This window comes from Oncorhynchus nerka, linkage group LG5 (genome assembly GCF_034236695.1).
Source record: "Oncorhynchus nerka isolate Pitt River linkage group LG5, Oner_Uvic_2.0, whole genome shotgun sequence".
In the NCBI taxonomy this organism is placed as follows: Eukaryota; Metazoa; Chordata; class Actinopteri; order Salmoniformes; family Salmonidae; genus Oncorhynchus; species Oncorhynchus nerka.
The window spans coordinates 65,568,549-65,638,655 of record NC_088400.1 but is presented as its reverse complement, the minus strand read 5'-3'; the positions used below and the strand labels follow the sequence as shown (position 1 = coordinate 65,638,655).

The 70,107-nt window shown below is 45.8% G+C and overlaps 5 protein-coding genes across 9 annotated transcripts; 2 read left to right on the top strand and 3 right to left on the bottom strand.

The window, feature by feature from the left end:
- The first annotated feature begins 27,231 nt into the window (after positions 1-27,231).
- Positions 27,232-28,808, top strand: urp2 (urotensin II-related peptide). Its single transcript, XM_065018246.1, has 3 exons — positions 27,232-27,670; positions 28,158-28,320; positions 28,444-28,808. The coding sequence occupies exons 1-3, from the start codon at positions 27,437-27,439 to the stop codon at positions 28,473-28,475; spliced, it is 429 nt and encodes a 142-aa protein (XP_064874318.1). The 5' UTR covers positions 27,232-27,436; the 3' UTR covers positions 28,476-28,808.
- A 564-nt stretch (positions 28,809-29,372) lies between these two features.
- LOC115120748 (chloride intracellular channel protein 4-like) lies at positions 29,373-58,122 on the bottom strand. Of its 3 annotated transcripts, none has more exons than XM_065018950.1 (6): positions 58,030-58,122; positions 40,651-40,760; positions 40,341-40,466; positions 40,138-40,244; positions 39,726-39,907; positions 29,373-30,207 (listed from the first exon to the last, which is right to left on the bottom strand). In XM_065018950.1, exons 1-6 carry the CDS (start codon positions 58,057-58,059, stop codon positions 30,046-30,048), a joined length of 717 nt encoding a protein of 238 aa, XP_064875022.1. In that variant the 5' UTR covers positions 58,060-58,122; the 3' UTR covers positions 29,373-30,045. The 3 variants fall into 3 exon arrangements, with proteins under 3 accessions (XP_064875022.1, XP_064875021.1, XP_064875023.1); XM_065018949.1 differs by lacking the exon at positions 58,030-58,122 and adding an exon at positions 41,446-41,785; XM_065018951.1 differs by lacking the exon at positions 58,030-58,122 and adding an exon at positions 41,551-41,782.
- Positions 45,246-49,763, bottom strand: LOC135571837 (trichohyalin-like). Its single transcript, XM_065019008.1, has one exon. The coding sequence runs from the start codon at positions 49,599-49,601 to the stop codon at positions 45,246-45,248; it is 4,356 nt and encodes a 1,451-aa protein (XP_064875080.1). The 5' UTR covers positions 49,602-49,763.
- Positions 51,206-63,821, top strand: LOC115132079 (calcipressin-1-like). 2 transcript variants are annotated; one of them, XM_029664317.2, is made up of 4 exons: positions 51,206-51,647; positions 61,748-61,921; positions 62,340-62,499; positions 62,664-63,821. In XM_029664317.2, the coding sequence occupies exons 1-4, from the start codon at positions 51,525-51,527 to the stop codon at positions 62,852-62,854; spliced, it is 648 nt and encodes a 215-aa protein (XP_029520177.1). In that variant the 5' UTR covers positions 51,206-51,524; the 3' UTR covers positions 62,855-63,821. The 2 variants fall into 2 exon arrangements, with proteins under 2 accessions (XP_029520177.1, XP_029520186.1); XM_029664326.2 differs by lacking the exon at positions 51,206-51,647 and adding an exon at positions 59,408-60,028.
- Positions 63,822-64,922: 1,101 nt separating this feature from the next.
- Positions 64,923-66,749, bottom strand: LOC115132091 (small integral membrane protein 11-like). Of its 2 annotated transcripts, none has more exons than XM_029664338.2 (3): positions 66,637-66,749; positions 65,323-65,562; positions 64,923-65,159 (listed from the first exon to the last, which is right to left on the bottom strand). In XM_029664338.2, the coding sequence occupies exons 1-2, from the start codon at positions 66,658-66,660 to the stop codon at positions 65,359-65,361; spliced, it is 228 nt and encodes a 75-aa protein (XP_029520198.1). In that variant the 5' UTR covers positions 66,661-66,749; the 3' UTR covers positions 64,923-65,159; positions 65,323-65,358. The 2 variants fall into 2 exon arrangements, with proteins under 2 accessions (XP_029520198.1, XP_064875024.1); XM_065018952.1 differs by lacking the exon at positions 66,637-66,749 and adding an exon at positions 66,136-66,303.
- Positions 66,750-70,107: the final 3,358 nt, after the last annotated feature.

Genomic DNA, 70,107 nt, shown 5'->3' with positions numbered 1-70,107 from the left:
GGAGTAGGGAGATATTATCAGGCAGGTATATGAGTTACCTGTAAGGAGGAGGCGAGTGGGGAGATATTATCAGGCAGGTATATGAGTTACCTGTAAGGGGGAGAGGAGTAGGGAGATATTATCAGGCAGGTATATGAGTTACCTGTAAGGAGGAGGCGAGTGGGGAGATATTATCAGGCAGGTATATGAGTTACCTGTAAGGGGAAGGGCAGATATTATCAGGCAGGTCTATGAGTTACCTGTAAGGGGGAGGAGTAGGGAGATATAATCAGGCAGGTCTATGAGTCACCTGTAAGGGGAGAGGAGTAGGGAGATATTATCAGTTAGGTCTATGAGTTACCTGTAAGGAGGAGGGGAGTGGGGAGATATTATCAGGCAGGTCTATGAGTTACCTGTAAGGAGGAGGGAGTGGGGAGATATTATCAGGCAGGTCTATGAGTTACCTGTAAGGGGATGGGGAGATATTATCAGGCAGGTCTATGAGTTACCTGTAAGGGGAGAGGGTAGTGAGATATTATCAGGCAGGTCTATGAGTTACCTGTAAGGAGGAGAGGAGTAGGGAGATATTATCAGGCAGGTCTATGAGTTACCTGTAAGGGGAAGAGGAGTAGGGAGATATTATCAGGCAGGTCTATGAGTTACCTTTAAGGAGGAGGGGAGTGGGGAGATATTATCAGGCAGGTCTATGAGTTACCTGTAAGGGGAAGAGGAGTAGGGAGATATTATCAGGCAGGTCTATGAGTTACCTTTAAGGAGGAGGGGAGTGGGGAGATATTATCAGGCAGGTCTATGAGTTACCTGTAAGGAGGAGGGGAGTGGGGAGATATTATCAGGCAGGTCTATGAGTTACCTGTAAGGGGGAGAGGAGTAGGGAGATATTATCAGTCAGGTCTATGAGTTACCTGTAAGGAGGAGGGGAGTATGGAGATATTATCAGGCAGGTCTATGAGTTACCTGTAAGGGGAAGGGGAGATATTATCAGGCAGGTCTATGAGTTACCTGTAAGGGGGAGAGGAGTAGGGAGATATTATCAGTCAGGTCTATGAGTTACCTGTAAGGGGAAGAGGAGTGGGGAGAAATTAACAGGCAGGTCTATGAGTTACCTGTAAGGGGAAGAGGAGTAGGGAGGTATTATCAGGCAGGTCTATGAGTTACCTGTAAGGGGAAGGGGAGATATTATCAGGCAGGTATATGAGTTACCTGTAAGGGGAAGGGCAGATATTATCAGGCAGGTCTATGAGTTACCTGTAAGGGGAAGAGGAGTAGGGAGATATTATCAGGCAGGTATATGAGTTACCTGTAAGGGGAAGAGGAGTAGGGAGATATTATCAGGCAGGTATATGAGTTACCTGTAAGGAGGAGGCGAGTGGGGAGATATTATCAGGCAGGTATATGAGTTACCTGTAAGGGGGAGAGGAGTAGGGAGATATTATCAGGCAGGTATATGAGTTACCTGTAAGGAGGAGGCGAGTGGGGAGATATTATCAGGCAGGTATATGAGTTACCTGTAAGGGGAAGGGCAGATATTATCAGGCAGGTCTATGAGTTACCTGTAAGGGGGAGAGGAGTAGGGAGATATAATCAGGCAGGTCTATGAGTCACCTGTAAGGGGGAGAGGAGTAGGGAGATATTATCAGTTAGGTCTATGAGTTACCTGTAAGGAGGAGGGGAGTGGGGAGATATTATCAGGCAGGTCTATGAGTTACCTGTAAGGAGGAGGCGAGTGGGGAGATATTATCAGGCAGGTCTATGAGTTACCTGTAAGGGGATGGGGAGATATTATCAGGCAGGTCTATGAGTTACCTGTAAGGGGGAGAGGAGTAGTGAGATATTATCAGGCAGGTCTATGAGTTACCTGTAAGGAGGAGAGGAGTAGGGAGATATTATCAGGCAGGTCTATGAGTTACCTGTAAGGGGAAGAGGAGTAGGGAGATATTATCAGGCAGGTCTATGAGTTACCTTTAAGGAGGAGGGGAGTGGGGAGATATTATCAGGCAGGTCTATGAGTTACCTGTAAGGGGAAGAGGAGTAGGGAGATATTATCAGGCAGGTCTATGAGTTACCTTTAAGGAGGAGGGGAGTGGGGAGATATTATCAGGCAGGTCTATGAGTTACCTGTAAGGAGGAGGGGAGTGGGGAGATATTATCAGGCAGGTCTATGAGTTACCTGTAAGGGGAGAGGAGTAGGGAGATATTATCAGTCAGGTCTATGAGTTACCTGTAAGGAGGAGGGGAGTATGGAGATATTATCAGGCAGGTCTATGAGTTACCTGTAAGGGGAAGGGGAGATATTATCAGGCAGGTCTATGAGTTACCTGTAAGGGGGAGAGGAGTAGGGAGATATTATCAGTCAGGTCTATGAGTTACCTGTAAGGGGAAGAGGAGTGGGGAGAAATTAACAGGCAGGTCTATGAGTTACCTGTAAGGGGAAGAGGAGTAGGGAGGTATTATCAGGCAGGTCTATGAGTTACCTGTAAGGGGAAGGGGAGATATTATCAGGCAGGTATATGAGTTACCTGTAAGGGGAAGGGGAGATATTATCAGGCAGGTCTATGAGTTACCTGTAAGGAGGAGGGGAGTGGGGAGATATTATCAGGCAGGTCTATGAGTTACCTCTAAGGGGAAGGGGAGATATTATCAGGCAGGTCTATGAGTTACCTGTAAGGGGGAGAGGAGTAGGGAGATATTATCAGGCAGGTCTATGAGTCACCTGTAAGGGGAAGAGGAGTAGGGAGATATTATCAGTTAGGTCTATGAGTTACCTGTAAGGGGAAGAGGAGTGGGGAGATATTATCAGGCAGGTCTATGAGTTACCTGTAAGGGGAAGAGGAGTAGGGAGATATTATCAGGCAGGTCTATGAGTTACCTGTAAGGGGAAGGGGAGATATTATCAGGCAGGTCTCTGAGTTACCTGTAAGGGGGAGAGGAGTAGGGAGATATCATCAGTTAGGTCTGAGTTACCTGTAAGGGGAAGAGGAGTGGGGAGATATTAACAGGCAGGTCTATGAGTTACCTGTAAGGGGAAGAGGAGTAGGGAGATATTATCAGGCAGGTCTACGAGTTACCTGTAAGGGGAAGAGGAGTGGGGAGATATTAACAGGCAGGTCTATGAGTTACCTGTAAGGGGAAGGGGAGATATTATCAGGCAGGTCTATGAGTTACCTGTAAGGGGAAGAGGAGTAGGGAGATATTATCAGGCAGGTCTATGAGTTACCTGTAAGGGGAAGAGGAGTAGGGAGATATTATCAGGCAGGTCTATGAGTTACCTGTAAGGGGAAGGGGAGACATTATCAGGCAGGTCTATGAGTTACCTGTAAGGGGAAGGGGAGACATTATCAGGCAGGTCTATGAGTTACCTGTAAGGAAGAGGGGAGTGGGGAGACATTATCAGGCAGGTCTATGAGTTACCTGTAAGGGGAAGAGGAGTAGGGAGATATTATCAGGCAGGTCTATGAGTTACCTGTAAGGGGAAGAGGAGTAGGGAGATATTATCAGGCAGGTCTATGAGTTACCTGTAAGGAGGAGGGGAGTAGGGAGATATTATCAGGCAGGTCTATGAGTTACCTGTAAGGAGGAGGGGAGTAGGGAGATATTATCAGGCAGGACTATGAGTTACCTGTAAGGGGAAGAGGAGTAGGGAGATATTATCAGGCAGGTCTATGAGTTACCTGTAAGGAGGAGGGGAGTAGGGAGATATTATCAGGCAGGTCTATGAGTTACCTGTAAGGGGAAGAGGAGTAGGGAGATATTATCAGGCAGGTCTGGTGATCTCACATGTTACAACACTAAGACCAGGGTTCTAATCACACATTGGCACTGGAAAGTACCTGGATGGAAGTAGTGGCAGACATGCAATATCTGATGTCTTAAGGTTCTGGGGTTTGTCTGTCCGTGCTTCTGTAACCTCCCTCCCTCCTGACCTCCCCTGACCCCGTCCCTGCTCCCTTCTCCCTTATCCATGATTCCCTCATTTATCTAGATATTCATATACATCTAAAAATTCTCATCCCATCCCTTCATCCCTCGCTCAATGTCCTGGGAGGGGAGGGGGTTCATAGAGGGAGGGGAATTAAAAATGGAAATCTAACTGGCGGGGTTCGTAATGTGATCAGCATGACAGGTGATCAATGCCCGCTGTCACATACACGACAAGCACTGATGCATGTCACAAATACAGGGAGGAGGAGGAGGGATGGGGGCGGGGGGAGGTAGAGGAGGAGAGAGGGAAGAGGGAGAGGAGAGAGGGAGGAAGAGGGGGGTGGCTGACCACTCTCACTTTATCACCGGCCAGCATCCTCCCTCCCTATCGCCCTTTCTCTCTCTCCTCATACACTATTTTTCTCTCTCTATTTTTTCTCTCTCTACTCTCTCTTTCTTTTTCTCTCTACTCATACTCTCTCTCTCTACTCATATACTCCCTTTCTCTCTCTACTCATACTCTCTCTCTCTACTTATATACTCCCTTTCTCTCTCTACTCATACTCTCCCTCTCTACTCATATACTCCCTTTCTCTCTCTACTCATACTCTCCCTCTCTACTCATATACTCCCTTTCTCTCTCTACTCATACACACTTTCTCTCTACTCATACACTCTCTCTCTCTACTCATACACTATCTCTCTCTACTCATACACTCTCTCTCTCTACTCATACACTCTCTCTCTCTACTCATACACTCTCTCTCTCTACTCATACACTCTCTCTCTCTACTCATACACTCTCTCTCTCTCTCTACTCATACACTCTCTCTCTCTCTCTGTACTTGGCTCCATTCCTTTTCTCACTCATTCTATCCAAGTCTATGAGAAAAAGATAACATAGTCTATGAGAAAAAGATAACATAGTCTATGAGAAAAAGACAACCTAGTCTATGAGAAAAAGATAACATAGTCTATGAGAAAAAGACAACCTAGTCTATGAGAAAAAGACAACATAGTCTATGAGAAAAAGATAACATAGTCTATGAGAAAAAGACAACCTAGTCTATGAGAAAAAGATAACATAGTCTATGAGAAAAAGATAACATAGTCTATGAGAAAAAGATAACATAGTCTATGAGAAAAAGACAACCTAGTCTATGAGAAAAAGACAACATAGTCTATGAGAAAAAGATAACATAGTCTATGAGAAAAAGATAACAGTCTATGAGAAAAAGATAACATAGTCTATGAGAAAAAGACAACCTAGTCTATGAGAAAGACAACATAGTCTATGAGAAAAAGATAACAAAGTCTATGAGAAAAAGACAACATAGTCTATGAGAAAGACAACATAGTCTATGAGAAAAAGACAACATAGTCTATGAGAAAGACAACATAGTCTATGAGAAAGACAACATAGTCTATGAGAAAAAGATAACATAGACTATGTTGTCTTTCTCATAGACTATGAGAAAAAGATAACATAGTCTATGAGAAAAAGACAACATAGTCTATGAAAAAGACAACATAGTCTATGAGAAAGACAACATAGTCTATGAGAAAAAGATAACATAGTCTATGAGAAAGACAACATAGTCTATGAGAAAAAGACAACCTAGTCTATGAGAAAGACAACATAGTCTATGAGAAAGACAACATAGTCTATGAGAAAAAGACAACATAGTCTATGAGAAAAAGATAACAAAGTCTATGAGAAAAAGACAACATAGTCTATGAGAAAAATAGCATATTCCATGTTACTGTAGGTGCTGAAAAGGTTCAAATGAACCCACATCACAGAGTACATGTCGAGGTTGATCTGGGTCACATGTTTCTGAATGTTCCTCACACAGACAAACTGTATGCATCCTGACTTTGACCCCTAACCCTTGACCTTTAACCCTTGACACATCTCAGTGACATCACCGCCCAGATATTCCTTCTAATCTACACACAACAATGAGCTATTACTACCCCAGAACCTTATCACTGAACTAACTATTATTACCCCAGAACCTTATCACTGAACTAACTATTATTACCCCAGAACCGTATCACTGAACTAACTATTATTACCCCAGAACCTTATCACTGAACTAACTATTATTACCCCAGAACCGTATCACTGAACTAACTATTATTACTCCAGAACCTTATCACTGAACTAATTATTATTACCCCAGAACCGTATCACTGAACTAATTATTATTACCCCAGAACCTTATCACTGAACTAACTATTATTACCTCAGAACATTATCACTGAACTAACTAGTATTACCCCAGAACCTTATCACTGAACTAACTATTATTACTCCAGAACCCTATCACTGGACTAACCTACCGCAGAACCATATCACTGAACTAACTATTATTACCCCAGAAACGTATCACTGAACTAACTATTACTACCGCAGAAACTTATCACTGAAGTAACTATTACTACCCCAAAACCTTATCACTGAAGTAACTATTACTACCGCAGAACCTTATCCCACAGTATTATCACAGAGCTCACTGCTATGACACTCTGTACCAGACCTCTGGCTCTCTGTCTGCCTGCAAAGTTCAACACACAGATAGACACACAGATAGACAACCACATGGACATGCACATGAAGTGCACACACAGACATGAACACACATGCTGTCATGCACGTTCACAAACTCTTACCCACTTAAGGGTGACAGGTAGCCTAGCGGTTAGACAGGTAGCCTAGCGGTTAGACAGGTAGCCTAGCGGTTAGACAGGTAACCTAGCGGTTAGACAGGTAGCCTAGCGGTTAGACGGTAGCCTAGCAGTTAGACAGGTAGCCTAGCGGTTAGACAGGTAGCCTAGCGGTTAGACAGGTAGCCTAGCGGTTAGAGAGGTAGCCTAACAGTTAGAGCATTGGGCCAAATAACGGAAAGGTTGCTAGTTCAAATCTCTGAGCCGACAAGATGAAAAATCTGTCAATGTGCCCTTGACCTTAATTGCTCCAACGGTTGCCATTGATAATGGCTGACCCTGGCCGTGACCCACTCTCTGAGGGTGTCTCAAGGAGAGTTGGGATACGCACAAAAGGGGAGAAATGGGAAGCGGTCCCCTGGTGGTTCGCGTTGACCGCTCCGTCTGACCGCAGTGGTCAGTGGGAGATTTATAGCGACCGTGCATAAGTGTGTGTGGTCAGCTCACAAACCCACACCGGCCACAGACACACACACACACCATGGCCACAGACACACACACGGGTCCAACATTACATCTTTATTAACAGAGAAACATCCCTATTGATCTGGCTCCCCCTGCGCCTCGCCTTACACCAGAGAAATATGTATGTCCAGCGCTAAATGGGTTATACACACACACACACACACACACACACACACACACACACACACACACACACACACACACACAACCACACACAACCATACACACACACACACACACAACCACACACACAGAGTGGGCCTGACCTGGTCTGGCATTACACAGGAGAGGTAGAGATATGTATGTGCAGCAGGCAGTAAACAGGTTAAGTCCAGTGGATTAGTATTGAGCTGCATCTTTATGGTATTATCTATGGGTCGGCCAGTCACTGGGTGTCATAACTGTTAGAGCCTAATGGGGTAATGGCCAGCTGGGATGGAGGGAGGAGGGGGCGGGGAGGGCGAGAAGGGGGGAGAAGGAGGGGCTAACTCAAATTGTCTCACAAATATCCCTTCGACATCCACTCATGATAACACAAAAGTCAAGTCATTCTCGTGCATCTAACAGATTGATTTTAAAAGGCATATAGAATCTCCCCTCCCATTCTTAAGTATGTTTTAGCTAACCTGCCCTCTGTCCTGTCCCATCCTTCCTGCTCCTCTCCCTGCTATTGATCAGTCTGATGTCTAATAGCTACTTTATGATTATTACTGTCATACCGTTGGTCTGCCCTGCAGCTAATAACACTATAACTCCAGACTTAGAGTGTGTGTTCATTTATCAGCACTGTGTGTGTGTGTAGTGTCATCATTCTTCAATGGAGTGTGTGTGGGACACGTTGTCATTTTTCAGAGGTCTCTAAAGGGAGAATTAATCTCACTTTACTGATGTAAACAACGGGGACAGACGCTCAAGGACTCTGGTGCTTTAAAGGAACTCTCTCTCTCTCTCTCTCTCTCTGTTTCTCTCTCTCTCTCTCTCTCTCTCTCTCTCTGTGTCTCTCTCTCTCTCTGTGTCTCTCTCTCTCTCTCTCTCTCTCTGTGTCTCTCTCTCTCTCTCTCTCTCTCTCTCTCTCTCTCTGTCTCACAAACACACCCACCCACTGACATGTACAGTATGCATCAGTATGGCCTACTACAGTATGTTTCAGGTAGGGGTGGGAAAAATCTTTGTGGAGTCCATTTTGTCTGAGAGAGAGAGACACACACAGAAAGATAGAGAGAGAGAAAAATAGAAAGAGAGAGCGATGTTTATGAGTGACAGTAACTCAGATAGATGGATACAGGAGCTGCACTGTACACATCAATCTCTGCTGGCAGCACTTCAAACCCTGTACCAATCCTGTAAGTCCACAACAATAACCCATCCCATTCAAACTCCCCAGTAAGCGAGCGAGCGTGTGTGCTTGCGTGTGTGTGTTTGACAGGCACCCCATATGTCCAGTACAATAAAGCCTCACATCCACCTTCATTGGGCTGGAGCGAAAATCAACCGGGGCCCTGACACACCGGCCAAATCCAATCACAGGTCAATACTCCGCATGATTGATTGGCTTCCAATCCAATTGCGTATCGTCAGGGGGCAGCTCCCCAGGCCCTGTTAGACATTGGCATTGTCAGGGTGGGGGGTGTAGAGATGTGGCTGAGGGGGTGGGATAGAGAGGTGGTGGTGTGGGGCTGTGGTTGTCTGCAAGCCTACCAACCCTTGTTTAATTGCCTTGTTAGTGGAGCCGGCTGGTACTGTATTGTACAGGGCTCACTGGGACAGTGACTAAACTTTCCTGAGCACTGATCACTAATGAAGTTGAACATATTTAAGTTGTAGAGGGACTTTTTTCATTTACAGCCAAATCTCAACATGCTTCATCTAGTCACAATTACAGTTGGTCATAAGTACATCATTTACCCAGCAACACATTCAGTGTCATGGACATGGTTAAAAAGAGTTATGTGAGAAATAAAATATGGTTTCAATTTAAAAAAAGATTTGAAAGATGATGACATGAGTCTACAGAGGGAGGACAGTGGCCTCATTTGTAATGCAGCTTTTATTCCAGTTATATTCCTTTCTGTGTGTGTCTGTGTGAAACAAACTAACCACAAATCCCTCCGCACTGCCAAGAGGATATCACAGAGAGAGAGAGATTCACAGGGAGAGAGAGAGATTCACAGAGAGAGAGAGAGATTCACAGAGAGAGAGAGAGAGATTCACAGAGAGAGAGAGAGATTCACAGAGAGAGAGAGAGATTCACAGAGAGAGAGATTCACAGAGAGAGAGAGATTCACAGAGAGAGAGAGAGAGAGATTCACAGAGAGAGAGAGAGATTCACAGAGAGAGAGAGAGATTCACAGAGAGAGAGAGAGATTCACAGAGAGAGAGAGAGATTCACAGAGAGAGAGAGAGATTCACAGAGAGAGAGAGAGATTCACAGAGTGAGAGAGAGATTCACAGAGAGAGAGAGAGATTCACAGAGAGAGAGAGAGATTCACAGAGAGAGAGATTCACAGAGAGAGAGAGAGAGATTCACGGGGAGAGAGGGAGAAAGAGAGACGGCGAGACAGCACATTCAGAGCAACCCACAGACCACAGTATGGTCGGGCTTCAGTTCCATGGCCAATGCGCTGGTTACGAATGATCTGAGAGGTCTGTGAATGTGACTATCAACACTCAGCACAACACAACGCTGTTGACCATACTGTTAAGATTCTTCGTGCACAGTTAGACACATGAAAAAGACCTAGCTAAAAGACAGTCAACGGGTTCTTTTAAAATGGGCTATTCTAATGTATCATTGTATGTACCTAATCTGTAGCAACAGGTCAAAGCATCATCAGCTAGAGATCATCATCTCACTCCTCTCCTATCAGTGTGTTCTGTGCAGGCCAGGGCTGTGTTATGGGTCGTAAAGCGGTCCTGAAGATAAGCAGCGGTCCAGAGGTTCCTCTGCGGTCCAGAGGTTAGTGATAGCAGGGTAAGACCTGGCTGGCATAGGGAGCGGGTTCAACCATTGTGGTTCTGGCGGAGCTGAAGACAGCATCGGTCCAGAGGTTAGTGATAGCAGGGTAAGACCTGGCTGGCATAGGGAGCGGGTTCAACCATTGTGGTTCTGGCGGAGCTGAAGACTGCATCGGTCCGGTCCGGGACCCAACGGTCTGCTGCTGCCCAGCCGACATAGCCGACCAATAGGAGGCCAGGTAAGCTGTCTTCTATGACCTGATTCAACAGAGTTCACTTGACTTCTTCCTTTTAGAGTAAGGGCCATCCTTCAACCAATAGACAGGCTCAATTACTCAATTACTATTGCAACTGTTACTGTGTTTTCAACAGGGATCACATAGGTGATACACACAAGATGTGTTGGGAAAAAGAAAGGAACAAGGACAATTCAGAGACGGGTTCTGGGTCATAGAGACAGTAGTTTTGGGGGGGGGGGCTTTGTTTTATGCCTTTGACTCCCTTCTGAAAAGAACAGGCGTAAACTCCTCACAGACCGACTTCAGACACTATGATTAGTGTACAGTATATTGTTGTAGTAGTGCATTATTGCAGGGCATGTGTCAGACATACAGTCCAGACACACAGACATAGAGTGAGTGAGTAAGTTTAGAGAGTTGCTGGGTGTTAATTGAGGTACTTGATCTGAATCCAATAGTGTCTGATGCTGCGAGCTCACAGACTAAAAGGGTTGTGAATTCAACATCACACACACACACACACACACACACACATACACACACACACACACACACACACACACACACACACACACATACACAGTGTAGTTACAATTAACAAGCTGTGTCTGGGCAACCCGATACACACTGACTAAGTACAGAGGGAGGAGGGAGTGAATGAAAGAGAGGAAGAGAAGAGGGGACAAGAGAGGTAGGGTAGAGAGAGAGTGGTAAAGGGAGAGAAAGGGGGAAGAAGGGTTGGTAACCTGGGTAACCTGGTTGTTCTATCTTCTCCTCTCACACTTTCTCCTTCCACTTCTTTTTACTTGTCCTCTCATCTTCCTTTCTCCCCTCCTGTCCTCTCTCCCCCTGTCCTCTCATCCTCCTCTCTTCCCTCCTGTCCTCTCTCCTCTCATCCTCCTCTCTCCCCTCCTGTCCTCTCTCCTCTCATCCTCCTCTCTCCCCCTGTCCTCTCATGCTCCTCTCTTCCCCTGTCCTCTCATCCTCCTCTCTCCCCCTGTCCTCTCATCCTCCTCTCTTCCCCTGTCCTCTCATCTTCCTTTCTCCCCTCCTGTCCTCTCTCCTCTCATCCTCCTCTCTCCCCCTGTCCTCTCATCCTCCTCTCTTCCCCTGTCCTCTCATCCTCCTCTCTCCCCCTGTCCTCTCATCCTCCTCTCTCCCCTCCTGTCCTCTCTCCTCTCATCCTCATCTCTCCCCTGTCCTCTCATCCTCCTCTCTCCCCCTGTCCTCTCATCCTCCTCTCTTCCCCTGTCCTCTCATCTTCCTTTCTCCCCTCCTGTCCTCTCCTCTCATCCTCCTCTCTCCCCCTGTCCTCTCATCCTCCTCTCTTCCCCTGTCCTCTCATCCTCCTCTCTCCCCCTGTCCTCTCATCCTCCTCTCTCCACTCCTGTCCTCTCTCCTCTCATCCTCATCTCTCCCCCTGTCCTCTCATCCTCCTCTCTCCCCCTGTCCTCTCATCCGCCTCTCTCCCCTTGTCCTCTCTTTCCCCTCTATTTCCCACTCTCCTCCACTCTCTCCTTTCTATTCATCTCCTCTTTCACCTCCCCTCTCCTCCTCCTCTCCTCCCTCTCCTTAACTCTTGCAGGTGTTATCTCTCTCTCTTAAGCGGAGGCAATTACCCATTGACCTAATAAATAATTAATCTGATAGGCTCATTAATTATTAATGTTAATTGCTGATTTAGGTTTCCTTCAACACAAAAAGACACAAGGGAGGGGAGAATGCCAACAACTCTAAGGTCAAAGAGTCTCGCTCACACGGTCACACACACACACACACACACACACACACACACAGGGTTAGATGAATGTGACAGTGGTAGGGTTCAGGGTTAGGGTTAGATGAAGGTGGTAGGGTTCAGGGTTAGGGTTAGATGAAGGTGGTAGGGTTCAGGGTTAGGATTAGATGAAGGTGGTAGGGTTCAGGGTTAGATGAAGGTGGTAGGGTTCAGGGTTAGGATTAGATGAAGGTGGTAGGGTTCAGGGTTAGATGAAGGTGGTAGGGTTCAGGGTTAGATGAAGGTGGTAGGGTTCAGGGTTAGATGAAGGTGGTAGGGTTCAGGGTTAGATGAAGGTGGTAGGGTGTAGGGTTAGATGAAGGTGCTAGGGTTCAGGGTTAGGGTTAGATGAAGGTGATAGGGTTAAGGCTAGATGAAGGTGCTAGAGTTAGGGTTAGATGAAGGTGCTAGGGTTCAGGGTTAGGGTTAGATGAAGGTGATAGGGTGTAGGGTTAGATGGAGGTGATAGGGTTAGGGCTATATGAAGGTGATAGGGTTAGGGTTAGATGAAGGTGATAGGGTTAGGGCTAGATGAAGGTGGTAGGGTGTAAGGTTAGATGGAGGTGATAGGGTTCAGGGTTAGGGCTAGATGGAGGTGATAGGGTTCAGGGTTAGGGCCAGATGAAGGTGATAGGGTTCAGGGTTAGATGAAGGTGGTAGGCTTCAGGGTTAGATGAAGGTGGTAGTGTTCAGGGTTAGGGCTAGATGGAGGTGATAGGGTTCAGGGTTAGGGTTAGATGGAGGTGATAGGGTTCAGGGTTAGGGTTAGATGAAGGTGGTAGGCTTCAGGGTTAGGGCTAGATGGAGGTGATAGGGTTCAGGGTTAGGGTTAGATGAAGGTGGTAGGGTTCAGGGTTAGGGCTAGGGCTAGATGAAGGTGGTAGGGTTCAGGGTTAGGGTTAGATGAATGTGACAGTGGTAGGGTTCAGGGTTAGGGTTAGATGAAGGTGATAGGGTTCAGGGTTAGGGCTAGATGAAGGTGGTAGGGTTCAGGGTTAGGGTTAGATGAATGTGGTAGGGTTCAGGGTTAGGGCTAGATGGAGGTGATAGGGTTCAGGGTTAGGGTTAGATGAAGGTGGTAGGGTTCAGGGTTAGGGCTAGGGCTAGATGAAGGTGGTAGGGTTCAGGGTTAGGGTTAGATGAATGTGACAGTGGTAGGGTTCAGGGTTAGGGTTAGATGAAGGTGATAGGGTTCAGGGTTAGGGCTAGATGAAGGTGGTAGGGTTCAGGGTTAGGGTTAGATGAAGGTGGTAGGGTTCAGGGTTAGGGCTAGATAAAGGTGGTAGGGTTCAGGGGTAGGGTTAGATAAGGTGTTAGGGTTAGATGAAGGTGGTAGGGTTCAGGGTTAGGGCTAGATGAAGGTGGTATGGTTCAGGGTTAGGGTTAGATGAAGGTGGTAGGGTTCAGGGTTAGGGCTAGATGAAGGTGGTAGGGTTCAGGGTTAGGGTTAGATGAAGGTGGTAGGGCTCAGGGTTAGGGCTAGATGAAGGTGGTAGGGATCAGGGTTAGGGCTAGATGAAGGTGGTAGGGTTCAGGGTTAGGGTTAGATGAATGTGGTAGGGTTCAGGGTTAGGGTTATATGAAGATGGTAGGGTTCAGGGTTAGGGTTAGGGTTAGATGAAGGTGGTAGGGTTCAGGGTTAGGGTTAGATGAAGGTGGTAGGGTTCAGGGTTAGGGTTAGATGAAGGTGGTAGGGTTCAGGGTTAGATGAAGGTGGTAGGGTTAGGGATAAATGAAGGTGATAGGGTTCAGGGTTAGGTTAGATGAAGGTGGTAGGGTTCAGGGTTAGGACTAGATGAAGGTGGTAGGGTTCAGGGTTAGGGCTAGATGAAGGTGGTAGGGTTCAAGGTTAAGGCTGTTGGGGTTAGATGAAGGTCGTAGGGTTCAGGGTTCAGGGTTAGATGAAGGTGGTAGGGTTAGGGATAGATGAAGGTGATAGGGTTCAGGGTTAGGGTTAGATGAAGGTGGTAGGGTTAGGGATAGATGAAGGTGATAGGGTTCAGGGTTAGATGAAGGTGACAGTGCTAGGGTTCAGGGTTAGGGCTAGATGAAGGTGGTAGGGTTAGGGATAGATGAAGGTGATAGGGTTCAGGGTTAGGGCTAGATGAAGGTGACAGTGCTAGGGTTCAGGGTTAGGGCTAGATGAAGGTGGTAGGGTTCAGGGTTAGGATTAGATGAAGGTGGTAGGGTTCAGGGTTAGGGCTAGATGAAGGTGACAGTGCTAGGGTTCAGGGTTAGGGTTAGATGAAGGTGACAGTGCTAGGGTTCAGGGTTAGGGCTAGATGAAGGTGGTAGGGTTCAGGGTTAAGGCTGTTGGGGATATGATGTGTTAAAAGCCTATACCCAAGAATCCATGACAGATTAGCTCATGTACTTAACGTTGATCAATAAACTTGATAGTGTCGAAATGAACCTTGTAATGGGTGGGCGTGAGCTGGCACTAACAGATATCTGTGTGTGGTACAATGACACGATTCAGGGACACTAGGAAATGCTTATTGTAAAAAACAATCAGTGAAAACTGAAACCTTTTCATATGGATAGCTGTTCCCTAGCCCAAATTATGATGTCACTGCACTCAGTTCGGACTTTGCACTTGAAGCTTTATCTTTTATCTGTGAGTTGTACTTGAAGTTCTGTTGAGTCAAGACTCACCCACTGACATGTCTGTTTGCCTGTCTGCCTGTCCGTCTGTATTTCTAGAAAGCCTGGAGGAGATTTTTCTTTAATGGATGAGGGAAGGGACCGTTCTCCCAGAGGAGTTACTTGGATGGACAAGACGGAGACATAAAGGTGATTGGATGGATTAGAGAAAGAGAGCTTCTGATTGGAGAAAGAGATTCTGACCTCCCGCCTTCAGTAACAAGGATTCATCCTGTTGTTGTATTCTGAACTAGCAGGGAATCTCTGTTACTGGGGGTGAGGGTACAGAGAGCTCACACAAACACATTCCATCACACACACGAAGACGCACACACAGACACACACGTTTGTTATTTTACTGCTTACACTTCTCCTGTACTGTGCTATGTATGTACTGTATCTAATTTGATTAAAGATGTGAGAAGATGTTCTTGACTTCTGGGGTCTGTATTACCAACTAGACTATGATTGTGTGAGGAATTGCTTGACTCAGTGTTAAGGTTCTGAAGGGAGTCAGTATTGACTCAGTGTAGAGGTTTTTCAGGGAGACAGTATTGACTCAGTGAAGGTGTTTTGCAGGGAGACTGTATTGACTCAGTGTAGAGGTTTTTCAGGGAGACAGTATTGACTCAGTGAAGATGTTTTTCAGGGAGTCAGTATTGACTCAGTGTAGAGGTTTTTCAGGGAGACAGTATTGACTCAGTGAAGATGTTTTTCAGGGAGTCAGTATTGACTCAGTGTAGAGGTTTTTCAGGGAGTCAGTATTGACTCAGTGTAGAGGTTTTTCAGGGAGACAGTATTGACTCAGTGTAGAGGTTTTTCAGGGAGACAGTATTGACTCAGTGAAGATGTTTTGCAGGGACAGTATTGCAATTTTCCTGTATGTGTTTTTACATTTCCCTCCTCTGAAATAAATAAATATTGTGTTTATCAACACTGAATCACCACTGACCCCCACAGCCCTTTGTTGGTCTCACCCCGTTGGTTTCAGGACAGGGCCAGAGCATGGGGAGGGTGGAAGGAATAATCCTCATGTTGGTGGGTATTTACTTATCTGACACTTTCATCCAGCACACTATGAACCCCCGGGAACCTCTACACAAATGCACACACATGGCACACGGTTCAGTTCCCGTGGTAACGGTCCTAAACTACCCCCTCACCCACCCAACACACACACTCAGATCCCGGGAGCAGTCCTGTGAGACCTCACATTAACTCGCCGGTCGACGTTTGGCCATGACACACCGGCAAGGGTGCAATGCGGCGGAACGACCGGAAAAACAAATATGCCAAAACAATGTGCTGGTGAGGGGTAATCAAACGGAGCAGAGGAATACACACACGCACACGCACACGCACACGCACACACACACTTAAAGGTTAAGTAAACAAAACAAAGTGCTGATATGAATATGAGAGGAGTTGAGAAATGCTCCAGAGAGATGTATGTGGACCCTGTAGGTCTGTTAATGATTCCAGCTCTTATTACTGGATGGGATAATATGATATTATGTAGTCATCTGGTGTGTTTTTTAAGTCCCTCCGGAGCCCTTTCCCTTAAATTACCTGGATAGCAGTAAACTTCAAGCACTGCATGAGCTGAACACAGCCCTGCTTCCCAAAACTACACCTGCACGCTCAATATTACTGTTGCCTACTACAGATCTGCCTGGTCAGGTATCTGGAAAGTCACTGGGAATCTGAAATCACTTATAGGAGGAGAGAAAGACAGATAGAGGGAGAGAGAGGGGGGGGGGAGATGATGAAGAGAGACATAGAGAGAGAATGTTTTAATAATAGAAGAAAATAATCATATAATCGTCCCAGGATTGGTCTGCAATGAAGCTTACAGTAAGTTCTAATTGTGTAAAGAAGAAGATTTGGAGACACAAGGACATAACTTACTGTAAATACAAACATGAGAGAGAAAGTTGTCTCTAGCAGCCCGATTTTGATTCCTTTGTGGTTGAATTAAGCCAGCGCTGTGTCTCCTCACTCAGTCTCTCTCTCAGACCTGGCCGGCTAAAGTGTATTATTTTCTGGAAATGTTTTCTGTTCAGACTCAGGGTCGCTAAAGTTAACCCTTATAAGCGCACGCACACACTTGATTGATCGCACACACACACCGTCCCATACAGCCATCCATCACCATGGAAACATGGACATCCCTAAACAGATTTCTTCCTGATATCCCATCAGACAGACAGGGGACAGGGAGAGACAGAAAGAGAGGGATGGGATGGAGAGATAGAGAGAGGCATGAAGTTCACTGTGACTTTATGGTCGTCAAGGACAGAAGTATAGCGCTGTCTAACCACTAATCCTATTTCAATCACCAGCTCTAACCTTACACATGACCCTTAACCCTAATCAGAACACACCTTTACTTGTCAACAGCTCTAACAATATCGCCACCATTTTCCTCTAGCATGGCCGTCTAGTGCCGAGCAGGGCTCTGTATTGTAGGGGAATATATCATTGGCCAGTGTGATGTGTACAGGTATTGTAGGGGAATATATCATTGGCCAGTGTGATGTGTACAGGTATTGTAGGGGAATATATCATTGGCCAGTGTGATGTGTACAGGTATTGTAGGGGAATATATCATTGGCCAGTGTGATGTGTACAGGTATTGTAGGGGAATATATCATTGGCCAGTGTGATGTGTACAGGTATTGTAGGGGAATATATCATTGGCCAGTGTGATGTGTACAGGTATTGTAGGGGAATATATCATTGGCCAGTGTGATGTGTACAGGTATTGTAGGGGAATATATCATTGGCCAGTGTGATGTGTACAGGTATTGTAGGGGAATATATCATTGGCCAGTGTGATGTGTACAGGTATTGTCAGGTGGGTCATCTCTGTTCTGAGCCTGGAGGTAACCTCATACTTCCTGGGTATTACTGCTCCTCTCATATCGCCATGGAGATACACTATTAATATATAGCTGGGAGGAAGCAAGTCTAAGACCTGATCCTCTAAGGTCATTTAAGTTCGACCTGGCAGATATTCATGACAGTGAGTGTAGTTATTAAAAACATGAGGCATTTATTGTAAATTCCTGGGTTATTCATATCAATTGGTAACTAATGTACATGTTGCCAGATTGTACATATTCATCAATGAATTGTCATTTTAATATGTCTTTAGGAAAATACCAGGTATAGCGGTCTGTCAATTGAAGCATAACCGATAGCATTTACAGAGAAGTAGAAGGCCGTTGCGCCTTTGTCTCTTCCCTGTGACTGTTGTCCTCTATTGCTCTGTATGAGCCAGACCTCAGTCCACTAAAGCACCCATCAATCAACCATAGAGTCAATCAGTGGTATTACTGTCCCACCCACAGCATCACTCATACTGTGGGGAGAAAGAAAGAAGGAAAGAGGAGAATAGATGGAGAAAGAGAGAGAGAGAGAGAGAGAGAGAAAGAGGGAGAGCGAGAGAGAGAAGGAGGGAGAGAAAGAGTTCTGCTAGAGGGGGAATAGGTGGAGAGAAAAGACAGAGAGAAGGGGAGAGTTATAGAGAGAGCGGCAAAGAGAAAGGAGAGAGAGGTAAAGTGTGTGGGAGAGAGAGAGAGAAAATGGGAGAGAGAGAGTGAGAGAAATTGGAAAATAGAGAGAGAGACGGTGAGAGAAATAGAGAGAGAGAGAGAGACAGAGAGAGAGTGAGAGAAATAGAGAAAGAGAGAGAGCTGTTGAGAGAAATAGAGAGAGAGAGTGAGAGAAATAGAGAGAGAGAGAGAGAAAGAGAGAGAGAGAGAGAGAGCGTGAGAGAGACAGAGAGAAAGAGAGAGAGAGAGAGAGAGACAGAGAGAGAAATAGAGAGAGAGAGAGACAGAGAGAGAGAGCGAGAGCGTGAGAGAGACAGAGAGAAAGAGAGAGAGAGAGAGAGAGAGACAGAGAGAGAAATAGAGAGAGAGAGAGAGAGAGAGAGATGTCAGCAGCAGTGGTACGTCATTTTTGCAGTAGGACTCTGAGGCGATCGATAGACCAGAACTGTCCCACTGTGACATCATCACCAGAGACATCGCCTGTCATTGGTTCTACATAGATCTCAAAAGCGTTTTACCTGGAGCCAAAAGGGTTCTTTCTACCTGTAACCAAAAAGGGTTCTTCAACGGGTTCTCCTATGGGGACAGCCGAAAACCCTTTTAGGTCCTAGAGTGTTCTCACCCTTTCCCTCCTTCTCTTTCCCACCCACCTGTCCCCTGCCTCCCTCTCTCCAGTGGGGGTGTGTATGTATAATTCATCCGTGTTAATGGAGGAGGGGCGTTGGGTTTCACCCTCCTGAAATTCGACACCCCTCCGTGTGATGTTACATACCCTTTAATTACAGCTGCAACTGGAGCCCAGAGCTCAGGTAGCCACTGACCTCGAGCGGAGAGGAGGAGGAGGAGGGGGGGGGGGGGAGGGGAGGGGAGGAGGGGTGAAGTAGGTGGGAGCTTGTCAAAGTCAACTGTTTTTGAGGAGATTTGAAGCCTGTGTGTGATATCCTTTCATGTTTCATAATGGAACCAGATATAGTGAAACATATTACTGTGCAGTCTAACTTTCAGCGGAACACATACAAATAAATTAATGTTTGCTTTCCCCAATTTAAGGTCATACAGTTTTCCCCCTTTCAGTATCGATGAGATGGTGAGAGAACAGGAACAGACAACTAGAGATACAGAGAGAGAGAGAGAAGTGGTTCAGTGTGAGAGGATGAACTGAGACAATCTCTTTTCTCTCCATCTCCTTTTTCCTTTCTTTTCTCTTTTTTTTCGAGGGTGGGTGATTAAATATTTAGAGTTGTGCGTCGGGGGGCGATGGGGAGAGTGCGGGAATGATTGATGTGCTAGCGAGAATGCAGCAGTTAGCACTAAAAAGCAGGCGACTGTGTCGATGGACCCACCATTAGTGTCTGCTAATAGACAGTGATCACAGGATTGGCCCTTTCCATATCCTTCAGGACACGACACATCGCCAAGCTAACTACATGTCAGCGGAGCCCTCTCCCCACCTATCTATCTATCTATCTATCTATCTATCTGTCTGTCTGTCTGTCTGTCTGTCTGTCTGTCTGTCTGTCTGTCTGTCTGTCTATCTATCTATCTTTCCTCTCCTCTCTTCTCTCTTCATCTCTCCTCTCTATCTCCCCTTCAATCTTTCCTCTCCTCTCTTCTCGATCTGTCCTCTCATCTCTCCTCTCTGCTTCTCAACTTTTCTCTCTCCACTCATCTCTATCTCATCTCTATCTCTTCTCCTATCCTCCAATCTTTTACATTTTCTCTCTGTACTTCTTTTCACATGCTCACATTTTCCTCCTGTTGTTTCCTGATAGTTTCCTCCATTACCATGGTGTCTGGAAGCCAGTTCCCCAAATTGTGTAGCTATATCAGTGGCTGTCTGAAGGCAAAGGGGGCAGGCAGGCAGGCTGGTGTTCCTGGTCGGTTGGCTCCATCCTACACCGTGTCAAAGAAGGCCGGTGGCCTGCGGCTGTGATTCAAACCACACTGGACACACAGACACACACACGGTGGTTAGAGGTTTCCAAACCCCTCTGAACCACACTGGCCTCTGGTGAGCCACAGCGTCCGCAGGGTGTAGAGTGACAACTGAACTGCCCTCAGAGCACGCACACACACACACACACACACACACACTGTCTCGGTCGAGAGACTCCGTTCAGACAGAGAGACAGAGAGCAGTGAATAGCTGGATGCTCTCAAGCTCAGATAATGATACACACATCACTCTCAGACTAAATCATCCCAAACTGCTTTCCATTCCATCACTTTCCATCAGTCTAAAAGCTTTTATCCCTGCAGTATGAACAGCTGATTCTATCACACACACAAAATCAAGCAGTCACACACACATGATCATAGAGTAATGTCCATTCAATCACAGCACATAGCCAACACACACACAGCACACGTGTGTACACACACACACACACACGCACACACACACACACAAACATTCAGGTCTTGCCCTTATTGTGTTTCTCAGTCTCTGGTTTCATCCTGACACATGGTAATAGATTCCGCTGTAGGGCTGCGGCGCTGCTAAGTGGGGGAGAACGCTCACGTTTCACTGAAAACAAATCACTATTTTATTTTTCTCTCCTCTCCTTCTCAGCCCTGACCTTCCCTACCTCCCCCTCCTCATCTGTCCATCCTGTCTCTTCCCTTACACTCCTTTATAACCCCCTAGTTCCCATCTCACCTCGTTCCCTCGGGTCCTCTCCTCTTCCTCTCAGTCATTCACTTCATCCCCTCGTTTTCCCTGAGTTTCACTATTTCTCTATTTTCCTGTTGGAATCATTCCTCTCATATCACTTTAGAACGTGTTAGATTCACCACTAATGCAGAAAGAGAGGCTGTACACAGATCTCTGTACCACCTCAAAGTGAAGCTTGACAAAGAAATTGAGCAAAAGCAATGGTGGAAATGTTGTCAGCTATGTTCACCTTGAAACCAAATGTCCCTATTTGGGGACTTAAAACAGAGTATGAATCTGTATCTTTCTTTTTTATAAGCCTGCTGAGCTGAAGCCCTAGGCATTATCTTCAGAAGCTAACAACCCTACTCCCAGTTGCTCTCCAGGGCTGGAGATGGAGCCCCCTACAGTGGAAGCACCTGCTGTTGTCATGTGAAGGAGCAACACTGCCTCTCAGTGGCCACAGGGTGTAACCGCAGAGAGAGGTATCCACTACAAAGTCCCTTGTTATGTTTTACCTTACAGCACGATATTCATATCAGGGGCGCAGGTTTAGTTTTAGAAGTGTGTGGGGGGGGGCATCATATATATGTATATATATATATATATTGTATCCAGTCGGATCAACACTCCAAACAGCCTACCCTACCGCTCAGAAGCGCCTGCATGGTCCTAAAGCACACAATTGCCTCGTTTGTATCGCATTCCAATTAAAAACTGTGTGGGACAAAAATTACATTTCTGAATGTAGGGGGGGGACGTGGGGGGGACATGTCACCCCATCCCCAGTGAAAGTTGCGCCCCTGATTCATATGGTCATTGGAATATAATTAAATGGTAAGTGCATAATGGTTAAAGAACAATTTGCCATTGAATATCATCAGCATTTAAAGAATGGTTTGGTCTTCTGGTGAAATAGGCGTCAGAGAGAGAGAGAGAGAGGTGGGGAAATGGTGAGCTAACGCATTATTCATGGTAGATTAGTCATTAGTAATTAGAACTGCCTCTGACGACCAACCAGAGACAGATTAGATTTGACATTTGATTCCTTTAGCAGAGGCTCTGACCCAGACTGACAAATACAGAGGCTGAGCCAGAGAGGGACAGAAAGCGACGAAGACAGACAGACATAGGGAGAAAGAGAGAGAAAGAAAGACACAGACGGACGTAGAGACGGACAGAGATAGAAAGAGAGAAAGAGAGACACACAGACAAAGAGAGACAGACAGTCTGGATTTTTAGGACCATCAGGAATGATGAATGGATAGGAAAGGAACACACTGTCCCTCATTCACCACACACACACACACACACACACACACACACACACACACACACACACACACACACACACACACACACACACACACACACACACACACACAAACAAATGCACGCACGCATACATGTGCGCACACACACACACACACACACACACCCTGTCTCGGTCGAGAGACTCCGTTCAGACAGAGAGACAGAGAGCAGTGAATAGCTGGATGCTCTCAGTTTGAATGTTCTCCTCCCAGCAACAAGTCCAAACCACAAATCACGCACACACACACACACACACACACACACATAGTGTGCATTTGGAAAGTATTCAGACCCCTTCACTTTTTCCACATTTTGTTACATTACAGCCTTATTCTAAAATGGATTAAATAAATGTTCTTCATCAATCGACATACAATATCAAAATCAAATCAAATTTGTCAAATGCGCAGAAATCAACAGGTGTAGACCTTACAGTGAAATGCTTACTGACGAGCCCTTAACCAACAATGCAGTTTTAAGAACATACCTTAAAAAAAGTAAGAGATAAGAATAAAAAATCATTAAAGAGCAGCAGTAAATAACAATAGTGGGGTTGTATACAGGGGGTACCGGCACAGAGTCAATGTACGGTGTGTCGAGGTAATTGAGGTAATATGTACATGTAGGTAGAGTTATTAAAGTGACTATGCATAGATGATAACAACAGAGAGTAGCAGCAGCGTAGAAGGGGGGGAGGGGTCAATGCAAATAGTCTAGGTAGCCATTTGAAACAAGATTCTCTGGTCTGATGAAACAAGGTTTGAACTGTTTGGCCTGAATGCCAAGTGTCACGTCTGGAGGAAACCTGACACTATCCCTAGAGTGAAGCATGGTGGTGGCAGCATCATGCTGTGGGGATGTGTTTCAGAGGCAGGGACTGGGAGACTAGTCAGGATCGAGGGAGAGATGAATGGAGCAAATACAGAGTAGGTGAAAACCTGCTCCAAAGTGCTCAGGACCTCAGACTGGAGCGAAGGTTCACATTCCAACAGGACAACGACCCTAAGCACACAGCCAAGACAACGCATGGGTGGCTTCGGGACAAGTCTCTGAATGTCCTTGAGTGGCCCAACCAGAGCCCGGACTTGAACCAGATCTAACTTCTCTAGAGAGACATGAAAATAGCTGTGCAGCGACGCTCCCCATCCAACCTGACAGAGATTGAGAGGATCTGCAGAGAAGAATGGGAGAAACTCCCCAAATACAGGTGTGTCAAGCTTGTAGTGTCATAACCAAGAAGACTGGAGGCTGTAATCACTGTGTGAGTAAAGGGTCTGAATACTGCTAAAATGTAAATAAACAACTGGTTTTGCTTTCTCATTATGGGGTATTGTGTGTAGATTGAGGGAAATAAAACAATTTCATCAATTTTAGAAGAAGGCTGTAACATAACAAAATGTGGAAAAAGTCAAGGGGTCTGAATACTTTCCGAAAGCGTGGTAAACTCCTCAGCCCTGTCACCAGTGTCATCTCCACAACATTCTCCCTTTCTCCTCTCCCAACTCCTCAGCCCTGTCACCAGTGTCATCTCCACAACATTTTCCCTTTCTCCTCTCCTCCTCTCCCAACTCCTCAGCCCTGTCACCAGTGTCATCTCCACAACATTCTCCCTTTCTCCTCTCCTCCTCTCCCAACTCCTCAGCCCTGTCACCAGTGTCATCTCCACAACATTCTCCCTTTCTCCTCTCCTCCTCTCCCAACTCCTCAGCCCTGTCACCAGTGTCATCTCCACAACATTCTCCCTTTCTCCTCTCCCAACTCCTCAGCCCTGTCACCAGTGTCATCTCCACAACATTCTCCCTTTCTCCTCTCCTCCTCTCCCAACTCCTCAGCCCTGTCACCAGTGTCATCTCCACAACATTCTCCCTTTCTCTTTCTCTCCTCCTCTCCCAACTCCTCAGCCCTGTCACCAGTGTCATCTCCACAACATTCTCCCTTTCTCCTCTCCTCCTCTCCCAACTCCTCAGCCCTGTCACCAGTGTCATCTCCACAACATTCTCCCTTTCTCCTCTCCTCCTCTCCCAACTCCTCAGCCCGGTCACCAGTGTCATCTCCACAACATTCTCCCTTTCTCCTCTCCTCCTCTCCCAACTCCTCAGCCCTATCACCAGTGTCATCTCCACAACATTCTCCCTTTCTCCTCTCCTCCTCTCCCAACTCCTCAGCCCTGTCACCAGTGTCATCTCCACAACATTCTCCCTTTCTCCTCTCCTCCTCTCCCAACTCCTCAGCCCTGTCACCAGTGTCATCTCCACAACATTCAGTATTCTATTGCCATGTCTTACAACTGCTCCTCTCCTCTCTCCCTTTCTCCTCGCTCCCTTTCTCCTCTCTCCCTTTCTCCTCTCCCCTCTTTCAACTCCTCCTCTCCTCACCCGTCATTCCAAAACATCTTTCTGACATCACAGTGAAAGGACAATCAGTGCGTCCAGTACGCCGTCATCTTCCCGTGTGATTAAGCTTAGTGACAGGCAGGAATAAAACCTCTTTTATAGACTGAACATGACTCCTTTGACTGCATCTCCCTTTGACGTGTGTCACACAACACTGTCTGTCTGCATCTGATGATTGTGTGTGGGTGTGTTTGGTGATGCTGTGTGTGAGTGACTGTTGGTATATGTGTTTATTTGTGTGTGGGTGTCAGTCTGTTGGCCGGAATCAAGCTAACCTCTGCCTTTTGCAAACAAATAGTGTGTAGTATTTTTGAGTGAGTGTGTGACGTTATCAATTCATGTCTATTCTTGTGTTTGCGACGTTTTCATTTGTGTGTGTGTGTGCGTGGTCTGGGCCAACTTTGTGTTGGAGACAGGCTTTTGGACCTCCTGCGTCAGAGGGTCTTTCTCTGTGGGCCCCTGAGCAAACACATTAAGAAGAATCTTATCACTGCTTATACAGCGACGTGCTGACACACACACACACACACACACACACACACACACACACACAATGGCGAGCCTGACGCCAAACACGCCAAATGTCATCACGCCGCTAAGAAGGAGCGGGCGGGATTACAAGAAATTAGCAGCCCCCTCATTGGGCAACGGCGAGGTGTTGGTTTGGCCCGTCTTGAAGGAACCGTTGGGTTTATAAAGAGAGGATGGGACAGGTCTACGTTAGAAGCGACAAGAGCTAAATTTGCACACGCACCTCTGCACACACACACTCTCGACAAGCCTTCTTCACAGAGGCGCATCGGTGCTGAACGACAAGTGTGTGTACGACAAACAAGTTAGTGACTTCAGAGACAGAAATTAAGAAACAAACTTTGGACAAGAAGACTAACAGACACCCAAACAATTGGCTGAACTCTGACCCCCAGGAGACATACAGGTTCTCTCAACGTGCAGCTAAAGAAGACGACAGAGCTAACTCAGCTCTTTGAGACTAAAACGAGACCTTGTTGGTACCCGAAGACCTGAGCTATAGAACCAGACCGGTACTTGTGGTTGAAGCCCAGAAGCTGTGGTCAGAATTGGTTCAGAAACGGTCAGAAGTTCCGGTAAGAAGGTGCAGTCATGCAGAAAGTATCTGTGGTCCTGTTGGTGGGAGTCCTGACGGTGCTGGTGACTCTGTGGGCTGGAGTGGACACAGCCCCCACCCTGCTGACAGACAGAGGTAAGGAGAGAGGGATGGAGGGATGGGATGGAGACTTAAGGGATTGAGGGAGGATAGAAGAAGGGTGAGAGTCGAGGTATAAAGGGAACATGGAGGGAAATTATGATGGACAGAAAGAATGGAAGGGAATGGAGAGAGTAGGAAGGAAGGATGAGATTGAGTGGCTGAAGGGAGAGTGAATGGAATGGAGAGAGTAGGAAGGAAGGCTGAGATTGAGTGGCTGAAGGGAGAGTGAAGGGAATGGAGAGAGTAGGAAGGAAGGCTGAGATTGAGTGGCTGAAGGGAGAGTGAAGGGAATGGAGAGAGTAGGAAGGAAGGCTGAGATTGAGTGGCTGACGGGAGAGTGAAGGGAATGGAGAGAGTAGGAAGGAAGGCTGAGATTGAGTGGCTGAAGGGAGAGTGAAGGGAATGGAGAGAGTAGGAAGGAAGGCTGAGATTGAGTGGCTAAAGGGAGAGTGAAGGGATGGGATGGAGAGAGTAGGAAGGAAGGCTGAGACTGAGTGGCTGAAGGGAGAGTGAAGGGAATGGAGAGAGTAGGAAGGAAGGCTGAGATTGAGTGGCTAAAGGGAGAGTGAAGGGATGGGATGGAGAGAGTAGGAAGGAAGGCTGAGATTGAGTGGCTAAAGGGAGAGTGAAGGGATGGGATGGAGAGAGTAGGAAGGAAGGCTGAGACTGAGTGGCTGAAGGGAGAGTGAAGGGAATGGAGAGAGTAGGAAGGAAGGCTGAGATTGAGTGGCTAAAGGGAGAGTGAAGGGATGGGATGGAGAGAGTAGGAAGGAAGGCTGAGATTGAGTGGCTGAAGGGAGAGTGAAGGGATGGGATGGAGAGATCACGGTTAAGGATGAAGATGGCTGAATGAAAGTATTCAGGGAGTATAGATGAAGAATGTGTTGCTCACGCTCCTCTCTTCCTAGAATACTTTCCTCGCCCACACAATGCTGAATTATCCTTTGTACACACGCACACACAAACAAATGCAAGGAAGCATATACACACAAACACACACACACTCAAAGCAGCTCGTGTCCACTCTCCACTTCGACACTAGCTGACATTGGTACTGAGTGATTCCATGGCGTTGCTATGGGACCGCTGTGACGTTCAGAGGGTCTTTTGGTGGCCACACAACAATACGGCTCAGTTGACACAGTGACCCTCTGAAGACCGTGGACAGACAGAAAGCTGAGAAAGGCTGGGAACTTTGTCTACATCACACAACAGACTGTCTAGAGCTGAGACTTGGTCTGTCTCTGAGCTGCTGGGGTTTGGTGGAATCAATCAATCACATTTCATTTGTAGGACACTTTCTACATATAGCAACCCTGGCCTGAACCACCATGGAGCACACAGAGGAGATTCCCAGAATCATTATGGGAGGCATTATAGAATGAGGATGGCATTCAGCCAGGCGTTGAATATGACTCTGAGACCACAGAATGTTCATGTTTGTCTGTAATGTTGTCTTTCAGGAGACATAAAGCTAACAGGTCCAGCTACAGGCGACTCAAATGTGCAAGAGAGAACGGAACCGTCAACGGTCAACGCTTCTAGACCACTGAAGACCACACTGATGACCACCATCCCTGTTGGTCGAGAAAAGACATCCACACCCACCAGCAGTCTGGATAGACGATTGAAGATGGATCCGGTGACGAGCAGTCCAGATAGACGAGCCCAGATCCTGAAGATGCTGTCAGCGCTGGAGGAACTCAGCAGGGCGATCAACAGCACTCTGAGCACACGGATGACCATGATGCCCAGAGGGTCAGCAAACGGCAGAAATTCAGGAAAGAAGAAGAAAGCGGTAAATCAATGCTGTTTGTGTTTTATGATATTCCTACCTGCCTTGGGATAGAATAGTTACTTTCACACCAGGATTTGTTTTAGAAAGTAATACATCTAATGGAGTGATAGGGGCAACCGTGCAACTTTTCTCAATTCTATGGCCAGATCAACTCAATATTTTGTTTAATGTTACTTTAAATGTGATTTGGCCATATTTTTTTTTTTACATTGCACTTTTGCCCCTGTCACCTCCATTGATTGCTAGCTAGCGATTGGCTAAAGCTACCTGATGTTTGTAGTGGCTGTTTAAAGAAAACTTAACCATGGAATACAGTTTCTCTTCGCCAGTAGACTACTTTCAGGGTACGGAACCATCTGACATTAAGTTGTGATCCTCAACTTCTCCTTTATAAAATGTTAAATACTGTACCTGTGATACATCATTTCAAAGGATCCTCCTGCCTGCTTGAAACTAAAGTGTGACTTCTTCTATTCCTGTACTGAAGGTAGCTGAGGCGGATAGAGTGAAAACCACCACAGTGCCTCCTGTGGATGTTGGAGGTAGCGTCACTGCATCCCGGCCCAGCACTGACGGCATAGACAGTCTGAGTGGCCGAAACTTCAAGAAGTCCCTCCCACAGCAACCCAAGAAGCCCAGCAACAAGAGAGGTGACAGCAAGGGGTCAAAAGTCAATTAGGAAGTATTTTTCACTGGTTTCCTGTTTTGTGATGTTTGGTAATATTTGAAGATAATGCTCAACTTCCTAATCTCGTTCTCTTTCTCTCCAACAGTGTGTTTCTGGAAGTACTGCTCCCAAAACTGATCCTCCACAGACCCTGACAAACACCCCTGTAAACATCCATGGTACCCGCCAAACCCACATTCCCCCATCCTACTCCCACCCTGCACGCGGGCACTAGGCAACCAATGCGGCGAGGCATCAGAGGCCCGGCGCCACCACTGACCTTTTCATTGGCTCATGAATAACAGTACTGACCAATCAGGTTGCCCCATCATCGACGTGTGTACTTGTGCCTATGTGCACGAAAGTCTGTTAACCGTTTATAGAAGAGAAAACGCTGTGTGTGATCTCTAATAAAGATGACCCGAGCATGATAAAACTATAGGACAATAAAGACGTTTATTTTTCTACAGATCTCTCTCTCTCTCTCTCTCTCTCTCTCTCTCTCTCTCTCTCTCTCTCTCTCACTCTCTCAGTTGTTCATTATGGAATGACCAATATGTCCAAAATGACTGAAACTGTGTGCAGTTGGCTGCTAAAGATGAGGTTGAGGGCAGATGTATTGCTGTTTTTGAGGGGCTCACAAGATCATCTGAAAGGGTTCGAGGCATCATCGCAAAGGTCTCAGTCTTAAAGGTTATGTACACATTGGTTGTATAATGTAATGTTACTGGACTGCTTACATTGGTGGTAGAGATTTACATAAGAGATTTACACACTTCTTGCAAAACTCTAGAATTCCTGGAGAGGATGTCCCCATGGTAGCCCATGGTGGCACTGTAAACTACGTTTGTTGATATTAGGGCTTTTACGTTTTGGTTCCACAGAAGAGTCAGTTGTACTGTTGCCTTGGTGACTGTGGGTGACTGGGTTGAGGTTTAAAGGGAAAGTTCACCCCATATTCAAAAGTCTGTCAGAAGTTGTCATACATCAAAAGATACACAAAGCAAGGTAACAAAAATATCAAAGACAAATCACTGTTCTGAAATCAGTTTAATGAAGTCTCCTCTGGTGAGGATTATAAGGCGAGTACACAGGGTTGTGTCAGTATTTGTTTGGTGCGTACAAAACGTACAAATAGATAAGTCAGACCTTTACTATTGATTATTATTCACCCATAGATAGCCAAAATAAGACAGGGGAGAAACTAATGAAAAGTGAATTCATAAAGTATATGTATGTTAATTTATATATATAGGTTAATACTGTGGTCAAGGCCAAAGTGTTGCATATTCATATAAGTATGGCGTGTCTACCTGTGCTCTGCTATTCCTCTAAGACACAGAGGTTATAACACTCTAATGAATGCTTATGGCTGCTTTAGGACAGTTTTACAATGTTGCAGATAGTAGTAGATAGTACTATACGCTGTTAGAGTTCGTACTCTGGGTTTCTAACAGTGTCTGTGTCTTCAATGACACCATACAGCTGTATTATAGTGCACTGCAGAGGGCTTTGGCCAAAAGGACTGGATGTGAAATGGATGCAGACCTCTCTGTCTAGTGTTCTTACAATCACAGCAGCCATGACACTACATATGAGTGCCGTGCAACCCAACCTGTGAGTGCACAAAGACACACACACACACACACGTACACACACACACAATTTGGGATTGGGCCTTCTCAGTCTCTCCCTCCTCCCCCTGTTGCTATTTGATTCGTTTGGCCACATCTATGTAGGCAAATTCGATTTCGCGCTCAACAGGACAGGTGTTAGTAAACTCTTCCCTCTTGTAGGCGTGGTTCAGATAGCGCCACACCCCCGCCATCTCCACCGGGATCTCAAAGCCACGGTACTTCCTGGCCACCACCTGGGACAGGATCGAGACACAGGTGATGTCATGAAACAGACCAGGAAGAAGCCTAAACATGGGAATCACTTTGAAAGAAACAAATCACAACTCATATGAATCAGTGATAGAGGTCAGTGTTGATGTGAGAATTTAGAGGATATAACTCATTAAAGTAGTTCCTTTATAATGTGTAGTCCTAGCGGCAAGGTGGGTATTATTGGTAGCAGTACCTTTATAATGTGTAGTCCTAGCGGCAAGGTGGGTATTATTGATAGCAGTACCTTTATAATGTGTAGTCCTAGCGGCAAGGTGGGTATTATTGGTAGCACTACCTTTATAATGTGTAGTCCTAGCGGAAAGGTGGGTATTATTGGTAGCAGTACCTTTATAATGTGTAGTCCTAGCGGCATGGTGGGTATTATTGGTAGCAGTACCTTTATAATGTGTAGTCCTAGCGGCAAGGTGGGTATTATTGGTAGCACTACCTTTATAATGTGTAGTCCTAGCGGCAAGGTGGGTATTATTGGTAGTAGTTCCTTTATAATGTGTAGTCTGGGGAGCAGTACCTTTATAATGTGTAGTCTAGGTAGCAGTAACTTTATAATGTGTAGTCTAGGCAGCAGTACCTTTATAATGTGTAGTCTTGGCAGCAGTACCTTTATAATGTGTAGTCTGGGCAGCAGTACCTTTATAATGTGTAGTCTAGGCAGCAGGACCTTTATAATGTGTAGTCTGGGAAGCAGTACCTTTATAATGTGTAGTCTAGGCAGCAGTACCTTTATAATGTGTAGTCTAGGCAGCAGGACCTTTATAATGTGTAGTCTGGGAAGCAGTACCTTTATAATGTGTAGTCTAGGTAGCAGTAACTTTATAATGTGTAGTCTGGGCAGCAGGATCTTTATAATGTGTAGTCTGGGCAGCAGTACCTTTATAATGTGTAGTCTGGGCAGCAGTACCTTTATAATGTGTAGTGTAGGCAGCAGTACCTTTATAATGTGTAGTCTGGGGAGCAGTAACTTTATAATGTGTAGTCTAGGCAGCAGTACCTTTATAATGTGTAGTCTGGGCAGCAGGATCTTTATAATGTGTAGTCTGGGCAGCAATACCTTCATAATGTGTAGTCTGGGCAGCAGTACCTTTATAATGTGTAGTCTAGGCAGCAGTACCTTTATAATATGTAGTCTGGGCAGCAGTACCTTTATAATGTGTAGTCTGGGCGGCAAGGTGGGTATTATTGGTAGCAGTACCTTTATAATGTGTAGTCTGGGCAGCAGTACCTTTATAATGTGTAGTCTAGGCAGCAGTACCTTTATAATATGTAGTTTGGGCAGCAGTGCCTTTATAATGTGTAGTCTGGGCAGCAGTACCTTTATAATGTGTAGTCTGGGCAGCAGTACCTTTATAATGTGTAGTCTGGGCAGCAGTACCTTTATAATGTGTAGTCCTAGCGGCAAGGTGGTTATTATTGGTAGTAGTACCTTTATAATGTGTAGTCTGGGCGGCAAGGTGGGTATTATTGGTAGCAGTACCTTTATAATGTGTAGTCTGGGCAGCAGTAACTTTATAATGTGTAGTCTAGGCAGCAGTACCTTTATAATGTGTAGTCTAGGCAGCAGTACCTTTATAATGTGTAGTCTGGGCAGCAGTACCTTCATAATGTGTAGTCTGGGCAGCAGTACCTTTATAATGTGTAGTCTGGGCAGCAGTACCTTTATAATGTGTAGTCTGGGCAGCAGTACCTTTATAATGTGTAGTCTGGGCAGCAGTACCTTTATAATGTGTAGTCTGGGCAGCAGTACCTTTATAATGTGTAGTCTGGGCAGCAGTACCTTTATAATGTGTAGTCTGGGGAGCAGTACCTTTATAATGTGTAGTCTGGGCAGCAGTACCTTTATAATGTGTAGTCTAGGCAGCAGTACCTTTATAATATGTAGTTTGGGCAGCAGTGCCTTTATAATGTGTAGTCTAGACAGCAGTACCTTTATAATGTGTAGTCTGGGCAGCAGTACCTTTATAATGTGTAGTCTAGACAGCAGTACCTTTATAATGTGTAGTCTGGGCAGCAGTACCTTTATAATGTGTAGTCTGGGCAGCAGTACCTTTATAATGTGTAGTCTGGGCAGCAGTACCTTTATAATGTGTAGTCTGGGCAGCAGTACCTTTAAAATATGTAGTTTGAGCAGCAGTGCCTTTATAATGTGTAGTCTGGGCAGCAGTACCTTTATAATGTGTAGTCTGGGCAGCAGTACCTTTATAATGTGTAATCCTAGCGGCAAGGTGGGTATTATTGGTAGTAGTACCTTTATAATGTGTAGTCTGGGCGCCAAGGTGGGTATTATTGGTAGCAGTACCTTTATAATGTGTAGTCTGGGCAGCAGGATCTTTATAATGTGTAGTCTGGGCAGCAGTACCTTTATAATGTGTAGTCTGGGCAGCAGTACCTTTATAATGTGTAGTCTAGGTAGCAGTACCTTTATAATGTGTAGTCTGGGCAGCAGTGCCTTTATAATGTGTAGTCTGGGCAGCAGTACCTTTATAATGTGTAGTCTGGGCAGCAGTACCTTTATAATGTGTAGTCTGGGCAGCAGTACCTTTATAATATGTAGTTTGGGCAGCAGTGCCTTTATAATGTGTAGTCTGGGCAGCAGTACCTTTATAATGTGTAGTCTAGGCAGCAGTACCTTTATAATGTGTAGTTTGGGCAGCAGTGCCTTTATAATGTGTAGTCTGGGCAGCAGTACCTTTATAATGTGTAGTCTGGGCAGCAGTACCTTTATAATGTGTAGTCTGGGCAGCAGTACCTTTATAATGTCTAGTCTGGGCAGCAGTACCTTTATAATGTGTAGTCTGGGCAGCAGTACCTTTATAATGTCTAGTCTGGGCAGCAGTACCTTTATAATGTGTAGTTAAGGCAGCAGTACCTTTCTAATGTGTAGTCTAGGCAGCAGTACCTTTATAATGTGTAATCTGGGCAGCAGTACCTTTATAATGTGTAGTCTGGGCAGCAGTACCTTTATAATGTCTAGTCTGGGCAGCAGTACCTTTATAATGTGTAGTCTAGGCAGCAGTACCTTTATAATGTGTAGTCTAGGCAGAAGTACCTTTATAATGTGTAGTCCTAGCGGGAAGGTGGGTATTATTGGTAGTAGTACCTTTATAATGTGTAGTCTGGGCAGCAGTACCTTTATAATGTGTAGTCTAGGCAGCAGTACCTTTATAATGTGTAGTCTGGGCAGCAGTACCTTTATAATGTGTAGTCTAGGCAGCAGTACCTTTATAATGTGTAGTCTGGGCAGCAGTACCTTTATAATGTGTAGTCTGGGCAGCAGTACCTTTATAATGTGTAGTCTGGGCAGCAGTACCTTTATAATGTGTAGTCTAGGCAGCAGTACCTTTATAATGTGTAGTCTGGGCAGCAGTATCTTTATAATGTGTAGTCTGGGCAGCAGTACCTTGATAATGTGTAGTCTAGACAGCAGTACCTTTATAATGTGTAGTCTGGGCAGCAGTACCTTTATAATGTGTAGTCTAGGCAGTAGTACCTTTATAATGTGTAGTCTGGGTAGCAGTACCTTTATAATGTGTAGTCTAGGCAGCAGTACCTTTATAATGTGTAGTCTGGGCAGCAGTATCTTTATAATGTGTAGTCTGGGCAGCAGTACCTTTATAATGTGTAGTCTAGGCAGTAGTACCTTTATAATGTGTAGTCTGGGTAGCAGTACCTTTATAATGTGTAGTCTAGGCAGCAGTACCTTTATAATGTTTAGTGTGGGCAGCAGTGCCTTTATAATGTGTAGTCTGGGTAGCAGTACCTTTATAATGTGTAGTCTGGGTAGCAGTACCTTTATAATGTGTAGTCTAGGTAGCAGTACCTTTATAATGTGTAGTCTAGGTAGCAGTAACTTTATAATGTGTAGTCTTGGCAGCAGTACCTTTATAATGTGTAGTCTGGGCAGCAGTACCTTTATAATGTGTAGTCTGGGCAGCAGTACCTTTATAATGTGTAGTCTAGGTAGCAGTACCTTTATAATGTGTAGTCTAGGTAGCAGTAACTTTATAATGTGTAGTCTAGGCAGCAGTACCTTTATAATGTGTAGTCTGGGCAGCAGTACCTTTATAATGTGTAGTCTGGGCAGCAGTACCTTTATAATTTGTAGTCTAGGCAGCAGTACCTTTATAATGTGTAGTCTGGGCAGCAGTACCTTTATAATGTGTAGTCTGGGCAGCAGTACCTTTATAATGTGTAGTCTAGGCAGCAGTACCTTTATAATGTGTAGTCTAGGCAGCAGTACCTTTATAATGTGTAGTTAAGGCAGCAGTACCTTTCTAATGTCTAGTCTGGGCAGCAGTACCTTTATAATGTGTAGTCTAGGCAGCAGTACCTTTATAATGTGTAGTCTGGGCAGCAGTACCTTTATAATGTGTAGTCTAGGCAGCAGTACCTTTATAATGTGTAGTCTAGGCAGCAGTACCTTTATAATGTGTAGTTAAGGCAGCAGTACCTTTCTAATGTCTAGTCTGGGCAGCAGTACCTTTATAATGTGTAGTCTAGGCAGCAGTACCTTTATAATGTGTAGTCTGGGCAGCAGTACCTTTATAATGTGTAGTCTAGGCAGCAGTACCTTTATAATGTGTAGTCTAGGCAGCAGTACCTTTATAATGTGTAGTCTGGGCAGCAGTACCTTTATAATGTGTAGTCTAGGCAGCAGTACCTTTATAATGTGTAGTCTAGGCAGCAGTACCTTTATAATGTGTAGTTAAGGCAGCAGTACCTTTCTAATGTCTAGTCTGGGCAGCAGTACCTTTATAATGTGTAGTCTAGGCAGCAGTACCTTTATAATGTGTAGTCTAGGCAGCAGTACCTTTATAATGTGTAGTCTGGGCAGCAGTACCTTTATAATGTGTAGTCTGGTTAGCAGTACCTTTATAATGTGTAGTCTAGGCAGCAGTACCTTTATAATATGTAGTTTGGGCAGCAGTGCCTTTATAATGTGTAGTCTGGGCAGCAGTACCTTTATAATGTGTAGTCTTGGCAGCAGTACCTTTATAATGTGTAGTCTGGGCAGCAGTACCTTTATAATGTGTAGTCTGGGCAGCAGTACCTTTATAATGTGTAGTCTAGGTAGCAGTACCTTTATAATGTGTAGTCTAGGTAGCAGTAACTTTATAATGTGTAGTCTAGGCAGCAGTACCTTTATAATGTGTAGTCTGGGCAGCAGTACCTTTATAATGTGTAGTCTGGGCAGCAGTACCTTTATAATTTGTAGTCTAGGCAGCAGTACCTTTATAATGTGTAGTCTGGGCAGCAGTACCTTTATAATGTGTAGTCTGGGCAGCAGTACCTTTATAATGTGTAGTCTAGGCAGCAGTACCTTTATAATGTGTAGTCTAGGCAGCAGTACCTTTATAATGTGTAGTTAAGGCAGCAGTACCTTTCTAATGTCTAGTCTGGGCAGCAGTACCTTTATAATGTGTAGTCTAGGCAGCAGTACCTTTATAATGTGTAGTCTGGGCAGCAGTACCTTTATAATGTGTAGTCTAGGCAGCAGTACCTTTATAATGTGTAGTCTAGGCAGCAGTACCTTTATAATGTGTAGTTAAGGCAGCAGTACCTTTCTAATGTCTAGTCTGGGCAGCAGTACCTTTATAATGTGTAGTCTAGGCAGCAGTACCTTTATAATGTGTAGTCTGGGCAGCAGTACCTTTATAATGTGTAGTCTAGGCAGCAGTACCTTTATAATGTGTAGTCTAGGCAGCAGTACCTTTATAATGTGTAGTCTGGGCAGCAGTACCTTTATAATGTGTAGTCTGGTTAGCAGTACCTTTATAATGTGTAGTCTAGGCAGCAGTACCTTTATAATATGTAGTTTGGGCAGCAGTGCCTTTATAATGTGTAGTCTGGGCAGCAGTACCTTTATAATGTGTAGTCTGGGCAGCAGTACCTTTATAATGTGTAGTCTAGGCAGTAGTACCTTTATAATGTGTAGTCTGGGCAGCAGTACCTTTATAATGTGTAGTCTAGGCAGCAGTACCTTTATAATGTGTAGTCTAGGCAGCAGTACCTTTAAAATATGTAGTTTGGGCAGCAGTGCCTTTATAATGTGTAGTCTGGGCAGCAGTACCTTTATAATGTGTAGTCTAGGCAGCAGTACCTTTATAATGTGTAGTCTGGGCAGCAGTACCTTTATAATGTGTAGTCTGGGCAGCAGTACCTTTATAATGTGTAGTCTGGGGAGCAGTACCTTTATAATGTGTAGTCTGGGCAGCAGTACCTTTATAATGTGTAGTCTAGGCAGCAGTACCTTTATAATATGTAGTTTGGGCAGCAGTGCCTTTATAATGTGTAGTCTAGACAGCAGTTCCTTTATAATGTGTAGTCTGGGCAGCAGTACCTTTATAATGTGTAGTCTAGACAGCAGTACCTTTATAATGTGTAGTCTGGGCAGCAGTACCTTTATAATGTGTAGTCTGGGCAGCAGTACCTTTATAATGTGTAGTCTGGGCAGCAGTACCTTTCTAATGTGTAGTCTAGGCAGCAGTACCTTTATAATGTGTAGTCTGGGCAGCAGTACCTTTATAATGTGTAGTCTGGTTAGCAGTACCTTTATAATGTGTAGTCTAGGCAGCAGTACCTTTATAATATGTAGTTTGGGCAGCAGTACCTTTATAATGTGTAGTCTGGGCAGCAGTACCTTTATAATGTGTAGTCTTGGCAGCAGTACCTTTATAATGTGTAGTCTGGGCAGCAGTACCTTTATAATGTGTAGTCTGGGCAGCAGTACCTTTATAATGTGTAGTCTAGGTAGCAGTACCTTTATAATGTGTAGTAGTCTAGGTAGCAGTAACTTTATAATGTGTAGTCTAGGCAGCAGTACCTTTATAATGTGTAGTCTGGGCAGCAGTACCTTTATAATGTGTAGTCTGGGCAGCAGTACCTTTATAATTTGTAGTCTAGGCAGCAGTACCTTTATAATGTGTAGTCTGGGCAGCAGTACCTTTATAATGTGTAGTCTGGGCAGCAGTACCTTTATAATGTGTAGTCTAGGCAGCAGTACCTTTATAATGTGTAGTCTAGGCAGCAGTACCTTTATAATGTGTAGTTAAGGCAGCAGTACCTTTCTAATGTCTAGTCTGGGCAGCAGTACCTTTATAATGTGTAGTCTAGGCAGCAGTACCTTTATAATGTGTAGTCTGGGCAGCAGTACCTTTATAATGTGTAGTCTAGGCAGCAGTACCTTTATAATGTGTAGTCTAGGCAGCAGTACCTTTATAATGTGTAGTTAAGGCAGCAGTACCTTTCTAATGTCTAGTCTGGGCAGCAGTACCTTTATAATGTGTAGTCTAGGCAGCAGTACCTTTATAATGTGTAGTCTGGGCAGCAGTACCTTTATAATGTGTAGTCTAGGCAGCAGTACCTTTATAATGTGTAGTCTAGGCAGCAGTACCTTTATAATGTGTAGTCTGGGCAGCAGTACCTTTATAATGTGTAGTCTGGTTAGCAGTACCTTTATAATGTGTAGTCTAGGCAGCAGTACCTTTATAATATGTAGTTTGGGCAGCAGTGCCTTTATAATGTGTAGTCTGGGCAGCAGTACCTTTATAATGTGTAGTCTGGGCAGCAGTACCTTTATAATGTGTAGTCTAGGCAGTAGTACCTTTATAATGTGTAGTCTGGGCAGCAGTACCTTTATAATGTGTAGTCTAGGCAGCAGTACCTTTATAATGTGTAGTCTAGGCAGCAGTACCTTTAAAATATGTAGTTTGGGCAGCAGTGCCTTTATAATGTGTAGTCTGGGCAGCAGTACCTTTATAATGTGTAGTCTAGGCAGCAGTACCTTTATAATATGTAGTTTGGGCAGCAGTGCCTTTATAATGTGTAGTCTAGACAGCAGTTCCTTTATAATGTGTAGTCTGGGCAGCAGTACCTTTATAATGTGTAGTCTAGACAGCAGTACCTTTATAATGTGTAGTCTGGGCAGCAGTACCTTTATAATGTGTAGTCTGGGCAGCAGTACCTTTATAATGTGTAGTCTGGGCAGCAGTACCTTTCTAATGTGTAGTCTAGGCAGCAGTACCTTTATAATGTGTAGTCTGGGCAGCAGTACCTTTATAATGTGTAGTCTGGGCAGCAGTACCTTTATAATTTGTAGTCTAGGCAGCAGTACCTTTATAATGTGTAGTCCTAGCGGCAAGGTGGGTATTATTGGTAGTAGTACCTTTATAATGTGTAGTCTGGGCAGCAGTACCTTTATAATGTGTAGTCTAGGCAGCAGTACCTTTATAATGTGTAGTCTAGGCAGCAGTACCTTTATAATGTGTAGTCTAGGCAGCAGTACCTTTATAATGTGTCGTCTGGGCAGCAGTACCTTTATAATGTGTAGTCTGGGCAGCAGTACCTTTATAATGTGTAGTCTAGGCAGCAGTACCTTTATAATGTGTAGTCTAGGCAGCAGTACCTTTATAATGTGTCGTCTGGGCAGCAGTACCTTTATAATGTGTAGTCTAGGCAGTAGTACCTTTATAATGTGTAGTCTGGGCAGCAGTACCTTTATAATGTGTAGTCTGGGCAGCAGTACCTTTATAATGTGTCGTCTGGGCAGCAGTACCTTTATAATGTGTAGTCTGGGCAGCAGTACCTTTATAATGTGTAGTCTAGGCAGCAGTCACTTTATAATGTGTAGTCTAGGCAGTAGTACCTTTATAATGTGTAGTCTGGGCAGCAGTACCTTTATAATGTGTAGTCTAGGCAGCAGTCACTTTATAATGTGTAGTCTAGGCAGTAGTACCTTTATAATGTGTAGTCTGGGCAGCAGTACCTTTATAATGTGTAGTCTAGGCAGCAGTACCTTTATAATGTGTAGTCTAGGCAGTAGTACCTTTATAATGTGTAGTCTGGGCAGCAGTACCTTTATAATGTGTAGTCTAGGCAGCAGTACCTTTATAATGTGTAGTGTGGTTAGCAGTACCTTTATAATGTGTAGTCTGGGTAGCAGTACCTTTATAATGTGTAGTCTGGGCAGCAATGCCTTTATAATGTGTAGTCTAGGCAGCAGTACCTTTATAATGTGTAGTCTAGGCAGCAGTACCTTTATAATATGTAGTCTAGGCAGCAGTACCTTTATAATGTGTAGTCTAGGCAGCAGTACCTTTATAATGTGTAGTCTAGGCAGCAGTACCTTTATAATGTGTAGTCTAGGCAGCAGTACCTTTATAATGTGTAGTCTGGGCAGCAGTACCTTTATAATGTGTAGTCTAGGTAGCAGTACCTTTATAATGTGTAGTCTGGGTAGCAGTAACTTTATAATGTGTAGTCTGGGCAGCAGTACCTTTATAATGTGTAGTCTGGGCAGCAGTACCTTTATAATGTGTAGTCTGGGCAGCAGTACCTTTATAATGTGTAGTCTGGGCAGCAGTACCTTTATAATGTGTAGTCTGTGCAGCAGTACCTTTATAATGTGTAGTCTAGGCAGCAGTACCTTTATAATGTGTAGTCTGGGCAGCAGTACCTTTATAATGTGTAGTCTAGGCAGCAGTACCTTTATAATGTGTAGTTTGGGCAGCAGGTTGCAGTCTGCCAGTGTGAGGTCAGGTCCATCCAGGAAGCAGCGTGTGGACTCCTGAGGGTCTTCTGTGCTGTTGGCATCGATCTCCTCCGGCAGGGGGGTCCTCAGGTATTCATCCAGCCGCCTCAGAGACTTCAACAGGGCCTTCTCCAGGCCTGCACCCCCACCCCACCCCACACCATGCCCCCCCCACACACACACACACACAGACACACACACAGACACACACGCGCACACACACACACACGGTATACTGTGAGTGAACACAGACAGACAGAGATGCACACACACAGACATTGTAATCACAGTCAGAGACACACAGGCTACAGTGTAAACACGCAAACACACAGTACACACACGCAGTACACACAAACGCAAGCCTCACCGTCGTTGGTATCTTTGCGGGGGTTCTTGATGTAGGCAGAGAACTTGGAGAACACATCTATACCTGCGGTGTTTGACTCTGGGTGATTAGTCGCCAACTTGGGGTACCTGAGAAAGATATATCAGACATCAGGATTGATCAGTTGAATCCAGGAAGTGGTCGTTTGATTGACAGGCAATAGACAGGAAGTGGTGGGTGTGTACCGTGGTGGCGTGAGTTTTTCCTCAAGGAACTCTTCTATCTTGTTGACGTCGACCTTCACCTCCCCGTTAAATGTGACGAATGGAGGGTTGGTCCCCGGGGCCAGGTCCTGCAGGTCCGCCGGTTTCCTGTGTAACACATTATTACAAGGTTCTTACAGGGCTCCTGTGTCAGGGAACCCACATAAACTTCATCCAGCATTGATGGCTGAATGTCTTTAGAAAGTATTTCAAACCCTGTTGATCTTGATATAGAACACAATTGATTGATTGATTGATTGATAGACGTATCGGCCGATGGGATGATCCATACCTTTTGAGGTCAACTGTGGTGACGTTGAAAATAACTCCCTTCAGCCACAGAATCATGAAGAGGCGCTGGGAGAATGGACAGTTCCCGATGCTCTCACCATCACTGCCAGCCTAAGTAGGAGACACACAAAAGGTTCAGTCCAACTCATACACACACAGTTCAAATACATACAGTACATACAACAGGCCCCAATCACAAATGCCCTGGTCATTATTCCCTGTCTGGTAAAACACACTACCACAACATGTTGAATCAGCCCTGACGATCTCTTGCCACTAAAGGTCCTCAACAAACCTGAGAGATCATCAACAACACTAGCACCACCAGCAGCACCAGCAACAACAACAGCACCACCACCACCAGCAGCAACAACAGCACAACCACCAGCAACAACAACAGTACCACCACCAGCGGCAACAACAGCAGCATCACCACCAGCGGCAACAACAACAGCACCACCAGCAGCAACAACAACAGTACCACCACCAGCAGCACCAGCAGCAGCGACAGCAGCAGCAACAACAACAACAACAGCACCACCACCACCAGCAATAACAACAGCACCACCACCAGCAACAACAACAGCACCACCATCAGCAGCAACAACAGTACCACCACCAGCACCAGCAATAACAGTACCACCACCAGCAGCACCAGCAGCAGCAGCAGCACCAGCACCAGCAACAACAACAGCACCACCACCACCAGCAACAACAACAACAACAGCACCACCACCAGCAACAACAACAGCACCAGCAGCATCAAATTCCTCCATACTTCAAGCTCAACTCTTACCTTGACAAACAGCTCGATAGTTGGGAACCCCAGCTTTTTGGCTGCTATGTCAAACCAGGCCATGGTGACAACACAAGTCAAGGTATCAGTTTATGGACTCATAACCTAGAGGTCCAAAGACACAGCCCGATCCGTAAATCAATCTGCCTCCAATCAGTCAGGTTCTGTCAGCGAAACTCGTGAAAGTTACGGTCTCTGTCTGGGCTGACTGAGACCGGACCGGGTCTGAGGGTTCTGTAGCTGTGGGTGTCCATGATTGGAGTGGTAAGATCGAGGGGAGGTGGGTTTAGATATGCAGAGCAGGACAGTGAGACGTTTTGCACAGCACACTCCCTCTTTGTTAGCCACACACAGCTAGCATAATAGACACACTGTTTGGGTGTTTCCCTGTCTGGTGGGGCGTCTTTCGTTTATAGATTGTAGTTCTGATGTGTTGAATTCAGCTACAGGTACTGACATAATGAATTAATAATAGCCCATGCCAAACAGAGAACAGCGTGCAAACTTGTTTAGATACGTAATCAGGTCCATGTGCCCCTCTACAATAATTTCTTCCTGATGCAAAAGTTTCAGTTTATGATTCCAGTAAAATTATCTCATTCACTGCCCTTAATAACCTAACAATGCAGAAACTCTGCCTCTTTTGGTGCACCAGGATACGTTTTAATTAATCCTCAAACAACAGCAACAATAGGCACCAACTGACTGACCCAGAGTCTGTGGGTATGGTGTCAGTGTAGGCTGGCAGAACAGTGTGAGGTCTGTTCTGGGGTCAGTGTGTGGGAGTTGATGGAATCCTCAGGTCTGTTCTGACCCTGATGGAAAAGCGCAATGTGTTTCTCACACAAACACAAACGCACGCACACACACACACACACACACACACACACACACACACACACACACACACACACACACACACACACACACACACACACACACACACACACACTGAAAACGTACTCCTCGTAGGCAACCAACCATACTGTGCATGCATATCATAGAAGTACCTCATTGGGTAGAAAGTTGTCAACAACATAACATTGTTTGATCATGTATATTTCTACTGAGATCATTACAAACCCAACCAACTCTGACTCATCACACTTCAACTCTGACCCCAAAGTTAATGGCAATAGGTGACCATTCAAGTGTGTGACTTTGTTATCATAATGACAACAACAGCGGACCAATAAGTCAAATATCTGCATGTGTGTAGGCAGAGTGGGCCCTGTCACCCCCTCTTGTCCCCAGACACCCCAGTCAGCTCCATACCAGCAGGCCTGATAATCAGCTTATTGTCAGAGAGAATTAGAGAGAGAAAGAGAGAGAGAGAGAGAGAGAGAGAGAGAGGGGGGGAGAGAGAGGGGGAGAGGGAGAGAGAGAGGGGAGAGAGAGGGTCGAGAAGGAGAGAGGGAAAGAGGGAAAGAGAAAGAAAGCGAGAGAGAGAGAGAGGGGGTCAAGAAGGGAAGAGAGAAAAGAGAGAGAGGGGGGGGTCAAGAAGGGAAGAGAGAAAAAGAGAGAGAGAGAGAGAGAGAGAGAGAGAGAGAGAGAGAGAGAGAGAGAGGAGGGAGAGAGAAAATGCAAAAATAATTTCCTCCATGTTTTCCTTGAGTCTCTAACTTCGTTGAAAGCCACAGTTGGAGCTTGCTCCTGCCTCCTGCCTCCCCTGACCTTGGCCATGGAGCATACCTACAGTTGCTCTCACACCAAGAGCAAGACAAAGGCGTCTATTGTATTATGTGAGCAGGCGCCCCGGGAGAACAGGCCAGGATATTAGGACATTTTCCCCCAGGCTTAATCCTTCAGCTGGGCGCCAGGGCACCTTCATCAAACTCTGGAATGTGCCTTTGTTGTGTTGGTCACGTCCTGGGCCCATGGCATGCAGCCCTCCAGACCTACAACACCATAACAATATGCCCATTTTTAGCAGGAGGTTTTATCTAGGCGACTGACGGTTAGCACACATACAGTATTATGTAGCACATGTGGGAGTCAAATCCACAACCCTGGGGTTGCTATAGAGAGCCACACTCCAACCAATTGAGCCAAAGGAGGTACCATGTCAGGTAACTTTTTAATACAGGCTTTTTATAGACAACTGACCAGAAATACATGGCTCTAAGCAATACAGATGCGGCTAGAATGGAGCGTAATGATGTAGTGGCTCAATGTAGTACTCTCCACCTAGTCCTCAAAGCACTTTATATTGATAGTGGGCCACAGGTGATGCTACGGCAGCCATTTTGGACCAGAACACTCACTAACAACACTACTAGAATTTCCCTCACACACACGCACGCATGGGACAATGGGGCCGGCAAGACTGTGTGTGTGTGTGTGTGTGTGTGTGTGTGTGTGTGTGTGTGTGTGTGTGTGTGTGTGTGTGTGCAATCAGCTAAAGAGGGGTAGAATTACAGTAGGATATCACTCTCTTAATGGGATGAGATAACGAGATCACAGTGGGATCTCAGGCAACCCAGCGACATGACTCCCACATGCCAACACAATCACACACAACCCCAACAAAACACCTCACATGCAATCATAACACAAGGAATATTACACAACATGCCTCACACCCAAACCGTAAGTATGCTTGATGTTTCCTTAGCAACAGATTTTCAAAATGGCGGTGTGTTTTTGAATAAGTCCAGCAGGCTAATACTTTACTGGCCAGACACACAGACCCTCTTCTTTCCTTACTACATCACCTCTGACCTGCAGGGCCAAACAGTGTCTTTATTTCGACGTAAATTAAGTTACCTGCTAACTACTCCCTTACAGTATATTTTCCAGGCCCAGATCTGAAGCGAAGCCAGTATCATTGTATGTTGCCTTGTCGCTACACTCGGTGGTAAAGAAGAACAGGCCACAGAAAGTAGGCTAATGATAACAACAACGTCCTCTCTCTCTCAACGACTCCTGAAAGGCGGCCATTTCAAGTTGTCAAATCGCATTACTTTAAACCAGCCAGGGGAGAATAGACCACAACAACAGAACAATGTCTGGGGCTTTGAGCGGACAGTGTCTGAGCTAGCCTTTATGACCAACTGAACATGACTATAGACCAGACACTAATATAATTAGCAACTAAGTAGCTAAGATAAGCTAAAAGGTGGGCTAGGGCTAGTGGCTGGCATGAGTTTTCATATGATGCTAGCTAGCACGCTACATGTAGCCCCATGTGTAATCTATAGAACAGGATGACAGGAAAGTTCCATTACGAGCTAAGTAGATCATTCTCGAGGATTCCGAAACACTGATTGGATTACCATGTGAGAGTTGGAGGCAGATAGAGAGAGAGAAAGAAGGAAGAGAAGGGGTGGGTTTGTATTGTTGTGACATGTGGACAGATACATCTTGTAGCCGTTACCTGAATAGAAGCTACACTTGACTTTGAAAACATGCTAAACTATAACCTGCCACAAGTGGAGTTGCCAATACACGAAGACAATGGCAGAGAGATCTATACATCTTAGACCACACCCCTCAGTGTTCTTCAGTCCTGGTCCTGCGCACCCACAGGATGTGCAAGGTAACACACCTGATTCAGGTAATCAGCTGATCGATACAGCCTGTAGCTCTACAGGACCAGGGAGCACTGGGGTCTGTTCAGGAAGATGCAACATAACAGAACTTTCAGATATAAATGTACTGTGTACTACACAGGGTGTATTGTAGATAGAACACATGTGATTGCCTGTCGTCTAAAAAAGGGAATTGTGTCAGCTTTATTCATCACATGTCTATCTGCAACGTTCTTAACGTCATAGCTAACCCATAGTTAACCCTTGGTGCTACTGTACCTTGACATAGAGGGAGATCTCGTACTCCTGGGGGTCCGGACTGTCGCTGTCTTCCTCGTAAGGAGTTGGGCTCTGCAGCCTCACAGACTTCTTTGGCGTCTTCTCCTCCCCCTGCGCCTCCTTCTCTTTCTTCACCTCTATCTTCACCTCTGTCCTCTGGTGCATGAACGTGGGCACTTCGTCCATGACCACCACCTTCTTCTTCTTTTTCTTCACCTGCTCCTCTCTCCTCTTCGGGGAAAGTACCTCCTCTTTGAGCACCGACTTCAGCTCCTTTATCCAGTCCTCCCTCCTCTCGGGGGTCTGAGCTTCCTCTGGGGACAACTTCTTAATCCCGTCCTCCTTCCGCTCAGGGGTCTGCACCTCCTCTGGGGACAACTTCTTAATCCAGTCCTCCCTCCACCCAGGGGTCTGCGCCTCCTCTGGGGCCTCCTTCTTGATCCAGTCGTCGCTCCTTCTGCGGGTCTGCGCCTCCTCTGGAGACAACTTCTTAATCCAGTCCTCACTCCTCTCGGGGGTCTGTGCCTCCTCTGGGGCCTTCTTGATCCAGTCATCACTCCTTCTGTGGGTCTGCACCTCCTCTGGGGCCTCCTTCTTGGCCCAGTCCTCCCTCCTCCAGGGGGTCTGTGCCTCCTCTGGGGCCGCCTCCTTGTTCCAGTCGTTGCTCCCTCTGCGGGTCTGCGCCTCCTCTGGGGCCGCCTTCTTGTTCCAGTCGTTGCTCCCTCTGCGGGTCTGCGCCTCCTCTGGGGCCTCCTTCTTGTTCCAGTCGTTGCTCCCTCTGCGGGTCTGCGCCTCCTCTGGGGCCGCCTTCTTGTTCCAGTCGTTGCTCCCTCTGCGGGTCTGCGCCTCCTCTGGGGCCGCCTTCTTGTTCCAGTCGTTGCTCCCTCTACGGGTCTGCGCCTCCTCTGGGGCCGCCTTCTTGTTCCAGTCATTGCTCCCTCTGCGGGTCTGCGCCTCCTCTGGGGCCGCCTTCTTGTTCCAGTCGTTGCTCCCTCTGTGGGTCTGCACCTCCTCTGGGGACAACTTCTTAATCCAGTCCTCCCTCCACCCAGGGGTCTGCGCCTCCTCTGGGGCCTCCTTCTTGATCCAGTCGTCGCTCCTTCTGCGGGTCTGCGCCTCCTCTGGAGACAACTTCTTAATCCAGTCCTCACTCCTCTCGGGGGTCTGTGCCTCCTCTGGGGCCTTCTTGATCCAGTCATCACTCCTTCTGTGGGTCTGCACCTCCTCTGGGGCCTCCTTCTTGGCCCAGTCCTCCCTCCTCCAGGGGGTCTGTGCCTCCTCTGGGGCCGCCTCCTTGTTCCAGTCGTTGCTCCCTCTGCGGGTCTGCGCCTCCTCTGGGGCCGCCTTCTTGTTCCAGTCGTTGCTCCCTCTGCGGGTCTGCGCCTCCTCTGGGGCCTCCTTCTTGTTCCAGTCGTTGCTCCCTCTGCGGGTCTGCGCCTCCTCTGGGGCCGCCTTCTTGTTCAGTCGTTGCTCCCTCTGCGGGTCTGCGCCTCCTCTGGGGCCGCCTTCTTGTTCCAGTCGTTGCTCCTCTACGGGTCTGGGGCCGCGCCTCCTCTGGGGCCGCTCCTTCTTGTTCCAGTCATTGCTCCCTCTGCGGGTCTGCGCCTCCTCTGGGGCCGCCTTCTTGTTCCAGTCGTTGCTCCCTCTGCGGGTCTGCGCCTCCTCTGGGGCCGCCTTCTTGTTCCAGTCGTTGCTCCCTCTGCGGGTCTGCGCCTCCTCTGGGGCCGCCTTCTTGTTCCAGTCGTTGCTCCCTCTGCGGGTCTGCGCCTCCTTTGGGGCCGCTTTCTTGTTCCAGTCGTTGCTCCCTCTGCGGGTTTGCGCCTCCTCTGGGGCCGCCTTCTTGTTCCAGTCATTGCTCCCTCTGCGGGTCTGCACCTCCTCTGGGGCCACCTTCTTGTTCCAGTCGTTGCTCCCTCTGCGGGTCTGCACCTCCTCTGGGGCCACCTTCTTGTTCCAGTCGTTGCTCCCTCTGCGGGTCTGCACCTCCTCTGGGGCCTCCTTCTTGATCCAGTCGTTGCTCCCTCTGCGGGTCTGCACCTCCTCTGGGGCCTCCTTCTTGATCCAGTCGTTGCTCCCTCTGCGGGGTGTCACCCTATCTCTTTTTACTGTCGCCTCCTCTTTCATTTTTCCTTGTCTCAGCCTTGTGGGAGTTAGCAGCATCTCATTCAGCAGTTGTCGTTTCACCTCCTCTGTTCCAGGGAACCCATTCTCTATCCTGGCTTTGCGACTTTTGACCCCTAGCTCCACCTCTTCTTTCTTCTCTTTCCTTCTTTCCTTCGCTGTGTATTCCTTCCCAAACTTTACTGGCTCATCCTTAGTGGCAGGCCCTGGCTGTTCTACTCTCTTGCAGCCTCCCTCTAATGCAGATTTAGACTCATCCTCAATGAGATCTTCTGGCTCTTCCGCCATCTCAATCGCTACCACTGATTGTGAGTCTAGATTATCGTCAATGTTTGTCACTGGCTGTTCCTCCAACTCACCTCCTCCCTCTGCTCCTCCCGTCCCTATCTCTGAGACCGGGACTGGATTATCCATCTCTTCAGCCCCTCCCACCTCTGCAGCTCCGAGCTCATCCAGAATGACCTCTCCTGGCTGTTCTTTCTCCATGTCTCCTCCCTCCTCAAGCTCAAAAGCCTCCTCGACATGCTCTAAATCCTTGTCGTCGTCCTCCTGTGTAGCTTCTTCTGAACCCTTGAGTATCTGTACCTGTGGCTGAGCTACAACTTTGTCTTCTCTCTCTTCCCCCTCTTCTCTGGCAGCATAATCAGGCTCCAAAGCCTTTTCCGTCTGTTCCTCCATACCACCGCCACCTCTTCTCTCTTCCTCTGCTATGTCTACATTATCCTCCTTCTTTTGCTCCTCCTTTACTTTGCTGCCTTCTGTGTCCATCCCCACCACCGCATTATCTCCAACCTGTTGCGGCTCTTCCCTCTCCCTACCACCTCCCTTCACTGCCCTATCACTGTCACCCTCTTCCACCTGTAGCTGCTGTTCTGTCTGTTGTAAACCTCCCTCCTCTTTAGAGCCGTTCTCACCCTCCTGACTCTCATTGGGCTGTATCAGTGGCTGTGCCTTGCTCTTGCACCCTCCCTCTACCTCAACAGGTGGAGTGACAACATCCTGTGGCTGTTGAGCTGTGGTTGCCTGACTCTTGACGACTCCAAGCTCTATGAACTCATTGGTAACAAACAACGGGGGCTGGTGCTCTGTCGCTTGATCCCCCTCCTCTTTTTTCTCTAAAACTGCTTTAGTTGTCTCTCCCTGTTCTTCTGTAACAGGGCTTTTAACCTCCTCTTTTTTCTCTTTACTCTTCTCACTTCCCTGCTGGTTCTCATCCCTCTCTTCTTGTGAAACCTGTCGATTTTTTGCCAATTTATTGTTACTTTCCTCGGTCTCTCCTTCATTGTCATTGGCTGGCTGATGTTTAGGCTCCTCTTCCCGTCCTCCCTCCTGCCGTGTTTCTCTGACCTCATCACTAGTGGACACCGTTTGAAAGTCATCGGTCACTTGACTCCCGCTTTCATCACTCACTCTCGCCATGCCATCATCATTAGTCACCTGGCTGATGGGCATCTCCGCATCCTGACCGCCACTCTGCTCTCCCTTTGTTAACTCATCTGTAGTGGATGTGGTTTCTGGCTTTCGACTCTCTGTCCACAGCTCTTCTTTACTCTCCACCTCATCATTAGTTGACGGGACTGGCGGTTCTGTTGTCGTCAAACCGACATTGTCCTCTGTCTTCTCTGTCTCATCAACAGGCAAAATTATTTGTGCCTTTTCTGCCTCTGGAGATGTCTCCAAGGCTTTCCTCTCTACCTCATCATTAATGGACTCAGTTTCAGGTAAACTAGGGGGTGGTGGGGGGAGAGGATCTTCTCTCTCCTCTATTTCTCTCTCTTTGTCCGCCCCTGCTGACTCCTCCTCTCTCTCAGCGAACTTCTCTTCTTCAACAGCCTCTACAGATTCCTCCTGCTCTTTCTCCTCCTCTTCAATTACAACAACTGTCACGGTCAGCTCCCGCTCCCCTTTATCCCCCTCTCTCTTTTCCTGTAAACCAACCTCCTCTTCAATCCCCCTCTCCCCCTCCTCTCCCTCCTTTCCTCCGCTCCCGCTAGCTTGCATCGTCACTTCGAAATGATCAGCTGCACCTGCCATCCCAATGTCCTCCATGTCCTCGCCCACCTCCTCCCCCAGTTCTAACACCTCCTCTGCTAGTTCTACATCCTCCTCCTCCTCTTCATCTCGTTGTCTCTGTCTGTCCGGCTTGGTACAGGTTCCTATAGGGCTGTGGATGATGGCTCCATTGGAAAGGTCCGGGCTGAGGCCATTAGCTTCAGACTGAGCCATGGTTACTGGAAGACCAACACACACTGGGAAGGAGTGTGTTCAAGGTTCCAACGAGTATGTGTCCAGGAGTTCAAGCCAAGTTTGAGAAAGTTAGATAAGTGTGTGTTTGTAGGTTCCACGGACACACGCACAGCTTCTAGTTGTCGCTGCCTGGGGCTCCAATCTGTAAATAGTGCCTGTGTACAGTTGGTCAAAGTACAATCTCTTTCTCTCTCTCTCTCTCTCTCTCTCTCTCTCTCTCTCCCTCTCCCTCTCCCTCTCCCTCCTTCTCCAAAGGATTAGGCTGAGTTTCAGAAGTTGATCCCCACATGACCAGCCTGCCTCATTTAAATCCGTCCAGAGCCTATATCCCCCCAGCCCAGCCCAGCCCAGCTCCAGAGCCTATATCCTCCCAGCCCAGCCCAGCCCAGCTCCAGAGCCTATAACCCCCAACCCCCGCCCAGCTCCAGAGCCTATATCCTCCCAGCCCAGCTCCAGAGCCTATATCCTCCCAGCCCAGCCCAGCCCAGCCCAGCCCAGCTCCAGAGCCTATACCCCCCCCACCCAGCTCCAGAGCCTATATCCCCCAGCCCAGCCCAGCTCTAGAGCCTATATCCCCCAGCCTAGTCCAGCTCCAGAGCCTATATCCCCCAGCTCAGCCCAGCTCCAGAGCCTATACCCCCACAACCATGCCTAGCCCAGCATAGCCCCAGTATCCCACATCCCTCCCCATACCCCAGGCCCCTCTACTCCACTCCAACCCCCATCCATTCAACCACTTCCCTAACAATCTCCTCCTCCCGATGGCTGCCTCCATACATGCCCCCCCTCCAATCATAAAACACATCCAACAAGCCCCCCTCCTGCCCTGACCCCTTGGCAGTTTTCAGTTCTCCTTTAACATAACTCATAAGCTGAGCCTCTGCTGAGGTCAGTGAGGATGCCCTGAGTTAGCTTTTCAGTAAACCACAGTTGTCCTAGTACAATCCCTTATCCTCTTTCAGGCTTTTTAGGCAGAGTAGACCTATAAAACCACTGTCTGACAGTCAGAGGCATCGGAAGGTAAAGGATTGCATTGTTGACCAAATTGAATTATTCACACAAGAGAATTTTGGTACAAAAGGATGAATAACCTTAGTAATTATTTATCTTTTAAATGTCATTCTTCGATGTAAACATATTGATGATGCTTCCATCATACTCTTCAAATAAAGAAGATCATCTAATACTGACTGTAGGCCTTACGTTTTTCAACGTTAGAGGGCAGTATTGCTTTGTCTATAATGGTAGTAAATATGATAAAATAGCAGGTCATTTACATATAAATAAATAGACTTCACTTCAGTAGACATAAGTATGGCATTTGCAACGAGCAGTTCAGGGCAAAATTACAGTGTCCTAAAACTCAACACTGACAGTGGCAGCTAATATGCCATCACCTTCAGAGCGTTCCAGTAATTTGCAATGGGGTAAAGCGCTGCGTAGACATCACTGATCTAAAACAGACTGTATGAGTCAAACTCGTTATCATGTAATCTTTTGGACAATCCCGAATTGCAGTGATCAGTGAAGCTGCGTTGCGACAGTTCTAAACCGGAAAATCGCATCAGCTGTTTTTCGTCCCCTTGACGTCATCTCCTTTAGTCGATGTGCCACCAGCTCTATACCAGTACTTTCAGTTTTTATTGTAATATGCGTTTTGAATATCATTTACTGAGAAATATTTGGCCATAAAACAACATAGCTACATTAGTTATTTAACTTTTGCTCATTAATTAATGACGACTCTAAGGAGCTTGCGATGAGATAGTAGCTAAGCGCTTCTGCTAGCTAGCTAGCTAGATGAAAGCTAACGGAGGACCACAGTATATTTAGCTACAGTGACTGCTAGGTCCGAACTGCAAGTTGAAACAACTAACCTGGCGCGACTAGAACAAGTACAAGATGCAGAAATCAGAGAAAAGCGATGGTGCTGAGGCAACGGTCGGTGTGCAGTTTACCGACCTTCCCAACGCCCTTATCGCATGCAAAGTAACTGAAGATGTTTTCAATGACCAAACTCTGAAGGTAAGGATGTGTGTTATGGTGGATCAAAGCATTCAACCAAAGCAAGCTTGCATTACATTACAATGGTTCCCTACTAAACAACTTAAACCTATGTGTGTGTGTGTGTGTACTCATGTTCAATCCAAAGATAGTATTACATTCCACTCCTCCAAAGAATTGGCATCTTTCTAAAGATGAGTCTTAGGCTCCTAGTTGTGTAGTTCCAATCCACCACTCACACCCTCATCACACACATGGAAATTGTTCCCTTCCATCCCCTGCCTGATTCCATAGGGGTTGGAACAGTTCCATCAGCAAGAACATTACTAGATTTCCCCCCATAACAAGGCCAGAATACAGGAAGCTTGGAAAAACTGAGATTCTGTCCTAACTGGGCCAGAATCTCAGAGTTTAGCCAAGGACAGATGCACACCGGCAGAGTGTTTATTTGACTCTTTCCTTGTCTTCTTTCCTTCATGACCACTTAGCTAGCCAATAAGTGAAAATGATATGGCACAAACATGTCTAGTCATCTCTGCTCCTCTCACCGATCTCTTGTCAGGGGTTTTGGCTGATGAGGCTGTGACCTCTTTGTCAGTCAAATGAAGGCCACTGGAAGTAGACGATGTCATAACACACTGTAATCAGAACAATGGAAAAAGGTGTGTGCTCTAACTATGCCAGATGTCCTTCAGGAGATCCCCCTGAGAGGGAGAGAGTTGGCAAGCAGGGGCCCTATTCAGTCAAAAGCGTTTCTGGACTTTGAGGATATAGCCTAAATTATAAAACAAAGATTGGTATCTTTAGTAAAATGCATATCTGGTACACACTCTCATTATCTCAGTCTCTGATAACATCTAGCCTTCCTGAGGTCAGGTGAATGTGTCACAGGGGCTGAGTTTTTGTGTTGGAAATCTGACTAATGTATTTTTCAGTGTACACAACATTCTTCCGCTCTGTGTAGGCTAGTCTTTGATTCAGAGAGAGTTTCCATTGGAGCTGGCAGGACGCAAGGAACAGTAAGGACAGCAGTCATAAGCAGGAAGAGATGAGGTTGAAAAGGGGAGAAATTAGAGACTTAGTTTTATGTAAAGACTAGGCCCTATGCCTTGCAATTTGTTTAAAGCAAATCGAATAAATCCACACACTAGGGCTGTCCCGATAAAAACATTTATATTGGTTGACCGAAAGTCGTCTGTTCTGCATATAACAAATAGTATGTCTATATATCAAGGGGGGGAAAAAACACGTAAAAAATTGAGTGATCGGAATTTTTAAACGTATTTTTCCATATGCCCTAATTGCTGGACTATAAGCCGCTACTTTATTCCCACACTTTGAACCTTGCGGTTTATACAATGACGCGGCTAATTTATGGATTTTTCCCGCTTTCGCAAGATTCATGCCGCCGCCAAAAAACTGAGCACCGTCACATAATGTGACGTAAATCGAGTGCGCTCAAACTTCCCATCATTCTGATTACGGTAGTAATTTTGTCACCCTCATCATGGCAAAGACACGGAGAAATGCATATGATGCAGCTTTCAAGTTGAAGGCGATCGATCTGGCTGTTGGAAAAAGAAATAGAGCTGCTGCATGGGAGCTTGGCCTTAATGAGTCGACTATAAGACTTTGTAAACAGCAGCGTGAGGAACTGACTCAGTGCAAAAAGACAACAAACCTTTCAGAGGGAAGAAAAGCAGATGGCCCAAAGTATTTGCAGCCACTCAACATCAGTGTAAATCGTGCATTTAAGGTGGCGCTCCGCTCCGTGTTCAGTGGGAGGCTTGGATGACAAGTGGGGAGAAATCCTTCACCAAAATGGGCCGCATGCGAAGAGCAACTTATGGTCAAGTCTGCCAGTGGGTCCTGACAGCTTGGAGCATTGTCAAACAATCCACTATCATCAACGGGTTTCGAATGGCTGGACTGCTGCGTGTTGAAGGGGCAGCATGAGCTCAGCGGGGTATTTGCCTCCGGATGAAAGTGACGAGAGCGACAATGAAAACGATCCAACATCGGATGAAGCAATTCTGAGGCTATTCAACTCCGACACCGAAGGAGATGACTTCAGTGGTTTCAGTGCACAGGAGGAGGCTTGGTAAGCTACTGTTTTAATTTTTGTTACAAGCCGTGTTTCGTTAAAGCCTATTTATTTTTGTTACAAGCCGTGTTTCGTTTAAAGGCTGTGTAAAGTTAATTTGTTTCAATGTACCGGTAGGCACCTGTGGCTTATAGACATGTGTGGCTTATTTATGTACAAAATACATATTTTTAAATAATTCAGTGGGTGCGGTTTATATTCAGGTGCGCTTAATAGTCCAGCAATTACGGTAGACACACTCTATTTGTTTTAATAAAGTCAACTATATGCATTGAGCTTGAATGATGCTTTAAGCTCACTGTTTGATGAAATAAGACGCAGATGACTCAAGAGGGAGCCAGAGATCAAGATAACCAGAAGAAAAAACCTTAACCTGACCCAACCATCCTCCTGAAGTTGCTGGTAATGGGCTACACAAGGAGTCCACAACCTTTCTCATGAGCAATGCCAATTTATCTTACAATTTCTACCGATTTGCATGCTAGTTATGGTTTTCAAATGCACTTTTTCATGGAACAGTTTCATTTAATTTAGAATAACATCTTCACATCACAAAATCATTGTCATGTGGTTAATCAAAATTCTATCTAAATAAAAATGATACAAACTTAAAATGCAACTTCTATTGCCATTGCAACTATGTAGAAATAGCCTACATAAAGCCAACAAATAAAAACATTGCAGCCTGCAGGTAGAAAATATCCTGATAAAAGAAATATCATATAAATCACATTGGCTACGCATGGCCTGTCTGCAACGAACTTGAAACTATAACTATTAACTTGGGTCTGGCCCAGCTCACACTAGCAAACTTGCAACATTGTATAACATATTCTGGGCCCTCAGTTTCCTGTGCCAGTGAGCTTAAGACAGACACAGCTGTAGGTTATTTGCGCAATGGATAAGAAGTAATCAGGTAGGTCTATTTTATGACATTTCCACTGAATACGAGCATGACATTTTTCCCTTTCACACTGAGTTGTTATCGAAAGGGAGAGAGCTGTAAAGATTTTTCAAATACACTACCGGTCAAAAGTTTTAGAACACCTACTCATTCAAGGGTTTTTCTTTATTTTTACTATTTTCTACATTGTAGAATAATAGTGAAGACATCAAAACTATGAAATAACACATATGGAATCATGTAGTAACCAAATCAAAATAGCCACCCATTGCCTTTATGACAGCTTTGTAAACTCTTGGCATTCTCTCAACCAGCTTCAGCTGGAATGCTTTACCAACAGTCTTGAAGTTCTCACATATGCTGAGCACTTGTTGGCTGCATTTCCTTTCCCACTCTGCGGTCCGACTCATCCCAAACCATCTCAATTTGGTTGAGGTCAGGTGATTATGGAGGCCAGGTCATCTGATGCAGCACTTGGAACCCAAAATCTCCAATTTGGACTCCAGACCAAAGGACACATTTCCACTGGTCTAATGTCTATTGCTCATGTTTCTTGGCCCAAACAAGTCTCATCTTCTTATTGGTGTCCTTTAATAGTGGTTTCTTTGCAGCAATTCGACCACGAAGGCCTGATTCACACAGGTCTCCTCTGAACAGTTGATGTTGAGATGTGTCTGTTAGTTGACCAGCGTTGGACTAGTAACCGAAAGGTTGCAAGATCGAATCCCCGAGCTGACAAGGTAAAAAGCCGTTAACCCACTGTTCCTAGGCCGTCATTGAAAATAAGAATTTGTTCTTAACTGACTTGCCTAGTTAAATAAAGGTAAAATTAAATTAAAATAAAGCATTTATTTGGGCTGCAATTTCTGAGGCTGGTAATTCTAATGAACTTATCCTCTGCAGCAGAGGTAACTCTGGGTCTTCCTTTCCTGTGGCGGTCCTCATGAGAGCCAGTTCCATCATAGCACCTGATGGTTGCACTTGAAGAAACTTTCAAAGTTCTTGAAATGTTCCGTATTGACTGAACTTTGTCTTAAAGTAATGATGGACTGTCGTTTCTCTTTGCTTATTTGAGCTGTTCTTGCCATAATATGGACTTGGTCTTTTACCAAATAGGGCTATCTTCTGTATACCCACCCTACATTGTCACAACACAACTGATTGGCTCAAATGCATTAAGAAAGAAAGAAATTCCACAAATGTACTTTTAAGAAGACACACCTGTTAATTGAAATGCATTCCAGGTGACTACCTCAAGAAGCTGGTTGAGGGAATGCCAAGAGTGTGCAAAGTTGTCTTCAAGGCAAAGGGTGGCTATTTGAAGAATCTCAAATATTAAATAGATTTGTTTAACACTTTTTTTGTTACTACGTGATTCTATATGTGTTATTTCATAGGTTTGATGTCTTCACAATTATTCTACAATGTATAAAATAGTAAAATAAAGAAAAACCCTTGAATGAGTAGGTGTTCTAAAACTTTTGACCGGTAGTGTACATTGAGGAACGATTGTAATTCTCAATGGATGTAAAAACAGACTTTGAAGTAAACATTACTTTGAGAAGCTCCACAGCTCATTAGTGGTGGTGCATTAAGCCAATCAGAAATACAATCAGATCCACAAATGGGCACATTTATATGCCTACATTTGCACATAGGCCAGGTAGCATATAGGCCTACTTCAGTGCATAATCAGGTGCGCGTCCTTACTCAACGTTGACAGGAGCGCTCCAAACAAAGGAGGAAAGAACAACCATCAACCAGTCAACTAATTGGGGTCAGCCCTACCACACACGGTTGCTTTTGTTCATGAGAACCAAGTGTCAACTCACCATGGGTCTACTACACACTACTATGGGCCATACAAACAGTACTGTTGTGCGAAACAACAAACAGAAGTCAATGCTGTATGGAATTTACACATTGTTTGTTTAACATAGAGGCCTAGCTGGTGTGGTGACATTGGTGAATAGTGTCCGATTCAGCTGAAATGTATTTTCCTACTGATAGCCTCTTCCATGGACGGGAGGGGGCAGAAACAGTGAGACAGGTGCTCAAACCAGAACAGCTGGTCAAGCCACACATACTCCAACTCTCTCTCACTCACTCACTATCACACACACACTCTCTCACACACACAGATCAATGATTGAAAAATCAATTGGGCTTAGAAGGAAGTGAAACAGGGTAAAGGTCATAAAAACTTGACTGTTTGGAATAAAAGTGTTTTTCTTTTCACAGGGTCACGTCCTTTAAGGAGCTTTGAGTCAGCTGAGAGATCATGTGATGGAATATTCCACTGTGTGCATCAACACTGTGTTCTCCTTTAGGAATGTTTGACAAAGACACACACCGTTTCCATCCTATTCAGATATTCATCTAGTTTTAAGACCTGTCCCTGCCCTTAATCAGGTAAACTGTCCTGTCCAAATCAGAATGGCTTCCCTCCTGCAGTAAGGGCCACACATTATTACAACAGGTCATTTTAATACAGGTCACCGCCAGGGACTGGCCACACACGTGACACCCCAGAGGTTACCGAATGGAATCTGTGACCTGTACTGTCTTACTGTACTCACTGAGGGATTTGCGTGGTAGAGATATTTGATTCACAAAGCCTCAGGCCTGGAGAGAGAACAGAGCAGGTAGTGTGTGTGTTCTTGCACGCTAGTACCAGACTGCAGCTGGTAGACTTAAAGCTACATGATGTAACTTTTTGGGGGGCAATTTGACCAAATTGACATATAAATGTGAGTTATAGATCTGCCATTCTCATTGAATGCAAGTCTAAGAAGCGGTATGTATATCTGTTCTATGTGTGCTATTTCTGTTCTTCCCATTAAGTTTTATTTTTGCGTCTTTTACTTTCAGTTTTGTACACCAGCTTCAAACAGCTGAAAATACAATATTTTTGGTTATAGAAAATATATTTCACAGCGGTTTAGATGGTACAATGATTCTCTACACTTGTTTTGTCACAAACTGAAATTAGGCGAACAATTTAGAATTTTAGCCACCAGGAAATGGTGTAGAGATTTCTCCATATTTAAGTACTTTAAGTACTCTGCCTGAGTACAACCTCTGTGCACTTGTCTCTCTCTACGATGTGCTGGGGGGACAGAATCTCTTTGTTGTCTAGTCTTTGATGTAAAGGTGTGCATGCGTCTGTGCTGTTTGGTTTCTGGTGCTCTTCATAACTATCAGTGACACTTTGGTCTTTCCTGCTGTTTCTGCCACTCAGATCAGACAATGGTGGAGTGTTCTAGAATATACAACCAGTTCTGAGGTTCCACCTGTCACTGTCTGAGGTCACACTCTGCTGTTCTAGGTTCTGTCTTCTAGCCGACTGGCTTGTCAATCACAGCCAACGGCTAGTATGATTTGTTACTCACTACCTTTCGTGTAGCGGCAGCTGGAGACGACATCTCAGACAAGAGTTGATGATCTCTGCATGCAGAATAAAAGTAGTGCTGTCAAAAAGTGTCAGTCGAGGGTCCAGACACAATACCTCGATACTGTTAACTTGCATTTAGGCCTGTGGGTGTAGTCTTGAGAAAATGGATGTGTAGGCTAGTTTGAAAGTTTGTGGGTGTTGTATGGAAACATGTGCCTCCCTCCTCTTCCTCCCTGCAGAGCAGCTGAGGTTTAATGTGAGTGTTTGTGTTTGTTGTTGTTAACCATCTCCAGACCTGTGTGTGTGTGTGTGTGTGTGACAGTGTACGTGTGTGTTAACCATCTCCAGACCTTTGTCCTACCCTGTTAGTCTCACACACACACCCACACTATCTCTTTCAGAGCTCCTTTGCATAACACTCATTGTGGGGGGGGGGGCTCTCAGCCCTACATTTTTTCCGTCCTCTGTTTTGGTTTCATATTCCTATTTTCCATTCCCTCACTGGAACATTTGCTTTCTCACACACACACACAAACACACACACACAGATTGTCACTTCACTACTAACACACAAACAAGTGTATACTACATTTAGCACATACATTATAGACACACTTGCTTAGCCTTTACTTTAGTCTCTCTCTCTCTCTCATACATTTTCCCTCTCACAGCACCTCAGTGCTATTAATACCACTCTCATAAAAGCTTCTGTGTTATCAAGCCTCCAGCTGCATACTTTCCATAAGAACCAGTTCTCCTTCATCTCTCTCTCTTCTTCCCTTACTCTCCACACAGACTTCTGTTTTTCAGGCTGTCTCTCTCCCTTTCTCTCATGTACTCTGTGCTTCTGCCACCTCTCTCTTTTAGTCTATCTCTCTCGTCTGTGTCTCTCTGTAGTGAAGCTCTCGGGCGTATTTATACCCAGAATGACGTGTGTTTTCCACGGCTGACGCTCAGCAGGCCAGAGTCATGTGCCCCGATAAGCTGATTCAGTGTGTGTGTGTGTGTGTGTGTGTGTGGTTTTATTGTTTCAGAGTCATGGCTCAATTTCTGATTTGCACATATTTTCCATTCACAACTAAGCAACATATTTGTCATATGTTTTGTGTGTGAGAGAGAACAAGAAAAGAGTGAAGAGATTAACACTTCAGTCTGCTAAGGATTGATTTAGTTATTTTCCAGTCCTCTGTCTTTCTGTCTCACTGCCTCTCTAATTAGTCAGCAAAGGAGAGAGGGAGGGACCATGTCTGAGTGAAGGAGGGAGGGAAGAAAGGAAGGACACACCCCCTGTGTCAGCGGGTTGGCTGGGAGTGAATGAACCATGGAACGAAGGAAGAGAAGAGAGAGAGGGAGGGGCTGTGGTGTACGTCAGTTGTGACTCTCATATAAGTGGCTGCAGAGGCAGAGAGAGCTGGAGACCAGACAGAAGGCTGTATTATGAGACTTTTACAAATGCAGCCCATAGTCTCGTTGGAATGTTCTACAGCCTAGACGGAGGACCGTTTTCAGCTGTCGTGTAGCTGCCTGTCTCTGTCCTACAGACCTCACTGCCAAGGGTGGAACCTGAGAGCTAACTCTGCATCTGGGCGAGCTGCTCAGTAGATAACTGCTTCCGGCTTGAACGTCACTGGACATTTTGGCTCTTCATTTGGCCAGGACTGCAGGCTTTTGCAGCTCTCTTAGTGGGGTGTGGACTGTACAAACAGAGAGAGATAGAGAAGAGGAGGAAGTAAGGGAAACAGGAAAAATACGTTTTTTTTTTTTTTGTGGGAACGAGATCTCCCTCAACCCTCACGCTGGGGAAGGCGGCGCAACCCCCCCACACCTGTCATCTTCATCCCGGCCCCTCCTCACAAACTCTGACCTCCCGCATTATCAGGTGGAAAGGCCTCTGCCTCCCTGCCCTTCCCATCATGCACCTCAAGACCACCAAGTGTAACGCCTTCTGCCTGGTTGCCTCGGTGACCAACCAGGAAGTGTTTGACAGGCCTGAGTCCCGGGTAAGAAGGCTTTATATGTCGCCTCTGATCTGTCTCCTAAAACTGATCTAAAGTCAGATTCTGTAGCCTTTGAGGTCCATTTCCCAGTGGTTGTAATGGTTAAGTAATCTGTTCCAAGATCTGTGCTTGGCTGCAGCTTGTGATTAATTCTCACTGAACTAATCGTTCCAAACTGCTTTAGACCAATGAGATGCAGCGGTCCTCATGGTCTGAGCTGAGCTCCTTTCAGACCGCTGTCACACTGGGTCTTTCTTTAGCGACGGACCCCGACACTCACCAAGGCCAGGCACGCACACAAGTTGAGCAGGGTTGCCATGACAACCGTGCAGTGTTCCTCATTTTAAGGGGACAGTTTAGTCAAGCATTTTGCAGCAGCTATTTTTAGAAGGGCGGGGGTGGGTAACGTTAGGCCTGAAAGACTGAAGATATGAAACGAGGTTGGTGACAGTGTTTTCGGGAAAGGTACTTACAGTACAAGTCTTCATACACTTGACAAATGTGCCTTTCAAATCACAATGCATTTGGCCTTTATAGGGTTTGGTTTTATTGTCATTGTGCCTGGACTGGTCTTGGATTTTTATTTTTTACCCCCTTTTCTCCCCAATTTCGTGGTATCCAATTGTCCAATCGCTGCAACTCCTGTACTGACTTAGGAGAGGCGAAGGTCGAGAGCCGTGCATCCTCCGAAACACGACCCAACCAAGCCGCACTGCTTCTTGACACAATGCCCACTTAACCCGGAAGCCAGCCGCACCGATGTGTCGGAGGAAACACCGTACAACTGGCGACCGTGTCAACGTGCATGCGCCCGGCCCGTCACAGGAGTCACTAAAGCGCGATGGGACAAGGACATCTCGGCCAAACCCTCCCCTAACCCGGACGACGCTGGGCCAATTGTGCGCCGCCTCATTTGTCTCCCAGTCGCGGCTGGCTGCGGCACAGCCTGGGATCATACCCGGGTCTGTAGTGAAGCCTCTAGCATTGCGATGCAGTGCCCCAGACCGCTGAGCCACTCGGGAGCCCCTTGGTTTTATGCTTTTTGTTGGGCTTCTCTCCCACTGCTGGTTCTCTCCCAGGCCACAGTCTCATAACTGTAGTTAATGTTTGTTATCTGTGGGATCATGGTGACTGAGCAGTTTTGAGAAGCATAGCCTATTTCTGGGTAAACAGACCATTATGTATTTAATGTATTACGTCATCCCATTACTAATGCTGTGTGGTAACATCACTCTCACCCTCTCTTTCTCTCTCACCCTCTTTCTCTCTCGCCCTCTCACCCCCCTCTTTCTCTCTCGCCCTCTCACCCCCTCTCTCTCACCCTCTTTCTCTCTCGCCCTATCACCCCCTCTTTCTCTCTCGCCCTCTCACCCCCTCTTTCTGTCTCGACCTCTCACCCTCTCTCTCGCCCTCTCACCCCTCTCTCTCTCACTCTTTCTCTCTCGCCCTATCACCCCCCTCTTTCTCTCTCGCCCTCTCACCCCCTCTTTCTGTCTCGACCTCTCACCCTCTCTCTCGCCCTCTCACCCCCTCTCTCTCTCTCTTTCTCTCTCGCCCTATCACCCCCTCTTTCTCTCTTGCCCTCTCACCCCCCTCTTTCTGTCTCGACCTCTCACCCTCTCTCTCGCCCTCTCACCCCCTCTTTCTCTCTCTCTCACCCTTTCTCTCACCCTCTTTCTCTCTCTCTCTCTCGCCCTCTCTTTTCTCTCTCTCCTCCTATAGGCCAGTTTTGAGTCTCTGTTCCGCTCCTTCGACCCGGACGTAAACTTCCAGTTCTTTAAGAGTTTCCGGCGTGTGAGAATCAACTTCAGCGATGCACTGGCTGCCGCTGAGGCGCGGCTCCGACTGCACAAGAGCGACTTCAACGGCAAAGAGATGCGCCTCTACTTCGCACAGGTAGAGACACGACTTCTGTACATCACCTAATGCCCCCATACTTTCAGTTACTTGGATCTTTTGGTAGTGGAAATATGCTATGCATTACAAATAATAGCTCCCAAGTGGCGCAGCGGTCTAAGGCACTGCGTCACTAAAGACCCGGGTTCGATCCCGGGCTGTATCTCCGTGATCGGGAGTCCAATAGGGCGGCGCACAATTGGCCCAGCGTCATCCGGTTTAGAGGAGGGCTTTACAAGTAGGCCGTCATTGTAAATAAGAATTTGTTCTTAACTGACTTGCCTAGTTAAATAAAGGTAAACAAATTATTTAAAAAATGTGTTCATCACTTTGGTTTAGCTAGCAGCAGTGTTGGCACTGATTGATTCCATTGATCTACATTGAGCCTCGTGTCTCGCCCCCCCCGTCTGCCCTGCAGTCCGTCCTCATAGGCAGTCCCCGCCTGGAGCCCCCTAAACCTGACAAACAGTTCCTGATCTCCCCCCCAGCTTCGCCACCAGTAGGGTGGCAGCAGGCCCCGGACGCCGTGCCCGTCATCAACTACGACCTTCTCTGTGCCATCTCCAAACTAGGGCCAGGTACAACACACACACACACTTGCTACAATGAGGATGGGAACCTAAAATTAGAATTGATTTTAATTCAATGTGATGGAATTACAGTAGCTGTCCTTTGTATTGCCATCAGTTTGATTGTGGCCAGTCCTACAGTATCAACGGTCCTCTCTCCAACTCTAAATTAGGTGAGAAGTACGAGCTTCACACCGGCACCCCCACCACCCCCAGCGTAGTGGTCCACGTGTGTGAGAACGAGCAGGACAGCTCGGGGGGCGAAGACGACACAGAAGGAAGCACCAGCAGCAGCAACCGCCCCCCTCGCCCCAAAATCATCCAGACACGGCGTCCGGACATCACCCCCGGCGTCATGCAGTGAGCAGCAGAGAGAAGGGGCGCTCTAACATCCACAAAGCATGTCTCCCACATCTGCCTCTCAGAAGTCAATGACAACCTGGCCCCTGGGAGGATGCTGTTGGGACATGTAATACATCTTCTCTAACACTAGGGGGAGTTGCATCTCATAGCCCTGCCTTTTCATGGAGAGAAAGAGCGAGAGACATTCATCTCTTATCATTTCACATTTAATTTCTCTTTCGTCCTCCATTTGGAACAATATTAGACACTTGAGAGAAAGAGAAGTAGACAGAGAATAAAGAGCAAGGGATGTTTTGAATAGTTTTGCTGTAAAAAAACCAGTTTTACTTCATTTGCTTTGTAACCGTTGTATATGTTCATGGTCAGGCATGGTAGTGTGAGAGCGAGATGTTGTAGTCCTCTCTAGAGAGACACCGGGGGATCAACTTTCTTTGGATTCATTGTGACTTGTAATTCAGGACCCCGTAACAAACCCTGTCTATAGACTAATTTCATACTGTGTACTGGATCCATCATTTTCTTGTCTATAAGATGTGTGCGCATGCTGCAGTGGAGGCCGGCTCGTAATAATGGCTGAAACGGCGTCAAACTATGTGTTTGATACCATTCCACCTATTGCGCTCCACTCATTACCACGAGCCCGTCCTCCCCAATTAAGGTGCCGCCAACCTCCTGTGGAATGCTGCCATCACTAGCTCAGTGATTTACAATGTTTCACTCATCGAGGAGTACAAATGACATTCTATTTGATGACATCACAATAGACCTAATTATTATTCACGAATAATTCCTAATGGTCTTTACTCCAGGCCTAACATTTGTAAGCAGAACACTTCAAAGTTACTTTCTTAGCAAATGAACCTGTCAAGGAGTGAATTCTATAGTAGGTCTCCAATAATGACTCCTCTGCTTCCATAGCATTGAGATATGTTACTGTATGTTAATACAAATACAATACTCCCCTCCTAGTCCATCCTCCTTTGATTGACAGAAATGGCTGCCATATCACATGGGGCAGGGATGGCCTCCTGCATGGGTCTTCATAGCTTACTGTACATTTTTGCTGCACATCTTCCTGGCCAGTATGGCTGGTCTCACTTGACTTACACGGCTATTTTGGGGCCGACTGGGGGCCATTAGGGCTCTGAACTGCAGTTACTGTAGGAGGGTTGGTTGTGTGCGCTGCTGTCAGAGAGAGGGGGTTCATAGGTTGTAGTGGGAGGCTTGTGTAGATGCACTGTGAAATGTTTAATGCATGCGCCATCACAGCACATCTGGAATGAAGTTATCCACCCCAGCGGTTTAGTTGCATTAGTCATTTAGCTACTTTTGTACTCGAACTATTGACATTCATTATAATACTTTGAATAATAATCTAGTGAGTTATCATGTAATAAATACTTCACCGCTAAAGTCATGTGAATGTGTGGTTTATTTTCATCAAATGTTCATAGGCAAGTACTGTCTGGAGCCACTTCACATTCTGGCCATTTGGTGGCACTTCGCTGCCTCCCTATGGTGACAGTTGGATGTGGACCCTTTCAAACTATCACCTTTACAAGTTAAAGTTTTGTCACAGGCACAAAGATACAGTGAAATGCTTAACTTGTAAGTTCTACCCAACAGTGCAGTGCTCAATATCAAAATAACTAATAATTGTTTTAGAAAAACATCAGAAATAAGAGGAAGCTTTATAAACAGGGTCAGTTCCAATGCCAAATTTACAATGTGCAGGGAACTGAGCCATGTACAGCCACTAAGACTTCTCAATAGTCTAATAATACATTTGATTAAGTGCTTTTCACTTAACGGAGATAATCAGCAAGTTTTTAAAAAATCTATAAAATCATTCAAATAAGTACCAGAAGTACACTTATCATACAGACGAACCAGGGAAAACAGTCAACATGATAAGACTTTAGTGCTATAGTGGCTTCCTCATCTCCTTGATCAGGAAAAAATAAATGCCCCCTAATGTGTAGTCAATAGACTGACCACCTCTCCATCACACCACTGTCTCCAACATTCAGCTCTATACATCAAATGTGACAAAGAAAGGCAGCTTCAACAGAGGTACAAAAACAGTCTTTATTTACAAAACATCTGGTGGCTCTGAAGTTAAAAGTTTGTGTAAAAAAAGAATGACACCTGCAGCAATGTCCAGGACCCCAGGCCTGTTCTGGGTGAGTACTGTCCAACAGGAACTAGACATCTCAACACTTCCTCCCCAGATCAGCCAATCAGAGTTCCGCCCCATCCTTGGAGCATGTAGGTCCCCAGTCTGGTCAGGTGACATACTGTAGTTCCTGGGAAGAAAGGGGCAATGTTTAGCTCAAACTGACCAATAACTACTGTACTTTAAGACATCATACCCTTTGAAGCAGCTTTGAAAACACCCATTGTTATCTCCCAGTCTATATTGCTGACTGATTTCCAAATGGACTCATTTTGTATTGTATTCACTTTCACCTTTCATCTCCTCACACTCTCCCTTGTTCCTCCGGGTCAGTCATCCTTCTTGTTGTCCAGGAGCTCGTTATCCAGGAGCTCCTGCACCTGCTCCGCTATCCTCCTCTGCTCTGCCCTCTGTATCTTCAGCTTGGCCTCTTCCTTCTTTGCCTGATAGATCTTCACTCCAGCGAAGCCCAGGCACAAGACCAGGGTCTTCAATGCCAAGATGTAGAAGAGCAGAGGGACATTGTCCAACGCCTGGAGGGAGAGAGAGAGATAGAAAGGAGCAGGGTGATGAGAGAGAGAATGAGGCTATGTGCTGTGTGTTTAGGTCATGAAAGCTCATGAAGGCTGGTAATGTACAGGTTAATTCACTATAGAACAAATCTATAAAATATAAATCAGCCGTTCTGTGGCAAACTAGATGGAAAGAAAATGAGTTTGTTTGACCAACAAAGTTGTCCGACTTAATATAATCCTCTGTCATGCTCAATTGCACAGTGGACCAAGTCACTCTCCACCAGCCCCTCTTTACCATCCCTCAAGGAAGGAACACTAGAACAACGGTTCCCAACCATTTCTAGTTACTGTACCACCAACTCAATTTTGCTCTGCCCGGAGTACCTCTGAAGTACCCTCTCGTGCATTTTACCAGTAAGCCTATGGTCTCATGAGCCTTCTCAGGTACCCCCTGTGGATTCCCTGGTTGAGAACCACTGCTCTAGAATTCCACAAGGGACCAAAATACTACACCGACCCCCCCCCCCCCCCCCTCAACCCCCACACCAAAAAGTCCAAAGACTAGAAGTCAGCTGACACCCAAACAGTCACCATAGTTGGCAGGACAGCTGCAACCATCCGTATACTAGGCCGGTCTTCTGTCACACACACGCGCACACACCAAATTAGCTGATCTTTTTATAATTAGAACCTGTCCGTTCAGTTACTTGTAAAATGTGCTGACTTTTAGATCTGCTTCTCTGCGCAGCGCCTGCTCAAGACGACCCTCGTGAACTAGACCAAATAAACGGTGCTGCGTAGGCTGCAGTATTTATAGCAAGACTATCCTAAAAACGTTGCAAATGCGTCACTGTACAAAGCACTCATAACAATGTAGCTAACCAACAACAGAGAATAAAAAATATCTTAAAACGTAACACTGCACTGTCCCTGCAAATAGCAAGTGTCACTATCAAGTCACAACAACATTGGAGAGGATGGGCAGCTTGCCAGACATCAACGACCTCGTAGCGGAATAAGGGACGATTTATAGAACACAATACAACAAAATTGTTACTATTGAATAGACTTTTATTAATATATCTGACTTACCTTCCAGTTGATCATGTGGTCCATGTCTGCTGTAATGTGACGTTGGACGGAACTGTGTTAAGAAAGTGGCTTTGGGTGAAGTTTCCCCTAGCACAGATATATGTGGCACTGCTCCGGGAGGAGGTAAAGTATAATGTATTACTTCTGGGGCGGGGCTTAAGACATTTTACCAATAAGAATGCAAACTTTGTTTGATGTACATTATTTGGACCAATCGTCATCTAAGAGTCGTAGAACAAACCGGTAGGTTAGCCAATGAATGGGCACTGAGAGTTTCACGGGAAACATGTTATGACGAATGGAAAAGAACCGTCTAGAAGTGACTCCAGAGATATTCTTACTTCTTACTATAAAGTTACAAATTTGTAACGGGGTTTGCTAATCTGATTAGCCATGTTATTATTGCTGAATCAGATTAAATGTAGACCTACTCCATCACCAATTATGGATTTAACCATTCGAGTTTCACAAACTTTGTTGTGCTTCTAGCCAACATCTAGCTATAGACACCGCCATACAGTTCTTATATTATATTTATAGCCTATTATAAACCAGGTAGTTTGGGACCAGGATGCTGATTGGCGGGAACAGCATATCAGCGGTGTGTATATCAGACAATATACCATGGGTATGAGAGTAAATGCTTGCTAATTATGTTGGTAACCAGTTTATAATATGAATAAGGCACCTCAGGGGGTTATGGTATAGGTCTATGGCCAATATACACTACTCCTGCTAGGGGCTGTGTCCAGGCACTCCACTTCACGTCGTGCGTAACAATACCACACACCCCCTCTGGCCTTAATGCTTAAAGGTATGCTGAGTTCTATGGAAAACAATGTTGGCTATTTGAGGTCAAGCTACTATGACAATGCAGTATTGTTCAGTATCCTCTAGAGGGCGATAAATGACCTCTCCATCAGTCTGTTGCGTAGGGCGTTTATACTCCTAGGCACAGATCTAGAATCAGCTCATGAATCCAAAATCAAAACCATAACCATCAAGACCAAAACACCAAACTGTCCTTAGATCAGTGTCTTGAGGCTGTTAGAGATACTGAAGAAGACACGGGGCATGGAGCGGATCACTTTTGTCAGGGCAGGATCATTGTTGGTCACCACCCTGACAAAAGTGATCCGATCCAATGCGCCCGTGTCTTCTTCTACATGCCAGGATGGAGAAGAGCAGAGGGACATTGTCCAACGCCTGGAGGGAAAGAGAGAAAGGAGCAGGGTGATGAGAGAGAGAGAATGAGGCTATGTGCTGAGTGTTTAGGTCTACAAGAAAAAGTTACAGAGCCAACCAAGGCTCATGAATGTTGGTAATGTACAGGTTAATTCACTATAGAACAAATCTTTAAAATATAAATCAGCCATTCTGTGGCAAACTAGATGGAAAGAAAATGACCAATTGTTTGATCAACAAAGTTGGCCTTTCAAGGTGTGTTGCATTATGGTTATAAAAAGACTTGCGACGACATGTCGACTGAATTCACTTGACAAAAATCAAGTCGCCTTCAAGTCGCTGCAGTTACTTCTCAGCCATCACCTGCATTTTGGGAAGCGCTATTTGTCAATCAATGTTTTTGTTTGACCCACGTGAACTTGGCCAAAGACCTGACTGAAACAGGAACCAACGTTGCCAGGTTTCTAAAGCTACAGGGGATAAAAATGAAAGTCTCTCTAACCAATGAATTGTACACATGTTATGTTTTTCATTTATGAGTGTGTGATATGGGTTAGGGTTAGAAAAGTTTATTTGGATATTTATAAATAAATAAAAACAACAACAATAGCAGCTATGTTGACACTGCCCTATTGATATGAGCCTTGCTGTTGGAAAACCCTTACACTGTATGACCTTCGGCTGTCGCAGGTGCACCTACCCCCAACTTCACTCTCCGACTTTCATCTACGCTCGAACACACCAGCAGGAGGACACACACACGTGTGTATGTGCATTTGGAATGGCTGTGTTCGAGAGAATCAAAAACGCAAATTGTGACACTGACTGATATACAAATAATAAGGAGTGTTATTTCTGATTTGTAGATCAGTCAGTTAGCAGTCGCCTGCAGTCGTTTTGATGCTCTTGAACACAGCCAATGTATCACCCCCTTTCCACATCTGCACTGATCTGAAAATAACTTGACAGGTGGGAAGAAAAGGAAATAGTATTTTGACCTCTAACCCCTTCCTCCGCCCCCTTCCATCTCTCCCCGGGCCACACCACCCAATGGGCTGACAGGGCGCAGAGCCTGCTGGGAGAAACAACACAGGATTCTGGGAAAAGCAGAGGGAGGTCTTTTCTTCTTAATGAAAACACCACCTGTGTCTCTCTTTATACAGTAGAATATCTGGGTATCAAAGAGGCCTTATTTGTTTAAAGATGTTTTTTTTGTTGAGCGGTTAGATCTGAACGTGTTTGTTTGCTTTCTAGTCGTCTGAAGAGTGCTGGAGAGAAACACTTCCCTGCTGAGGACACACAGCTGATGGGGGAGGATGGATATCCTCACACACACACACACACACAGGAGTAAAACAGGCAATCCCCCATGACCTGTGCTCAGCTGTAAGGTCAAAGGTAAATAGGTCCACCAGTCATGAGATAGCATCCTCATGGCTCTTGTAAATGTTAAGGAGATTCAGCCAAACATGGCTCCCTACCCAGGATTCCATGCCGCTCCCTACCAGTACTCTAAAGGACTGGTCATTCACTAGCAATGTACTTGGCAACATGATATGCCAGAGACAGAACAGTGATATGACGCCCACTTGGTAGCCAGTTACTTACTCTGACCTACTTTCAGTTAAACCACAGGAGTGTTATTTACTCCGACCTACCTTCAGCTAAACCACAGGAGTGTTACTTACTCTGACCTACCTTCAGTTAAACCACAGGAGTGTTATTTACTCTGACCTACCTTCAGTTAAACCACAGGAGTGTTACTTACTCTGACCTACCTTCAGTTAAACCACAGGAGTGTTACTTACTCTGACCTACCTTCAGTTAAACCATAGGAGTGTTATTTACTCTGACCTACCTTCAGTTAAACCACAGGAGTGTTACTTACTCTGACCTATCTTCAGTTAAACCACAGGAGTGTTACTTACTCTGACCTACTTTCAGCTAAACCACAGGAGTGTTACTTACTCTGACATACCTTCAGCTAAACCACAGGAGTGTTACTTACTCTGACCTACCTTCAGTTAAACCACAGGAGTGTTACTTACTCTGACCTACCTTCAGCTAAACCACAGGAGTGTTACTTACTCTGACCTATCTTCAGCTAAACCACAGGAGTGTTATTTACCTGATCTTCAGCTAAACCACAGGAGTGTTACTTACTCTGACCTACTTTCAGCTAAACCACAGGAGTGTTACTTACTCTGACCTACCTTCAGTTAAACCACAGGAGTGTTACTTACTCTGACCTACCTTCAGTTAAACCACAGGAGTGTTACTTACTCT

Coding starts and splice junctions, on each gene's coding strand:
- LOC115120748 (XM_065018949.1), bottom strand. CDS start 41,508: ATGGCCTGGTTTGACATAGCAGCCAAAAAGCTGGGGTTCCCAACTATC. Junction 40,761..41,445: donor CTATCGAGCTGTTTGTCAAG/GTAAGAGTTGAG, acceptor TCTCCTACTTAG/GCTGGCAGTGATGGTGAGAG. Junction 30,208..39,725: donor CCAAACTACACATTATAAAG/GTACTGCTGCCT, acceptor ATCCTGTCCCAG/GTGGTGGCCAGGAAGTACCG.
- LOC115132079 (XM_029664317.2), top strand. CDS start 51,525: ATGCAGAAATCAGAGAAAAGCGATGGTGCTGAGGCAACGGTCGGTGTG. Junction 51,648..61,747: donor TCAATGACCAAACTCTGAAG/GTAAGGATGTGT, acceptor CTCCTCCTATAG/GCCAGTTTTGAGTCTCTGTT. Junction 61,922..62,339: donor TGCGCCTCTACTTCGCACAG/GTAGAGACACGA, acceptor TCTGCCCTGCAG/TCCGTCCTCATAGGCAGTCC.
- urp2 (XM_065018246.1), top strand. CDS start 27,437: ATGACCACCATCCCTGTTGGTCGAGAAAAGACATCCACACCCACCAGC. Junction 27,671..28,157: donor CAGGAAAGAAGAAGAAAGCG/GTAAATCAATGC, acceptor CCTGTACTGAAG/GTAGCTGAGGCGGATAGAGT. Junction 28,321..28,443: donor GAAGCCCAGCAACAAGAGAG/GTGACAGCAAGG, acceptor TCTCTCCAACAG/TGTGTTTCTGGAAGTACTGC.
- LOC135571837 (XM_065019008.1), bottom strand. CDS start 49,601: ATGGCTCAGTCTGAAGCTAATGGCCTCAGCCCGGACCTTTCCAATGGA.
- LOC115132091 (XM_065018952.1), bottom strand. CDS start 66,162: ATGGTTGCAGCTGTCCTGCCAACTATG. Junction 65,563..66,135: donor CAGCTGTCCTGCCAACTATG/GTGACTGTTTGG, acceptor CTCTCCCTCCAG/GCGTTGGACAATGTCCCTCT.